The sequence below is a fragment of the Populus nigra genome, chromosome 5 (assembly GCF_951802175.1).
Source record: "Populus nigra chromosome 5, ddPopNigr1.1, whole genome shotgun sequence".
Lineage (NCBI taxonomy): Eukaryota > Viridiplantae > Streptophyta > Magnoliopsida > Malpighiales > Salicaceae > Populus > Populus nigra.
This window is the reverse complement of record NC_084856.1, coordinates 1,998,271-2,060,840: the sequence shown is the minus strand read 5'-3', so window position 1 is coordinate 2,060,840 and position 62,570 is coordinate 1,998,271. Positions and strand designations below refer to the sequence as shown.

At 33.9% G+C, this 62,570-nt stretch overlaps 4 protein-coding genes and 1 long non-coding RNA gene across 8 annotated transcripts; 3 read left to right on the top strand and 2 right to left on the bottom strand.

The window, feature by feature from the left end:
- Positions 1–2,540: 2,540 nt before the first annotated feature.
- LOC133694486 (mannan endo-1,4-beta-mannosidase 7-like) lies at positions 2,541–5,347 on the top strand. Its single transcript, XM_062116015.1, has 5 exons — positions 2,541–3,053; positions 3,169–3,363; positions 3,597–3,719; positions 4,217–4,419; positions 4,536–5,347. The coding sequence occupies exons 1-5, from the start codon at positions 2,730–2,732 to the stop codon at positions 4,951–4,953; spliced, it is 1,263 nt and encodes a 420-aa protein (XP_061971999.1). The 5' UTR covers positions 2,541–2,729; the 3' UTR covers positions 4,954–5,347.
- Positions 5,295–10,514, bottom strand: LOC133694485 (glucose-1-phosphate adenylyltransferase large subunit 1-like). Of its 3 annotated transcripts, none has more exons than XM_062116014.1 (15): positions 10,400–10,514; positions 9,793–10,026; positions 9,568–9,690; positions 9,250–9,423; positions 8,909–9,001; positions 8,745–8,828; positions 8,574–8,629; positions 8,310–8,403; positions 7,973–8,158; positions 7,775–7,855; positions 7,254–7,340; positions 7,073–7,177; positions 6,091–6,197; positions 5,720–5,780; positions 5,295–5,609 (listed from the first exon to the last, which is right to left on the bottom strand). In XM_062116014.1, the coding sequence occupies exons 2-15, from the start codon at positions 10,024–10,026 to the stop codon at positions 5,508–5,510; spliced, it is 1,587 nt and encodes a 528-aa protein (XP_061971998.1). In that variant the 5' UTR covers positions 10,400–10,514; the 3' UTR covers positions 5,295–5,507. The 3 variants fall into 3 exon arrangements, with proteins under 3 accessions (XP_061971998.1, XP_061971997.1, XP_061971996.1); XM_062116013.1 differs by having other exon boundaries at positions 10,425–10,503; XM_062116012.1 differs by having other exon boundaries at positions 9,793–10,479.
- Positions 10,515–17,910: 7,396 nt separating this feature from the next.
- LOC133694237 (uncharacterized) lies at positions 17,911–18,830 on the top strand. The gene is made up of 2 exons (XR_009842251.1): positions 17,911–18,242; positions 18,347–18,830. It is a non-coding gene; the product is annotated as an uncharacterized LOC133694237 (long non-coding RNA).
- Positions 18,831–29,652: 10,822 nt separating this feature from the next.
- LOC133694247 (uncharacterized) lies at positions 29,653–30,501 on the top strand. The gene has a single exon (XM_062115741.1). It carries the CDS (start codon positions 29,653–29,655, stop codon positions 30,499–30,501), a length of 849 nt encoding a protein of 282 aa, XP_061971725.1.
- A 27,901-nt stretch (positions 30,502–58,402) lies between these two features.
- Positions 58,403–62,475, bottom strand: LOC133695451 (probable jasmonic acid carboxyl methyltransferase 2). Of its 2 annotated transcripts, none has more exons than XM_062117457.1 (4): positions 62,381–62,475; positions 61,678–62,082; positions 59,850–60,122; positions 58,403–58,927 (listed from the first exon to the last, which is right to left on the bottom strand). In XM_062117457.1, exons 1-4 carry the CDS (start codon positions 62,453–62,455, stop codon positions 58,571–58,573), a joined length of 1,110 nt encoding a protein of 369 aa, XP_061973441.1. In that variant the 5' UTR covers positions 62,456–62,475; the 3' UTR covers positions 58,403–58,570. The 2 variants fall into 2 exon arrangements, with proteins under 2 accessions (XP_061973441.1, XP_061973443.1); XM_062117459.1 differs by having other exon boundaries at positions 61,885–62,082.
- Between the last annotated feature and the right edge of the window lie 95 nt (positions 62,476–62,570).

Sequence of the window (62,570 nt, the reverse complement as noted above, 5' to 3'; positions counted from 1 at the left end):
ACCAAACCGAACCAAAAAAATCAAATCGAACTGAAAAAACCCCATTAGAAAGCCCTAAAAAAACTTAAAAAATAATATAATTTTCAGTTTTTAATATAAAATAACCGAACCGAACCGAACCGAACCTAAACCAATCAGTTGAGTTTTGGTTTCTAATTTAAAATAACTAAACCTCAGTTTTGTTTTTTTTATATAATTTATAAAATTTCAGCTTGGTTGTTTTTATACTTAAAAATTGAACCAAATCGAAGATCATGATTCTTACTTTTAAGAGTATTATTAATGTAAAAAAATAAAAAATTTCTATATATAAAAATTATTTTAATTTATTTTTAAATGAAAAACGTTTTGAAAATCACAACTTTAAACACATTTGTATTATTACTGTATTTTTAAAGCAAGCAACGCAGGAAAGTTACTCCAGAATGGAGATGTTAATGTTTATGGCAAAAAAATTGTGGCCGTAGAGCCTTCTTTTACGTGGGGTGGGACATGGAGTTTTCAAGTAAGAAATCCGTGACATACTGTCGGCTGTGAGCTCAAACTGTTCTGGTAGGAGACCAGATATGTTATTTAAAATAATATTTTTTATTTTTTAAAATTTATTTTTATATTCAGTATATTAAAACAATTGAAAATACAAACAAATTAATTTAATATATATATATATATATATATATATATATATATATATATATATATATATTAATGTCGGCTACCACCGGAATTCCAGACAAGTGCTTTAAAGGCAGAAAAGAAGTACTATCAAAACTGTTTTTTTTAATGTTGTGTAATGTGGATTGTGGAGTACATGAAATTTATTATCCAGATACTCAGCACCGACTATTGTACTTCCCCTCAGATTTTTTTAAAATTACCCTCCACCGCATTATCAAAACCCCTGCTATTTTTGGCACATGCATGACATCGAGATGGCCTGTCATGACATTACCGACGATAAAAAGTAAACAGGCCAAAGACGAAGACGTGGAGCAATGACTAGTGGGAATAAAGAATCTTCTTTTCTTTACTTCTTTGTCTTGTGTTCCTTCTTTTTCTTTCTTTTTTAATTTTCTTATTAATTTATACACATATCTCGATTAATTCCTTAGTTAATTTCTCGAGATTATAAAATTAATAATTATATAAATTTTTAATAATTATAAGATTTATAGCACTTAAATTGATAATTTTTAAAAAAACAAACTCAAAACCTAACCAATTAAACTACAATTTCAAAACAAAAAAGAAGACATGTTACTCTTATGTTCCTTTATTGCTTTTGCTAGGTTCTTATCGGTCTTTCAAGTCTGTGTCTTGTCATTATGATTATTTTTAAAATATTTTTTATTTAAAAATATATTAAAATATATATTTTTATTTTTTAAAATTTATTTTGATATTCACTTATTAAAACTATTTAAAATCATAAAAACATTAATTTTTTAAAAAACTTTTTAAACACAAAAATGAACTCCCGTGAAGCCAAGAGTTCCAATTTCACGGAGAGCATTTATGGTTGAACCTTCCTCCTACATCATCACCAGCCGTTGAATTCTCATACTTAAACCACAGTGTCTCAAAGTAAAATGCCTCTCCTACTTTTCAATGACACGTCGTTTCTCCTAGCAGTTTCCTTCGTGTTTAATACCCCCTTTTACCCTTGAGCTATTCAAGATGTTTATAATATTATTTTGCTCAATTTTATTTTTCAATTATTATATTTCAAACAATATTATCACTTTCTTTATTTTTACCATCATCATTAGCCAAAAATCCTTTTCAAAAATCTGATTTTCGGTATTTTGAGGAAAAAAGTTTCACGTGTACTATATAAACTGAATCTACTTTCAAAAATAATTTTATTTTTTCAAGATCAAGAAAAGTGTTTAATTTTTTTAAATAAAGATTAATAAAATTGAAAAAAATATAAAATAATTTGAAATGATTCTGAATTTCATCCACAAAAACCTCGAGAACCATATTAAAACCACCTATATAAATTCATATGATCTGAGAGATATTAAATCGATAATATAAACCGTTTCCTTAATGGAGATAGGCGCTTTATAAGGTTTCCTTGGCTTTTTCTCCGAGGATGAAGGCACTGTCCAAAACGTCGCCGTGATGTGCGCTAGATTTTGGAAAAAAGTTAGGGCTCACTTTCGGCCCTGGAGTCAACGTGGGGCAATCTGCCTGACTGAAACCGTTCAACCAGCCAGAAAGAAAAAAAAAGAAAAAATGGTGACGTGTCATTAATCTTAAACATAATTTTTTTAACATAGAAAGGAGCGAACAAGTCAGAATTTTCAGAAATAAAAGAAACACTGTAAATACTCTTAAAATGCTGATTTTTTATTTCTCAACTCGCTAAAAGATATAGAAAAAATAAATTATAAAAAATATTCTCCTTAAAAAGAAAACAATAAACTAGAAAATATCATAATAAAATTAATTAAAAAATTTTTTTTTAAAAAAAAACTTTATCTTGGGCGTTATGGACCTCTTACGGCAGAAGTAGTGGGCATCAAGGCATTGTCAGCCACACACCTTTTGCTCCTACGGAGAAGGTGACATTTTCATTTGGTATTTTAACCTACCCTATTTGAGAGAGAGGTCCGGAAAATTGTGCACCATAAGAAACCCAAAACCTTGGTATTGAGATTGCTGGGACATATCACATATTCTTTGTTGCATCGAGAGAGTCAGGAAAGGGAGAAGGAAGAGAAATGAGGTACTGGGGTCTTATTTTCTTAGCGATTCTGCTCATTCAAGAACAGGGAATTTTTCTCCAGGTAGAAGCAGATGATGGGTTCATAAGAACCAAAGGAGTGCAATTCTTGTTGAATGGGAGCCCGTTTTATGCAAATGGCTTCAATGCCTACTGGCTCATGTACTTTGCAACAGACACTTCACAGAGAGACAAAGTGACATCTGTTTTCCAAGATGCTAAACAGCATGGCCTTACACTGGCAAGAACTTGGGCTTTCAATGATGGTCAAGATAGAGCTCTACAGGTCTCACCTGGCTCCTACAATGAACAAGCTTTCCAGGTAATCATGATACACCTGGTCTTTTACTCTCTTTTTAGTCTTTTGAAATTCTTCATCCTCATCCTCTCTGTCTCTGTTAATGATCTGGATTTTCATTTTCACTTTTGGCTCAAAGGGATTGGATTTTGTCATTTCCGAAGCTAAGAAGAATGGGATTAAGCTGATTTTGAGCTTGGTGAACAACTATGAGAACTTTGGAGGGAGAAAACAGTATGTGAACTGGGCATCCAGTCAAGGCCAGTCCATATCATCTCTTGATGATTTCTATACAAACTCTATAGTGAAAGGATACTACAAGAATCATATCAAGGTGAGGGTGACTCTCCATCTTTCTGTCTCCCTGCCATTATTGTCAATATTTCATACCACTATTGGTGACAGCTTGAGGGACAAATGATTCAACCACTGGAGTGACTCTCTCTCTCTCTCTCTCTCTCTCTCTCTCTCTCCTTCCTTTCCTTGTAAATCAAAGGATTTATTGGTTTTCTCATGTTTTACAATACCATGGTTAATTTTTTCCAATTTTTTTTTCTTTATATATAGACTGTTCTGACAAGACGTAACAGTATCACCGGAGTTGCTTACAGAGATGAGCCAACGATAATGGCTTGGGAGCTTATGAATGAACCCAGATGTGCCTCAGATCCATCAGGAAGGACCATTCAGGTTAGTTGGATAGACTTTTCCATCTGATCTTTCTGATTCTACATGTCTAGTTTCAAGTTACAATCTTTTCAAACCCTCTCAATATTTCTGAACTCAAAAGTCTTGTGATTTTCATTAATTCTTTAATATTGTTTTGCAACTCCACTCGGGATTGCCAAAATGGAGTCGGTCACTAGAACTGACATGCTCAAAACCTTGTTTGATCAATTTCCTGCCTCCAAACTCTCGAAGTTGGGGCAATAATTTAAGAACCTATACTACTATTATTGGCATAGGATTAGGTGAGGTTTTGGCAGTATTAGTTTCATTAACATAGTCGGATAAAAGGGTCACTGATAAGATTAACAAAAGTGTTACGCAAAAGGAATGACTATAACGTCCATTAAGAGCTATCAACTCCTCATGAGTAAAAAATCTGGTTTGATCACCGACAAGAAAGCGAAATTATGAAATAGAAACAACTGTTTGATTTTACTTAATTGTGCTTTGTATGGCAGGCTTGGATTACAGAGATGGCTTCTTACTTGAAATCCATAGATGGAAATCACTTGTTAGAAGTAGGCTTGGAAGGGTTTTATGGACCATCTTCTTCTGAAAAGCAGCAATCCAATCCAAACTTTCAAGTAGGGACAGATTTCATTGCTAACAATCAGATACCTGACATTGACTTTGCCACAGTTCACTCCTATCCTGACCAATGGTAAAGTTTTAATTAAAAATTTCCACCTAAAACCATCCCTGATTTGGTTCTGTGAATGGTTTTCCAGGCAATAAATACATTCCTCACCAAAATGTGGTAATTTTCTTTATGAACAGGTTGCCTGATTCAGGTGAAGAAAGCCAAGAATCGTTTTTGAACAGTTGGCTCAACAATCATATCCAAGATTCTCAGAACATCCTTCGGAAGCCAGTTCTGTTCGCTGAATTTGGAAAATCATTGAGAACGTCGAATGATAATCAAAGGGACCGGCTGTTCAATACAGTCTACTCGGCTATTTATTCATCAGCTAGCAGTGGAGGTGCTGCTGCAGGTGGAATGTTCTGGCAACTACTTACTGAAGGAATGGACTCATTCCGAGATGGGTATGAGGTAGTCTTCAGCCAGAATCCTTCGACAACTAGTGTCATTGTTGATCAGTCTCAAAAGCTCAATCGGATTCGAAAGATGTATGCAAGGCTGAGGAACATTGAGAAGTGGAAGAGAGCAAAAGATACTCGAAACAATGGCAATTAACCTAGAAGATTGAGAAGCAAATAGGTCAAGCTCGAGTATTGATCGTATTAAACTATTTTTATCTTCATAAAGGCAAAAAAGTAGCGTATTCGGTGAAAGTTTTAAGGACTGAATTCTCCGTTGGAGATGAATCAGCTCGTCCAATAGTGTACTTCTTTTAGCGAAAAAGAAAAGGAAGCGATTACACTTGAATCAAAATCATCCCCTACTCGACTACAGCAATTTTATTCCAGCTCAAGATTAGCTCTGATATATAGCCAACAGGGTTGAAGTTGAAAAGTCGAATAAACAGTGTATTATCAACCCCGTGGTTTGTGTTTTAAGCAATGAACCTATCCATATTGCTAAATGGACTTCATGCCCTTGATTTTATTCTAGTTAAAATACTTCCTCTTCTCGGCTGTTCTTTCACATATGGAAGGAGTACGTAATTTACATATACAGTAGTTACTTCGTTGTGATCACAGCAACCAAGTGCAAAGACGTGGATCGAATGCTCCGTCAGCTTCATCACTAGGATTTAGGCACTTCTAGATAAGGGTTCCTAGGCACTTCTAGATAAGGGTCCCATCTTTGATTGTTGCATTCTTCAGTACGGCTGTGATCCCTGATCTAATGTAAAACCCTTCACTTGGCCTGTCTGCTTCTTGAACACCCTGATAAGTCGAAGCAAACATATGCCAATCAAATACAGGACACTTCTAATTGGTTTCTTGAACATTTTAAGTTGATATGAAGTTCAAAGAGAACAGAAAGCTATACTCACATCAGCATTTGTGATGATCACATCTTTTCCTATCTTGGCATTCTTATCGATAATACAGTTCCTGGGAGAGAGAAAAAAAGCCATGCACATGTTCCACCATCAGGCAAAAGAATCCAATATGAATATTTAAATTGCTATAAGCAATTATGATTGGATACATGCGCCCCTAATACTCTATTTACAAATTACCAAGATTCAAATTTCTAACATTTAACATTCAATTTAACATTTTTTATTTTTTATGATATTACAAGAAAGAATCTATAAAGAACTAAAACTTTAGAAACAACATGCTGGTCTCATCTTGTACCTTGCAAGTTTCTGCATGTGTGCCTGTGCATGAGAAAGAGGAGTTGCAGCTTAAATCTTACCTGATTTTGGTATTTTGACCAACACCAATTGGGACCTTTCCTTCTGCTAGTAGGGAGGCAATTTCAGATTCAGTTTGATAGTAGTCAGCACCCATCATCATAGTATCCTGCAGATATAAGTACAATCCCGTTAGGCTACTACTATAATCAGTCGGCACTCCAGAATTGAAAGAAAAATCGGCCAGGCTTCCACATGATGCCATCTTGGCATCATTAACAATCACTATTTATCTTAAAAAATTCATGTTCATAAAGTCACATGTATTTATGGGATTTCGATAGGAAAAAATGAATCAAGTGCATTTTGATCCTTTTCAGATGACAGAAATATGCAATTAGAGTGGAGGTTTCATAACATTTGATGCCTTGAAGGCATCGCGAACACAATGCCTCATGGAATGCACTGACTTTTACGGAATGGCTTACAACTTTCCACTAACTTAATGTCACGCTATCAATCCGTAAGATCACCATTTACTGAGTTTAATAGTTTTTTTTTACAAAGAAAAATGTAATGTGATATTATGAAGGCAAACATTCCATAAAAAGACGATAAAATTCACAATCTGCAGCTGATTAGACACAGGTCTTAAGAGGCACAGCGTGCAGCATCATAGGATTGTCATGTGTACTAAATATAAACCAAAGCACTATCTGGAACGGCATAGGCTCCTAAAAGCATGTTGTTTCCAGTGGAATTCCTTCAATAATGTGCATGCCAAAATAACTAGCCCTTGCTGGAGTCAATTTCCTAGCATACCAGCATGCTTAATTTAATCTACTGCCGTCTATGAGCCTATTTTGTTGAATTAATCAAGTCTAGATAGGGTAAGAATGTGATGCCCGTGAATCCAGAAGCCTGCCTCTGTAAATCAATTAATTTATCACCAAAGAATGTCTTCTTAATTCAGTACTAGCTTTAAACAAGAAGGGAAGAGAAGCGATGGGGCAGGGAAAGACTAGGAAAAGAAAGCTAGCTTACTGTAAGTTCAACGCCACTCTCTAAACGTGAGCGAACTCCTACAATAGAATGTTGCACACTACATTCTCGTAGAAAGCAGCCATGTGAGATTATTGCATCAACAATCTGCAATAAAAGAAAGTGTCATGAGGTGCACCAAGCACATTAGAAATTGTAACCTCATTTGAGCTTAAAGTCATACCCTGCATCTATCAACTTTAGTTGGCGGCAAGAATCTAGGAGAGGTGAAGAAAGGTGTCTGCGGATCATAAAATTCAAACTTCGGTGGCTGCATTAAAGAAAACCAACTGATCAATTTACAAATCACGAGCTTTTTTCCCTCACTGCAGTGCTACCAGGTTAAGTAGCTTGGTCATTTCCATAATCAGAAAAATGAAATAACAAAAATGTTTCTGATTTGGAATAGGTTAAGTACCACTTCACTGCTAGATGATCTAAGTCCATGAAGTAAACAAGCAATTCGGAGATTGCAAAGGATTTTGAATTCATTGGAAATGACAAGATACTTCTACTCCATCCACAATATTGTTCACTCTTTTTTCAAAGCATTACCAAAACAATATGAACAGATTTTTTGCAGCAATGACTTGCTGATTTCACAATATCTAATAACCCAGCAGAGAGAAAAATTCCTTTCATCAAATTAGCTTAGAGTGTAAAGGTAGATACTGCAGAAACGAAAGGGATGGCAGTAACACCAACCTGCTTCGTGAGGCCCAAATTGGCATCAAAAAATGACTTTACTGTTCCAATGTCCTCCCAGTAGTCATTGAATAAGTAAGCCTAGAAAAAATTAAAAGAAATAAGAAATTCAATTACTAGAATAAAGCTAACCTATGCAAATTAACTAGAAATAAAAAAGGACATGTGGATGAATCTATGTTTGAAGGGCAGTCTCACCTGGACATTATGATCCCTCACAGCAGATGGAATGATTTCGGAACCGAAGTCATTGCATGAGGGATAGCTCCACCTCAGAAGCTTCAGCAGGACATCAGTTCTAAACACATAAACGCCCATTGAAGCAATATAGGGAAATTGCATAGCATCTTGTCTGGAGAGTCCAAGAAGAGTGGTATCAACTTGCTGCAGCAAGAAGAGGATATCACCAAGAGCTAAATTTAGATATAAAAACTGAAGGCATATCAACTGAGAGAAGACCAAAAGGGATCTTAATTAAGTATAAAATTAGGATATTGGAGCTCATGAAAAATAAGATGATTATAGGACTAACTACCATTGCTTTCAGATCAGGGCCCTTGGGTTTCTCGGCAAATTGAACGATACGTCCAGTGTTGTCAATCTTCATCAGTCCATAATCTGATGCTCGACTGCAACATATCTAATTTCAATGAATTTCCAAATGCAAAACAACATTTATCTACAATAAATGTTCTGAATGATGGCAAATTGAATGACAACAATTACAGTTTTATAGTTGCAAGGCAAGCAGACACTGCCACAAGACCATGCCATTTGCATAAAAGGACATTAGAGATACCTGTCATCCATGGGTACACAGGAAACTGTAACATCTGCATTTGTGTCGATATGCTTCTGTGAATACATTTAGACATCGAAAAGCAGAACTTAAGTCAAATTCCAGGAATCGGGCATGCAAGAAAACTGTATTTGATGCAATATCCCACCAGTGAACGCATAAAAATAGTACCTGGACAAATTCCATGTAGTTCATTCGATAAAGATGATCACCAGACAAGATCAATACATGCTCCACGTTCTTGTTCCTTGCATCCTGAACAGACCAAGTGAAACCCATTTAGTCTAATTTACAGTTTCAAGTCTTCAACAGAAAACAAAATTATGAGTTCTCACCTCAAACACCCATATAAACTGCCTCACAGCATCTGCGGTTCCTTGAAACCACTTCTTTCCTGTTTCCCCTGGAGTTTGAGTAGCTGCCAAAACCTGTCCAAGGTATCTCTTTTAAGAACTTTCACACCAGTAGTTTACAAAAACACTCAATTTAACAACAACGACAACTCTAAAGACGTATGACGATACCGTAATAAGCACTTAACAAGCGATCATTCTTTGATGATTACTGCCTTGCCTCAATAGACCAAAGCATAAGTTCATCTCATGATACACTTCTGGTGGTTTTGTATATAATTTAGCAGATTCAAATTCCTTCTTCTGCACAAAAACCATCTTACCTCCACAAATCCATCTCCAAAACTAACACCATTGCCAAGGTTATACGTGCGAGCTATATGCCGATTGAGCGAGAAGGAGTTAAACTGTGTTAGGATGAAAATCTTCTTTATCCCACTGTTGATGCAATTACTCATAGGAATATCAATCAGCCTGTAACAGCCTCCAATTGGAACCTGTATGGAAGGACACAAACATAAATTCTACAGTTTTCTTCTCAAAAAAATGCAAAAGACCAAATTAACCAAGCCCCGTTATCTCAAATTTGTAACAAAAATTCAATAATTATTTCTAGAAACCATGAGCTAATTAAATCTTACCGCGGGCTTGGCTCTTTTGCTGGTAAGAGGAAAGAGGCGTGTCCCAGCACCTCCACCTAATATGATCGAAGCTACATTACTTGGGTCTGCTTGTTGAGTCTCAAACACAGGTGCTTCAAACGTCTGAAATCAAAATTAATAGTAAAAAAAACTTAAGCATCGCAGTCAGACAGAATCAGATGTTAATATATCAACATTAGACATTGAACAGTTTTTGTACTCTACCACAATTTCTTTGTTAACATCTGATGTAAGAACAGAGTAGGCAACTCCAGGCTTAGCCTTTATCACACCGCTTCTCAGATTTTTCCACAACAGGGCACTCAAATCCCTGCTCTTCGGGTTCTTCTTAATCCTCTCACCCCAAAAGTGAGTCCCTTCATTTCTAATACTTCCCTTGTTAACATTAACCACATTGGCACCAGCACTTGCCTTCGATGCTCCACAGAAAGAATCCATCTTTGAATCAAAGCAAGAAACAACAACCCCAAATATATTTCTCAATGTAAGATCCAAGAAATTTAGATTCCTAAAACATTAATAACATGACGGTACAAGGATGGCCAAAATGCAAAATTTTAGTTGATAGTCCCTGAACAGAACCAGAGCAGATGCAACAACGATGATAAATAAAAGCCACCCTGATAAATCTAAAGTTTTAACAATTTAGGGGAAAAGGATGTGAAAATATGTGAACTTCGAGTGGATTGCAGTTGAAGGCAGAAGAGAAGATTGAATGCAAGAGTGATGATTATTGTGATTAGTTTTGAAAGTTAAGTGAACCAGAAGTCACGAGAAACTAAAGAAGTAAGGGTGGGTTTGAATATTCTACAGAAAGATTTGCAGGAGAGAATCACTTGTAATCACTATGCATGCCACTCTTAACTCCTCAGTCTGCGGCTGCCAGTCTTCTATGGTACTTGAAAATTGAAACAGTCCTTCTGCCCGTATGTGTGGTTGTTACGGTGTTAACTTTTACCGTCACGGTTAAAAAAAATATTGTTTTGTTATAATTTTTAAAATTTAAACTTAAAAAAATATTTATTTGGTTAAAATTATTGTAAAATAATTTTACATATGAAATAAATAAAGAATAAATTTTTATTAATAAAATCATATTATTTTTGTTTTTACAAAATCAAATTTTAAAACATAATTATATGTGAGGCTTAGTGTAAAAAAAATTATTTTACTAACCATCCGAATTTTTTATGTAGTTAGGCAAAGAAAAAATACCACAATAGCAATTATGTCTTTAGTGTATGTTTAGTATTGTAATAGTTTTTATGTATATAGTTTTAAAAGATATTTTAAGAAAAGTTATCAATTGTAATTTTTTTCATAATTAAATTTTAAAAGTGTTTTTAGAATAATCAATGCAAAAATTATGATATATATTAATTAATCAAATACTTTTAAAATTATGATTGAAGCAAAACCATCTCACTACACAAACAAACAGATTTTTAAAAGTGTGTTTGGTGCCATTGCGGTATTATTATATATTTTTTTAAAAAATATATAAGTTTTTTAGCTTTAAATTATTATTTTTTTAATCATTTTGATGTGTTGGTGTAATAAATAATTTTTTAAAATAAAAAATAAACTTAATTTATTATTAAATAAAAAATATTTTGAAAAGTAACATCTATTTACCGCGCATACTCTTAAGCAATACTAACGGTGCCTTTATCTAGCTCTCCTATTTCAATCCTAAGAAGTGTTTAATATAATATTTCTATCAAATTAAATATTTATTTTCAAAGAAGAGGGCTCAAATTGAACTATATAGATCTGATTAAAATTTTATTAAAGTGATGATTTGAACATTAAAAAAGAATTAATGTCATCAAAAGGATCTTAAAAGGAATGTATGACAAGTTCAGAGACTTTATGGTACAGAATGAGTAATTATTCATTCTCACTATATTGAGAGATAGACACAAAGAATAAAATAATAAATAAAATAAAATAAAAATCAGATTATTTAAGAATATATTTTATTATTTTTTATAGGTCTTCAATTTAATTTTTTCTTTTATCATCTATCTATGTTTTTTTAAACAGACACAGAAACTTATATTTACTGTGCTACCAAATCTCAAGAAAGATTCTTATAGCTATCAATATATAAATGTATTTCTTTTTTTTTTCTTTTTAAATTCATACATTGGAATGCATTCTTAATTAATCAGGATAGATTATTTAATTACTGATTAAAATCAACATTAAATTAGCATTTATTATTAGAATGTGTTTGCCATGATTCATTGATTTCCCTAGCTCACAGGTAGTGTGATATCAGGATCATATATATATCACCAAATTCCGAGCAAAATCTACCAGAAATATGTAGATCATCAGCAACTAATCACTTGAATCCACATGGGTAAAGAAACACGGCGAGAGTCATCAACTTTGACAGTGTATTCGTGCCACGGCTCTGAGAGGAAGGGTGGCGGGTGAGCCAGCAATTCACATACACAGTCATGCATCTTTCAACCACAGGCAACAGTGATCTCCATGCATTAATCAGGAGAAAATGTAAAAATGCTAGACACAAGTAATAAATATGTAAGTGAAAAATGTAAACTCAAGCATTGAGATTCTTAGAGGGTGTTGAGTGCGTTTTAAATGCTTTTAAAAAGTGCATTTAAGAAAAAAAATATTAGTATTTTTTTAGTGTTTTTAATGATTTTAATGTGCTAATATCTTAAATGAAAAAAATCTAAAAAAAAATAATTTTGATGTATTTTTAAATAGAAAATTATTTTGAAACGTACCACTATCATAAATTCGTTTAACAACAACGACATTATCGATGAAATAATTATATCGTTAAATTACAGAGATAATTATTGACGGATACTATTCCGACCATAATTCAATTGATATATACCAATAGAATTACAGATAAAATATTCAGAATTAAAAAAAATGATTCGCTAATGTATAAGTTTCTACCAGCATTTTTACTATTGAAATCACCGACGAAGAATATAAACTGAAAACTTCATATGATGATGTGACCAATTAAACTATTACAAAAGGTTTTAACAGCGTAGAGTTAGTTTTCAATATTAAATATTTTTTGAAATTGTTTATTTATATATACAATTTTGATAATTAATTTTAACTGTAGACTTTTTTTTTTTTAAGAATCTAACACATATAAATTTTTTGTTTTTACAGGATATAATTTTTTTATTTATAAAAAAAAATCAATTCATTTTAAATTCAATTTCTCATGCATCCTTCACGCCATCATTTTTACTCTTCACGCCACCATATAGAATTTAGATTCAAAATCAAATATTATTTCGTTACGAGAGACCTATTTTAAGTATAGCCGACAAAACTGGATTTTTTTACTGTCAAACAGACAACATGTACGGTCGGTATTGATTCACATGAAGGGGCAGATTCTCTGGGTTCGGGCTACGAGAAATATCACGTTGGCGCTGAAAATGTGGAGATTTTTGAGTGCCATGTTTGGTTGTAGTGTGACAGGTGGACATGGACGTGAGGATGATATTTACTTTAGAAAGCACTAAGCAATGGTACGACCCCACGTGGATGGCACCTCTCCGTCTTGTCACACTGACTGTGGTCCCTTGAACCTGAGGTGGCGTTGGGAGTACATTGTCTGCGATTTGAATTCATACGGGTCTTGACTCCGTTTTTACGGTGACGGGAGAAGCAATTGAAATTGTGTTTTCCTTCTCGTAAAAGTATCTGATTTCTCGTGATTTTATACGAGTTTTATTGGATTTTTTTTTATTAAAACCTTGATGATAAAAAGCTATAATTTATAGTTTTTTTATTTATATTTTTAAATTATAATTTAAAAACTATTACATACGAGGGGATATTTGATAACAAGATACAGATACTTCTATAAAATTAATTTTTAATTAAAAACATATTAAAATAATATTTTTAACATGTATATTTTTTTATTTTTCACACCAACATATTAAAAATATTAAAAAACACTCGTTAGACAAAAAAAAAAGTTTTAAAAACATTTTATAATTGTTATTAAGGTGATTTTGTATGTGAATTGAATGGACACAGATCAAATATTACACGCAAAATAGAACCAAGTTGATGATAAGTTTTATGCTTTAATATTGTTCGTCGTTAAGGGCAGAAAGGATTGAGAGAATTATAGACAAGAGGAAAAGGATTAAAAAAGAGAGAGGTTAGATGTATCTTTCATTTAGTAAAAAAACAAAATAAAATAAAATAGAGACTGGAGAAATTCATATAATATTTAATATTTTCTCATTTATATATACTTCTCAGTCTTTTCTATTGTATATGGAGTGACTCTCTCCTTTTTCTTTTTTGTTAGCTGCAAGCCATCCATCCTCTCTATGTTCATCCCCCCACTTTACCCCATTCCATCAATTTTTTATTTACAAACATTGCTCAAAAGTAATTAATTACTAATATAAATAAGAGAGAAAATTTAAAAAATATATTTCTGATCATAATGGATGAATTTTTATTATTTTTATGTATTTGAATATGATTTTTCTTAATCTTCAGATCTGTTTCTCTCATGGGATAGCAACTAGTAGCTAGCTACTCTACGAGTGCTCGAATTTTTTTTTCAAATTGATCGAAGGCACGACACGAGTCACCATGCATAAAAATAATAATTATAATAATGGGATTTGGACAATGGATACATGAATTCCAAGGCACAGAGATATTTGTTCTTATGGAAGAGAGAGATGTCTGTCCACTTCTATTTTTTAAGTATTTGTTATGAATTTAATGAGCCGACATGATCTTTCGTAAGCTTGGCATAACGGTATGGAATCATTCTCTCTACAAAATCCCATATGTCGTCTTGTAAGAGTATAATATCGAGCAAGGCGTCTCCTCAACGTGCGTTCATGCAGACAAGTGCTCCGTTTCATGACTGTGCTTGCTGCGTCGGTGACCGTTCACGTTGCGGCCTCTTACTACCACCACACACCGGTTGCTCGATGTATTGAGATTGTTGCTCGACTTGTCATCGCCGTTGTCCTCCTTACACGCCTTGCTCGGACAATATTTGTGGTCTAGGAAGGAAAGGAAAGAGGAAAATTAAGGAAGAAAAACCAGTTTGCTATGAGCGATGAATCTTGTCTTGTGCAACCATTCCTTTTCTTATTTTTTAAATCTTGATTTGAATAAATTGGTTAAAATAGCTTTTAATTTCAATCAATAACTTATAAATATACTTATAACTTAAAGTTGTTTCAATTTATTTCGCTTACATATGAATCGAATTATGTATTATTTATAAAATATAGTTTTTGAATTATAAATTAAAGTAAAAGGACATGATTTAGAAGTCGTGTGAAGAGATATTTTAATCTCCTTAATTCATCAATCTTAACTAATAATAAGCTTAAAGTAAGGTTAGATATAAAGTAGTCTCAAAAGCTATGACGGTTGAAGGACCCGTACGTCTATTTTGGTTACTCAGCAATTTTGATCATATCATGACGTTGGTAACAACGTCTTAAACACATAAAAATCCTGGCCAAATCAAGAAATCATGATTGCATGGGCCAAAGAATCTGAAAATGCAGCTGGAAAGATATTGCTGTTCGGCAAATTGCATGTATGCAGACGAAAATACTCGAGAAAACCCCACTTCAAATTCAGTGTCACTGTGCACAAGTTCCCTTATACGGGGTGCTTCACTCGATATCTTTCTTTGTTTTTAAACCGAGAAAACTAGAAAAATTAACAGAAAAAAACGAATCATGAAAAAAAAACTGATTATAATATTTTAAAAAAATCAGTTTGGTTTTGGTTTTATAATTCTAAAATAAAAAAACCGAACCGAACTGGTTGAGTTAAGAAATAAACCAAACCGAACCAGAAAAAACCAAACCAAAAAGAACCCGTTAAAAAACCCTAAAACAATATAATTTTTAGTTTTTAATATAAAATAACCAAACCGAACTGAATCGCATCAAACTAAACCAAACCAAAACCGATCGGTTGAAACCAGTTTCAGTTTATTTTTTTATATATTTTATAAAATTTCAGTTTGGTTGTTTTAATAGGTAAAAACCGAACCGAAAATGATCACCCCTAGTTTTTTTATATCCCGGTTTTTGCTTTACCTGGACCAGTCCAGCCACCAGGTCGACCTACCGGGCCAGTCCGAGTTTAATAACTATGCTAGAGACCCCCTTTTTTTATATTTTTTTAGGTGGTTATTAACTATTTTCAAAATTCACTATATAAATATTAGAAAAATATTATATTTTTTAAACGTGGGATTTGAAGCTTTTTAATATATATACTCTATGTTCATAAAAAAAAAATTATTTTTTCAATGTGAGATTTGAAGTTTTAGTATATATATTTCATATTCAGAAAAAAAAAAGTTATGTTTTTTTAATGTGAAATAAAAAATCATTTTAGTTTAAATATTTTAATTTTAAAAAATAACATACTAATATAGTATTTTATTAATGTGTGATAAAAAACTTTTTGAATTTTTTTTTAAATTTCAAATATATATAATTTACATATATTATTTTATAATTTTTTTATATATAATATTAATTTTTTATAATTTTTCAGAATTAATTCAAATTAATTCAAGATATAATTGATAACCCAACTTCTTAATTGGATCAACCTTGAATGAAGTCTGATAACCATGAATTATACACAAATACATAGTGGCAGCCCCCGCGTGGCCTCGTCGCCTCGTCCACCGATTCATGAGAATGTGGCCATTTATGGCCCAAAACACTTGATAATTACAAGTCTATTGATATTTCTTATTGTCGAGAGAGATAAGATGGGTGATAGTGACTATATTGCTCACACTGATGTGGAAGAGGATATCGACTGGTAGGAAACAAAAACCATTGATAGAAAACTTGGTCCTCCGGCGGATTAATATGGGACTCGAGTGATTTGAAATCTTAATCAGGTTTTAAATGATTTAAACTCCAACTTGTAATTAGTTCAGTAAAACTTGGGTGACCGGTGTAATACAGGTGAGATCTAACTTTATATATATGACCGGTGTAATACAGGTGAGATCTAACTTTATATATATATATATATATATATATATATATATATATATATAGCCTCGTTTATTTTTTTATATTCTACATTCCTATTAAATGTTTCCTAGCTTTTCCATAAGGTCGAGTTTTAAATGCTCTAAACCTGGGCTTGCAATTAACCCAATAAAACCCAGGTGACCTGCCGGATCAACCAAAAACTGGGTGAAATCTGATTTTTTTTTATTTTTTAAATAAACCTAAAAAATATAAAGTTAATTTGTGAATATTTGACTTTATATATTTTTTTTTCATAACCTAATCCTATGAAATGTTTTTTAATTTTTTACCGTGGGATAACTATTTCTTACTACCCAAAACAATAAAAGCTCCTACAACTACGATACATGATAAATAAATAAAAAATCATGTTACTTAATTTATAATTAATGGTATATTTACAGTATATGAGAAAAATAGATATAAAAATGAGAGAAAAGAAAGGATTAAGAAAATAATTTGTTTAATAGGAGAGACATTTTTTTAATGTTTTTGGTGGAATCTATTTTAATAATTTTTATAAATAACAATATTGTAATTTATTGATACACTTAATTATTTATCCAATAAAATAGGCTAGAATAATTAAAAAATAAGAAAATTTGTAATGAAAAAGGAAAAAATTAAAAAAAGAAAAGAGACATGATATTTAATAGAAAATGATATTTATTGACATTTATAGCACTAGGTTGAAAGAACTCTTGGATCGTAAACAAATTCTACTCTTAAATGATGGATAATGGATTTTTTTTTTACTTTCCATTTTTTTAACTTTCAAATTAATTTATAGTAAAATATGATATTTAACAACTTAACCTTTATTAACCTCTATGATTACGTGTAAAATTTCTTCATAATTATTTTTTTTATTTTTTTTTCCCTTGATTCTTTGAATGACACGAGGAATTGAACCCAATATCTTATTTACGAATTTTTTTATTCGTTGAATGGCAAGAATAAAAAATCAAATCCTAGAACTCACCTCCATTCATATAAATAATACCATATTTGTTTTTATATTTTAAAAGCAATTTTAAAAAATTTTAATTTTTTAATTTTTTTCTTTGCTTCAAATTAATATTTTTTTAGTGTTTTTAGATCATTTTGATGTGCTGATGTTAAAAATAATTTTTAAAAATAAAAAATATTATTTTAATATATTTTCAAATAAAAAATACTTTAAAAAATAATTATAACTGCTATACAGGTAAAAGCATTAACGCAGCTAAAAGCCCACTATAAAATTTATCTATGATTTTTAAACATTTTCAAGATATAAAAGATAATCAAGAGAAGATAATTAAAAAAAAAAAAAAGAGTTCTTAACTTCTTCGAATTACTTACCCTAACATTTTGATGCGTTACAGGCCTGCCAGGCCCAAACAAGATCATAAATACTTACCTAAATTGACCCAATCAACACCAAAAAGCCCATGACCACAAACAGCCTTATCTTCAACAAATAGACCATCACCATCCCTTCTTCTCTCTTCTCCACACAAAAAAATGGCGCTTAGTCTAACCATCACATCCCTCCAAATCAAATCGATCGCTCCTCCTCTCCTACCTATCAAAAAGGTATAATGAGCTCAAACCCACTCATAAAATCATTAATGTTTTTTCTTTAAATTTTAAGTGAAGGTGAGTGGGGCGGGGGGTTATGGGCTGCATCTGACGTGCAGGAAGAGAGATATACGCCTAGAATTCTATGAAGACGGAACGGTGTATTGCATTGGAGAGTTAGTGATGGCAACAACTGGGACCAAGCAGGAGTACGTGGTGGATGTGTGGTCAGGCAACCATCCGTTTTACCTCAGGAACCGGTCTGGTGTTCTTGCAGATGCTGACCAGGTGGAGAAGTTTCGTAAGAAACTCGGAGATCTCTCGCAGATTATGGGAATTCCTGTACTTAAAGGTGAGTTTATTTTGCCCGCCAGGGAAAAATCTGTTGCTGGTAAAGCGGGCAAGAAGAAGTAGATTCTTAAGGCGTGGATAACTGTTTGGGTTATTGGGTGGGGGCTTTGTTTTTGGTAATATTGATGCACGAATGTTTGATGAAATGCCTTTTTTTTTTTGGGCTGATGCAATACTGGAATGCCGCCTTCTGGTGCTTATTTTTGGATTGGTTGCTGGATTTATAGCAGAATAGAAGTTATTGAAATGGAATCTACCTGGCTGGATAACTATAAGTTAGGATTCTTTTTTAGGGTTGTGACATATTTAGGCAAATCGTACAAGGTTTATGAGAGATTTAAGGAAAATATGACTTCTGCATTGTTGCATGATCCGCTGTTTAGATGGAAACATGTGTAGAAATCATTCTCGTTGGATACATCATACATGGAGCATGTTATGGAATTCCTTTCAAATGTTAACAGTGAGTGCTAATCTCTCTGATGATATTCTGTTTCTTTCAACTTTCATGGGTGTTGATGTTCTAGAAAAGAGTTAAGGGTGGTGGAACTTTTATTTTCCTCTTGCAAAGGACTATCATAGATAAAAGAAAGGGATACTCGTAAGAACAATTTATTACATTGATAGGACGGTTTAGATTGACTTGAAGGACATAAATGAAACCCTTAGTGGCCATAGATGGCTTATTTGATAGATACTAAGCACACAGTAGGGATGATCATCGTCCAGCCATAGTGCTCAAGACTTAATTAACAGTTGAAGTAACAGAAACATGCAAATCCTGGGAACTGTGCAAGCCAAGCTCCGTGAACAGCCTTTTGCAATGCCTTGCATTCTCAAGTTGAACCAATGAAGTTGGGTTTGGTATCTTACAAGACTTACAAATGCTTGGGCTGATGCATAGTCGAGCCTAATGGAGCTGAGTCTAGCATCTTGCCAGATTCTTAGGTGCTTGGGCCAAGCTTGTAATCGAGCATAAAGGAGTTAGGCCTGACATTTCGCTAGATCCACATGCGTTCGGGCTTAGCGCGTAACTGAATACAATGTCAGACCCACATGCACTTGGACCTGGCTCATAGTCGAGTCCAAGGGAGTTGAGTCTAGCATCTTGCTAGACCTTCAGACGCTTAGGCCTCGCGTGTAGTCGAGTCCAAGGGAGTTGGGTTTGACATCTTGCCAGACCTATAGGCGCCCAGGTCTGGTGTGTAGTTGAGCACGATAAAGTTGAGTTTGGTATCTTGCCAGACCCACGGGTGCTTAGGCTTAGTGTATAGCCAAGCTAAAGAGAGTTAGGTCTGACATTTTACCAAATCCACAGGTCCTTGGGCCTGGCGTGTAACACAACCCAAGGGAATTTGATTTGGCGGACCATCTTCTCATGGATTTTGACTTTTATCAAGCTTTTATAACGAGTCATTTTTTTCTTCGCTCCTTTAGCCATAAGCCCCGTGAGGAAATGAATTTTAGTATGAAATGCACCGTTCCATCACCTATAAAATCAAGATTGAGGGGTGTAGCTCAACTGGTCGGGTCTTGGATTTGCTCCCTAGAGATCACTAGTTCGAGTCTTTCAAATCTTAGGGTCACTGGAGGCTTACATGGTTGTTAACTTCAAGATCTCGAGAGATTAGTTGAAGTGTGTATAAACTGGTCCGGACACTCACAATTATAAAAAAGAAAAAGAAGAAGAAGAAGAAGATTGAGGGAAGATATGCAGCGACTAAAAATATACATGTGTTGGCTATCATTGAGGTCGAGTGGCGTTGCCCGAGAGAGAACCTATAAGAGATACATTAAGAATATAAAGGGAAATTTTAAGGAAAAAAAATTAAGGGAACAATCAGTAATGAATTGCTGTTTTAATTTTTTTAATAATGAAGAAACCCGTCTCATTATTAGCAAAAAACACATGTTTATATATTGACGGTCACGAAAAAATTTTGAAATAATTAAATTTGAAGGGTATGATCTTCACTTGTTTATTATGCTTGCGGGGCATTGAAAATGAATTTGCTACAGTATTACTATTAAGTGTGTGTTTTGTATTTTGATACATAATGTTTTTTAAAAGTATTTTTTTATTTAAAAATATATCAAAATAATTTTTTTCATTTTATTTTTACACCAGCAAATCAAATCTATTAAAAAAAAATACTAAAAAAATTATTTATTTGACATTTCCTTCTTCTCTTACGAAATTAATAGTTAGAGGCGTGACCTATTCTATTATACAGGAATTGCCTCTGGGCCATCGAGACCCTCTAAACGATCTCACATGCAAGAAGATTGGCACAGAGAGATCACTCATTCACGTAGAGTCGAGCTTTTGTAATGAGTCACGCAGAGTCTTCAAAAAGGAGTTCTCGATCGTCTCTTCTGAGCGATCAGCCTCACCACGAGCCATTCGGGCGATTTTTGCCTTTTTCTCTTTTTTCTTTTTATTACATACAGTTTCATGCTATGGAGGAGAGAAAGGATTGGTCGAGCGTCTTCAAATTTTTCATGCCAAACAAACTGTCAAGACATACTCAAAACACATGTAGAAATGCAATGTCAAACAGCCTCCAAGTGATGCGGCGGTGCCCATTTGCTTGGATCAAGGAAATCTATATAGCCTGTATCGGCAAAGTAGAGCTACTTTTTCTTGGGTCATGGGCTTCGTTGGTAGTGAATAATTGCTTACTTATTCTGTGCCTCGTTTCTCTATGGAATTTTATAAAATAAAATTAAAAGAGATTAGATATAAAAATATATAGTAATATATTCAATTGAAGTGTTAAAAACAAAGATATAAAAATCTTAGCAGTCAGATACGAAGCTTATTATGGATTATCTGGCAGAGTATGCTTCACTCCTTCGGCTAGAAGAAAACATGCTAATCTGACACATCGTAGAGCACAAGGTTCATGATTTTGACACATAGCACATCCAAGGAACACAAGAGTTGACTGCAATTATAATTGCTGCGCCTTCTTCACTCCAGCACTTCAGCTCACGGCAAAGTGGAATCTTCTTCGCGACTAGACTTTTATTTCCACTCTGTCAATTCTCAAAGAAAAGAAAAAAACTCGATGAACCGCGTAATATATATCACGAAATTATACCCATTTTCAAGTCATATTTCTTCATTTAATTGTGAAAAAGAAAGAAATTGTAGTTAATTCTCTGCTGGATCTTCCATCATTGAGCAGTAAAATATTGAAAGAACAGGCAAATCTTGCAAAAACCTACACGATGGATAATTTCTTCATCAGAAAAGATAAGAGAATCGTAGAAATACTCTGTGTTCTTATCCAATATCTACCATTGTAGTCTTATCTAGTCTAAAGTTAACAAAAGCAATGACCTTTTCATCTCTCCCCCTCTTCACCTTCTTTCTTTATTTTTTCTTCTTGAAGGGGGCAAGCTCCTAGGAATGCCACGAGTTAGGACATTCAAGATAAGATTTTATCTAAACAATCACATGATATCTTCAAATTCCTTACTTGTTAGCTTCATATTTTAACTTAATTGTAACCGACCAAGGTTTTCACAACCAACAAAAATGACAGGGACAGCTTATTTCAATATAAGAATGTGAAGAAAATAAGAAAATCTAATATAATTTTCCACGAAATCTCTTGCTTGTCAAAACTAAGATGTAGAGGAGACCTCGATGCTCTTTTTAATTTATTCGTTCTCTAATCTATGCAAGACTTGTGTTCCCGAACCGTTGGCTGTTTTCTGCCTAGTCAAAGTTTATTACGCAAACAAAAAGTTAGCATGACTGTGACTAATGATCTTATAATGCATACTCTCTTTCAGAACCCATGAATTAGTTAATCCAAACATGCAGGGTTGGTGAATATTTTCTATATGCCTTGCTAGCCTCGATCACTCTTAGAAGCTTAGGGACCGTTTGGGAACGCGGCTGCGGCCGCGTTCCCAAAAAATTTGAAAATTTTTTGTTTTTTTTTTTTGCTAAAATTTAATATGGTTTGTACGTTTTGGATCGTTTTGATGTGCTGATGTCAAAAATGATTTTTAAAAAATAAAAAAACATCGTTGGCATGCATTTTGGCACGAAAAGTTATTTGAAAAGCACCCGCAACCACACTGCCAAACACGCTCTTAGTCCAAGATTGCAAGTGGACATGTCAAGTTTGAGAAATTAGTAGGTATACTGAATCTATCATAATATTGTTCATAAACTTTATACAATTGAAAAAGAAAATTTAATATCTTAAGAAACTAACCACTGAATTAAAAAAATGTTAAATTAAAAGGCATGTGTGAATTGCCCTTGCACAATTACAAATACCCTAGCATATGGATTTAAGATCCAATTCACCTGCCTCATGGCTCGTGTCGATTGTAAAAAATACAATTTAAAATTGATTTGGTTTAACCTAATCGATTTTGTAGTTCAATCTTAGACCCGATTTAAATAATTAAAACCCAAATTAACTTTAAAAAATTCAAAACAATATTGTTTTAACTTAAAAAAATTATCGATACAAATTAATTTAGATTAACTTATTTAATTCGTGATTTAAATTTTATACTGATTTGACCTCTAGATTTAACTATAATCACCAAATTAACTCAAGAGCAAAGTGTTTTTTTTTTTTTTGTTCCTATAGTGTTTCGGTAACAAAGATAACTATTGCAACTTCAAGTGGCAGGCAATATGATTTCAAGGTCAGAGGTACTGTTTTAAAAAATTAAAGAATTTTTTTAATTTTTTTAATTTTAAATTAATTTTTTTTTGATATTTTTAGATTATTTTGATACGCTGATATTAAAAATAATTTTTAAAAAATAAAAAAATATTATTTTAATATATTTTTAAATTAAAAATATTTTAAAAAATAATTATTATTAAAACTACCCTCTCTAAAACGCTATAAGACTGAATCTCGCTCTAAGACTGGTGGCTTGGAAAAAGGCTTACATGTAATTGAATGAGATAGGTTCTCCAAATAAACCCTAGAGATGCATTATTAACTTTTATTTATTTATTTCTTTGGGCCCCAATGACTTAACCTTTTCCTTTCGCAAACAAATAATTTTATCAACCATTTTCTTCTCTCTTTTTTTTTTTTTAATATCAATCAAACATAGCCTTCACCTAATCTCACCCTTTTTTTAATCAGGATGCCAAAAGTTGGTATCGACAAAGAGATATATATATCTAGTAATTTTAATTTTCCTAGATTTCCGGAGTTACCAATATCTCTGTCACTTGCACTTGCACTTGCAACGTGCCATGGTTCTGTTTCTAAAAGCTCCTCTCTCCACCGCCAGCCCGTGCAATGGTGCTTTTGGAAGACTAAAATATTTCAATTGAAACAAGCCACTGTGCTTTTATTTTGCTTTTTTTCCAACTCATTGCCATTCTCCTTCTTTAGCATAATGGTTAGATTAGATGTGTGGGTCCTTTGTATAAAAAAAAAATTGTTTTGAATTTCATAGATGTAAAAGTGACTTTTGAATAGTTTTCTGGGTAAAATCTTTTTCTACAGGTGGTTTTTGGTAATTATACCTGGTTTCCCCCCCTAATTTATTATCATTTTCCTTTATTTAACAGTTTGGTTACCTCCATTAGAAAAAAGAAGAAGAAGAAAAGCAAAAGAAATAAAAGGAAAGTAATTCTAATAAATACCTAACGGGAAGTTGTTGAATCTGAACTCCGAAAAAATAATTAAAAAAAGGCCGTTGATGAATCCCATGGAATCAAGAAAAAGAAATAAAATAAAATGAGGGAATGGTATGTGTTGCTTGTGCATGTGGCTAGCAACATCCAAATTTCTTTCTCTGGACTCACCTGAACAGCCTGACTGTCAAATTGAATCTCATTTCCCATTGGAGAAATACTTGTTTACTTTTATTTTTTTGGCCTTTTTGCAGCAGGTTCCAGGGAGTCATGTGATAGTTCCCTCCCTTCTCTACCTGCACAGCTGCTGGTCCTGGTCACTTCCCGAGCCCTAAAAAGTGTTGCAGCGCTTAGCTTAGCAAGCGGTGTGTGATCATTAAAGCATAGTCTTTATGCTCATGTTAGATGTCCGACCCAGTTGAGGCTGAGTTGCAAGGTTAATCTGAATTAATTTTAATATAATTTTTTGAATTAACAGAGCATTGTCTCATCTGAATTTGGTCTGGTTTATGTCATTCAGATTTGAACAAGTCAACATCCATAATGATTCTAAAGCAAACTCGATCTAGATTCTAGATAGAATAATTATCGGGTTAAGATATTGGGACGGGAAGGGTTTAACAGCTATACATTGAATACCTTTCCGGCTCACTGGGTAATATCTGGATTAGTGAATCAATATTTCATGGGTTTCATCATCTTCCTCGACAAAACCACGAGTTCATGAGGTCCCATGACCTTGTATGTATCTACTTTGTGTCCTTTTCTTAGAGCTCATGAATTTCCCATGTGCCCAGTGCTAAACTATTCACTTTGATCACGAACCCAATTGCCTTTTCTTTCTAGTTAATATATATTTTCTATCTGCTCCTTTTTTTTTTCATTTAATTTACTCCACAACCAAACAGACAAAAGTAAAGCTAGCACGCTGATTGAATTTGAATCTTCGGGAAATCATCTGCATTAGAACATGTGATGCATTGCATTTAGCATCCCGGTAAAGATTTATTTTTATGGCAGCGACGTCATTGGCTGAATATTATGATATTGAAGGAATTTCTAATAATATTAATTATGGCATGAATTCACATGGAGTTGTGTGGAATTCATTATCCTACGAATCATGCATTGAATACTTTAATCCCACTATATTATGATATTTTTTAAATGAGTATAAAAATAAATCAATCATTCATCAATATTACATGTGCAAGTGGTGGCCCAGTGGTAATAGTTTGAGACCAAGAGGTTTGTTTCCTTTGTAGTTTCAGGTTCGAGCCATGTGGTTGCTCATATAATGGCCACTGGAGGGTTACATGGTTGTTAATTTCAGGGTATGTGGGATTAGTCGAGATGCGCGCAAGCTGGCCCGGACACCCACGTTAAACTAAACAAAAATAATAATTTTAGAGTGTTTGAAATTGTAATGCATAATGTTTTTCAAAATAGCTTTTATCTTGAAAATATGTTAAAATAATTTTTTTTCAGATTTTTTTATATTAACACGTCAAGATCATTAAAAAATACTTCAAAAAATATATTTAATAATTTTCAAGTTAAAAACTCTTTTAAAAAATACCTAAAAACATAAACAAAAATTGTGCTAAACATCAAGTTTTGATGAAGTTGGCTCTTCAATTTATAATATACTTGGGGGTTTTTCATATGTGTCCCGAGGCTAAAGGCAAAAATTTAATGATGAAATTAAAAGGTTTTACTCACATGATTGTAGATTTATTTATATTTAATAAAATTCATAATTCAATATTACTGGTTATAAAAATTAAAATATTTTATTTGTATCATTCAATTCATGCCATAAAGTCACTAGTCTATTATTTATTCAAGTTTGTTTGGCATTGTCATATTTATAAATAAAGCAGTTTTTTTTATATCAAACTTTGATCATAAGAACAATTATTGACTTACAAAATGGGGATAGTCCACTTCCATTCTTAATTTCCACCCACTTTTCTTAGAATCCTGAAGACGATACTTTCAAGTGGAGTTTCAAGTAAGAGATTAATAAAATGCAAAATAATTTTATAAACTCAGATAAGATTCTTTGAGGTGAGTGCATATATGCATATTGCATAGTAATTAAATATAATCATAGTTGGATTAGTTGTTTAAGTTAACTCGGATTAATTACTTTTTTATAAAAAATAAAAATGATATTATTTTTTTAAAAAAAATAAAAATTATATTAGAGTTAATTTTACCAGATAAATAAAATCATGAATTAATTAGCCTGATTAACTTTGTCAAACTAAATAATTTATAACTTTATTTTTTTATCACTTCGATTCAAATTAAAAATAAGTTTGTTGAGTCTTGAGTTGAACGGCTAAACAAAATCAAGTTTAATAAAATACATTGCATGGAAGGGGTGTTCCAAATGTAGTTGTTGAATAATTAACCATAAGGAAACCCTAAATAAGTTCATTGCACATTATTATTCACCAAAAAAGAGTCACTACACATTAATATTAAGGGAAGCAATCTCCGGAAAAGATAACAGGAAAGGAAATGTCGATAATCCAAGATCCAGTAACGAAAAAGCTTGTGAAGAGAGGAATCTTCAACTCTAATCAACTCCCGCAATGTGCCGACACGTACAGATACCATGTCCACGCTTCATTGATCTAGATTGGAATTTCTATATATTTCCTTCTATCAAAATGGGGAATGGAAACATTGCAATTTATATTTATATAAGAGTACTGAATCTATCCACGCTTCAATGATTTTGAGAATGATAAGATTGCTGATTGCAATATGAGAAAGTAAAATGATATACAAATTGATGAGTCGGTACACGGTAGTTTTCTTGCTTTATGAAAAAGCCTAGGTATTTGTTCAAAAATACAAATACAAGGTGATAATCCAATAACATGTGAATGGGGTTTGGATCCATGTCCAACATCTCTAGTTTTAATATGAGTCTAACTTGTTTGTAGGTTAAATGTTCTTGAGTTCAGTTGTGTTGATCCCAAACAGATATTGATTTTACGAGCTGTCAGACCAAATATTTTTTAATTCAGCTATGTGTTGAGCTCAAATAGACATAGATCTAACAAGCAGCCAAACACAATGTCCTTGAGCTCAACTACGTGCTGAACCCAAACGAATATGGATCTGGTGAGCTACCAGACTCACCGCTCGTGAGTTTGGCACCGTGTTGAGCCCAAATGGATACGAGTCGGCGAATAGCTAGACCTAGAGCTCTTGGGCTTGGCTGCGCGTTGAGTCCAATTAGACAAGGGTCTAGCAAACTACAAGATCCTTTGCCCCTAGACTTGGCCGTGTGTCAAGCTCAATTGGGCATGAGTTTGGTGTGCTGCTTGACCCGATATCCTTGAGTTAACTATGTGCCAAATTCAAGTGGGCATGAGTCTAGTTCACTACCATACTCATTGACCATGAGTTTGGTAGTGGCCCACACACAAATGACTAAAAGATTTGGAGATCATTATAGGCACCATGTTGGGTTATTAGGTTCCGTTTGTTTGTTCTTATGACTTTAAATATAAAATATTAATGTTAGGGATTTTCGTCTCCCTACACTCAAAGGTGTATAAAAAATATCCTAAGAACCTATTATATTTTCATCTTATTAATATCATGTATGAGATATTTTTTCCTCATTAATGTTATCATAAAAAAATGACTTTCTAACCCCTTTACTTCAGTCAAACGATAAGGTTCAGGAGTTATAAACACCCGCTGAACCACTCAGGTAAAGGCCTGACAATTTTTATTCTATAGACACTAATACTTCTAAATCTTAGAGTATTTATCTTACCAAAATAAAAACAAACACTCTTGTTCTTGAGTTTTAATATTCATTCTCTCATGTATTGCAATCCATTTTTTTTATAAGCTATTGACTTCATTATCTAAAGATCTCTAGACCCCACCAAAATAGATTGTTTTGCAGTTGTTAGACCTTCTACCATCAATTATCTATTTCTTAAACTTTAAAAAATGAAATATTAACATGAATATATGATTACTCATTGTCCAAACACCAAAAAACCTTATACCTGAGTGTACTAGATTTTGAAACATCATCGCATATAATTTTTTTATATCAAAATCACATACTAATCGGTCAACTAATTAAGAATAAAGTACATATACCCTAATAATAAATTATTAGTTTTCATAAGAAAAAAAATATTATTGCATGTATTTGTATTAAAAAATTTCAAGTTTGTTTGTCTATATAACATTATTGTTTAAGAAATTCTCCAGCACTCTAATAGAAACCAGCAATAGTTAAGTATAATTTTATTCCTCTCTAATAGAAACCAGCAATAGTTAAGTATAATTTTATTCCTCTCTAATAGAAACCAGCAATAGTTAAGTATAATTTTATTCCTATATAAAAACAAGTATAATTTTATGGCAATTCTTAAGAGAGGAAAATACAAATAGAGGAAAAAATATATACTTATCAAAAGTGAATTTTATTTTTATTTTTATTCAGGAAACTAGAACTTAAAGTACCTACACTAGGACAACGTCTATTTTAATTGAACTATATAAATATGATTTTCATTTCTATTTATGAACTTTGATTGTATTTTATTAATGTTAAAAAAAGATATTACTATATTACTTTATTTTTATTCTTATAAATCACATCAATTTATTCACTTGAATCAATTTAGTTTGTGAAGGATCTTGCCCTTCGCAATTAATTAAAGGATTAAAATGGTAAGTTTGCAATTTGCAATTATTTATATCCTCCAGCCAAAATGGAAAGCGGCAAGATTGCAATCCACGTGTCCTCTATCAAAATGAGAAACTATGAAAAAAAGTAAAAGAAATAATTAAAAAAAAAAAAAAACAGACAGCCCACTGTTAGGAAGGAGTAATATTAAATATGGAGAGATTATAGGCCACGACACAACAGTTGATGGAGACCTTCCGTGCCAATTGTCCATGCCATGCATCTCTTCTGCACATACTTGCCCATAGACCCTCTTCTGGTCGAAGTTTCGGCCCTCGTTGTTCGGACTCTCTCCCCTTTATTAATTGATTTTTGTTCGCATTTATAAATCTCTGTATCATAGAATGGGAAGACTAATTATTCTCTATAAAAGCCTCCCTCCCCTCCCACCCCCCGAGAGATCTATCTGTATTCCAATTTCAACTTTCCTCCAAGAACTTCAACAAGAACCAGACCAGTAAGGCAAGACTGTACCAAAAAAGAGTTAGCTATCTCAGTCAGAATCCCTGCTATCCCTCTCTGTATCCCTATTTTCTCTCGCTTTCCTTCTCTGCAAGAACCCTTTTCTCCGAGCAACGCCAAAGCCCCTTACAAGCTCTCTTTACTCTCTCGCTCTCTCTATATCTATGTCTCTTTCATAGCCTCCGATTGCCGTTCCTTATCAATTGGCTTCTTTCAGATCAAAACCCCACAAACCAAAAATGTCTAGTTCCTTTGAAATATTTGACAAAGTGAAGGCTGGGAAAGCCGATGCTATGAGAAGGTACAACAGAAAGAGAAACCTTTACTGCTTCTTGGAAACTGTGGGAGCTTTAGTCTTGCTTTGGTGCTCCTTCTCTTGCTTCCCTGTCATAACACATGCAGCCTCTCGTTATCTCTCCTTTTTTAACCAGAAAATCTATGCTTTTGTGCTTGCAAACGTTTTTATTCTAATCGTCCTCTACCTTTCATCTACAACACCCAGCAACAATGACCAAAGCGACACTCCAATCCAAGCCGATATCTATGACGAGTACGTTTCCTTCTCCACCTCCTCTCCTCGGTGGAAAACAACCACCGGAGAGGACAAACAGCTTGTTGTTTCATCGCTGCAAGAGGAACCAGTTCAAGCAGAAGAGAAGAATCCAGTTCGTGAGAAAGATACACTTGACGGCGAAAAACAAATTGTTTGCTGCGAGAAAACTAACGATGCTGCCAATGTTGATGAAATGGGAAAAAATCCAGTTCGTGATCTTACAGTGTTGAAAGAGGAGAAGATTTTCAGGAGGACGCTATCAGAGAAACATGGGAAAGAGAAAAGGGAATATCCACGAGTGTTTCGAAGATCGGAGACGGAGATTGGAAGGGAGACGTTGACTGGAGTCCGTACTGGTGGCCTTAATTATAATACTCCGGGCGCCGCGAGAAAGTCGATGCTGGAGATGAATAGTGACGAGTTTAGGCTTACAATTGAGAGATTTATTGCCACTAAGAAGAAGATTTTGAGAGAGGAAAGTATTGCTTTGTCAAGTGAGGAAAGGGAAGAATATTTAGCTATTAATTATAGATAATTAATCAATATTTAGCAGTATTAGTGGAAAAATGAATAAAAATAATTAGGTACCATAAAATCGAGATGGTTTTTATGATTCATGATGCATAATTCGCTTAGTTCATCCTTGGATTGCCTGAAATAAATATCTTTAAAATTGAAGAATCTCATGAATCCTTAATTTTATTGTTTTTTTTTAAGTCTTTATATCCATAATAATACAAATAAGATTTAAATATATGGAATTGTAACTCTGAAATGACTTTCTTGTATTACTCATGATTTTCCTTTTATTACTCTTATAATTTTCATCTCTCTCTCTCTCTCTCTCTCTCTCTTTTTGTTATTTATGTTAATTTCTGGAATTTTCAAGCTGATGGGAAATCTTCAGTTTGAATTGTGCTTGATTTTCTTGTGGTCAGAAATGCAATTCATGACATATGGAAGGAGACAGGGATGAACTCCAGAGTTTATAGACTAATTTTTTTTTTGGCATGTTGATGGCTCTAGCTTCCATATTGCTATCTCTTCAGCTTTTTTAGGTGCACAGAACATGACAGTGATGGCTGCTCCCTGCTCAGTGTAGTTGATAATTACCAGTTAAAAGAGGAGGGTGTTTGCAATTTCCATACCATATATATGTAAGAAATTAGAACGACATCTTGCATTCGGAAACATAAAACTATAACTTCTTCTCAGATGTTCAGATTTCACTTCAGAAACCTTAATTTGTAGTTTGGACAGCCATTGATTGAAAAACCATTGGGTTGTCAGATTTTGTTTTTGTCTATTTCCTGTTCTCCTAAAAAAAAAGCATTTTTTACCCTCAAAAGTTTGGGATCTTCACGAGTGAAAAATCACCCTTTCTCCAATTAAAGGGCAGATTAGGGTTTAGAGCGTATTTAGAGAGATTTTAAGACCTTAATTTCAATGAATTATCTCATAATTGCGTAATTATTGAATTAGTGGGTGATTCATCTATAGAGGAGATATAAATTCTTCATAACGAAGGCAAAGTTATAGCTATCTCCTTCCCCTCCATTTTCCCTTCGGGAAATGTCATCGTCATTCCTATTCCACCTCTTTTTTCCATTGTTTACTATTCTTGAATCTACTTTATGTTTCATAATCGCTGGGTCCTAGGGGGGTTGAGTCATTATTTTGTTTGCCTTGGTGTTAAAAATTAAATACCATTGACGTGGGGTTGGGGAGATTTTGTTTTCAATTTCTTGTATGCCAACGTCTCTTTATCTTTATGAAGCAGCTTTGCTCTTATCCACTTGTTGTGGAAATTCTGCAGCACAAGGGATGCAAGAGGTCTCTTGTTTTTATTATAATCACCATTTGTGATCTTTGAGGTTTACGTTGGAAGGGTAGTCATAATTATTTTTAAAATTTATTTTTGATATTAATATATTAAAACAGCTTAAAAATATTAAAAAATTAAAAATTAAACCTTTAAAAAACTCAATTTTAACCGTATTTTTAAACAAAATTTTAATTCAGACTCGAGACACCATATACAATATTCTACCATTGGAATATTCATCTCAATCATTTTGTTTTGGACTTCGAAGCACCTCTTCCCTCCGTACAATAGCATCAAAACCGTGCTTCCCCGGGTAATTGATAATTTACACACCATTTCTATCGTACCCATGACCTGGGTAAATAGAAAATATATTATTTTGATTTTTTAAGGAAGTTAAAACAAAGAATTTTTGCAAAGTTCTTTTAAATTAAATTATATTTTAATTGAATCGTGAATTATCATATTACCCAAGTTAATTATAAATTAATTTTTTTTACCCAAACCCGAGCTAGAAATGACTTGGTTAGATCTTGAGTCAACCCTTTAGTCTAAACCAGATTTCGTAATGGTGATCTTTTATTAATTTGCTATTCATGTTTATCTTATATTGTGGGAAAAGATTGTTTGAAGGATTTTTTTTTTATTTGAGATACAAATTTTGGCAATTGAAACAGCAGGGGAAATGGTCAATATGGATGAAATATTACTCATTTTATTTTATTGTATTTTCATGAATGTTTGTCCGATGATGTGGTGGACCGTGGCCTCTGTGGATATGAGAAGTCCGTGTTTCTGAAAGGAAGGTGATAACAGGAAATATCCAAATCATGAAATGAACATAAGAGAAAAGTAAAGTAATGCGGACAGAAACTATGTATTACTTAGATTATAGCAATGCGTTATCGGATTAATTCATTTTAATTGTAAAAAAATATCCAAGCCTGCTAATGTTTTTTCTAATTAAAAAAATAATTATGATCTTAAAATATAATACATTTTAGATGACATTTGTTTTCAAATATAGATACAATAATATGTTAGATCGACTTTAGTTAACCTATCAAACCTGCGATTTAAGTCATGAGACCGTAATAACCCTATAGAAAACAAATTAAAATAAATTATGAAAGTCAATTCCTAATTAATCCAATATTGAAGGATAGAGTTAAAATAAAATAATTAAAAGGACAAAAAAACTACAATCTAATATTTATGGTTGAAATCGAGGGAAAAAAAATCCTTAAAACCGATATATAACCAAATAGAAAAGAAATAAAAAAAATTACAAAGCATAATTTCCAAAATAACCTAATATTAAAGGATGATTTTAAAAAAAACTAAACAAGAAACAAATATTATTACAATGAATAATATTTTGTAGACGTTGTTACAATGAATTAACCACATCTTTAGTATTTTGTTTAATTACACCCTTTAGTCTTTTATTGATAACTAGATAGGTGGCTCGCTCTTAGCCGCTAGCCAGATAATTTTTTTCCTAACATAAAAAAAGACATTCAGGTAATGATAACTCGAATTAACCTAAGTTAACTTGACTAATTCAATTCCTTTGACACCCGAAACTTGCAAGGTTTTTTCCCTTTCTCTCTTACACAATCTAAAATATGAGATTAGAATAACCTCACAGAAAGAAAAGTGAAAAAAAAATCACTAAACTCAAGTCTTGAAAATTTAGGTAGTGTTTGATATTATGGTAGTTGTTGCTTTTTAAAGAGCTTCTCTTTTGAAAATGCATAAAAAAAATATATTTTTTTCAATTTTTAAAATATATTTTTGATATCAGCACATCAAAACGATAAAAAAACATATAAAAAAATTATTTTGAAGGGAAAAAATATATTTTCTTGAAAAACATGGCCATGTCGCAATAACAAATGGTACCTTAATATTAAATGATGGAATTGAAAAAAAAAATCAATTTTAAAAATAACATTAGAGAAAATACAAGGATCAACCTGAGTTGATCACTTAGGTAACCTGCGATTTGCATCGTTAGATCATAATAAAAAATTAAAGTTTAAAAAGAACCTAGAAAAAGGACTGAAGTTATATCAATTAAAAAAGGTCGAAAAAAAACCTGAGTTAGCCCGACGAACGTGCATCCCATGATAACCACACATAAAAGAAAATGAAAAAAAAATTCACAGCTCAAGGCCTAATAATCTATTGTCAAAGAATGAAATTGAAAAAAAATAAAAAATTATTAAAAAACAAAATCGAGTCAACTCAGGTTAACTTGATTAACCCGCGACCCGTGACGTGAGATCGAGATAAAAAACTATTTTTTTCAGAATGAGACCTAAAAAAATACTAAAGTTAAATCAGTAAAAAAAGTTATAAAAAACCAAAGTCAACTCGGGTCAACTTCACTAACCCACGATCCGGAATAACCCCACATAAAGGAAAATGAAAAAAAATAACAAAGTCCAAGGCCCAATAACCTAATATCAGAGGATGAAATTGAAAAAAAAATTCAATTAAAAAAAACATCGAAAATAAAACAAAAACTTGATTGACTCAGGTTAACTCCACTATCCCGCAACCTTGGATATGAAATTATGATAACTCCAAAGAAATGAAAGTTTAACAAATAATAAAGCTCAAACCCAAATATTCAATGATAAAATTACAAAATAAAATAAAATAAAAATAAAAATGACCTAAAAAAATCGGTGCTAAAATGAGATAATCTTTGAAATCAGTGACCCGAGTCATGACACCAATCTTGGTATAAGATCTAAATAAAAGAAAATAATCAGGGACTAAATTAGAAAATAAAATAAATTTGTAAATAGATAAAAAAAATGGCAATAAAAAGAATGAGGACCAAGATTAAATAAAAAAATTAAATGTTTAGAGATGAAATTGAAAAAAAAACAATTCAAGAAAAGGATTAAAAAAGAATCAATGATGATCAAATTGGATGACAAAATAAAATAAAATAAAATATCATGAGATTAAATTGAAAATAAAAAACTTCAAAAATTATTAAAAACAAAGCAAATAACAATAAAAAAATAAAGATCAAAATTAAAATAAACAACAACCGGAGTACATATTTATTTTTAGCAAGGCCGGGGTGAATGCGGGCACCTTCCACCTACTAGCAAGTGCAAAAAGTTTTATTTTTTATTATTTTTATATCTGTTCAAAGGCCCAAGTGTCCCTCATTTTAATTGATAACATCAAAAGACATATGAAAAAGATCTAAATAGCCCTAACCGTCAGTTTTATTTTCTGGGAAATGCAAGGTGCATTTGAAGGTGAAATACCAAAAGGCCTCTATCCCCAGCTATATGTTTTTTTTTAACTTCTAATATGTTTGTTATCAATTGCATTGTTCACGTAAAATGCAGGGCTTCTTTAACCCCTGTTAATATGACAATGACAATTAAATACCAATGATACGACCATGTGTTTTGAGTTTTTTAAGCATGAGCAAAACAATATTTTTAAAGCTACAATCCACTATGTTTTTCTTTTTTTTAATTTTTGTATATTTATCTTATACTCAAGTTTTCTTTTCGAAGCACGCACAACCTTGTCTCTTTGGTTTGTCACTTCCTTTGGTTGTAAGTCATGTAAGTGATATAAGAAAGATGTCCCATTTTCTCTTTTAGAGGTACAAAATGGACCCTCCCTCCCTCCCTCCCTCCCTCCTAGCCACACGTACCTGCTGGCAATTTATTAACAATGAAGAGTACTGGTGGATTTGACAAGAGCACTAGATTACATTAAGCTGGTGACAATTAAAGCAGACCTTAAACACATGCAAAAGGTATATGATAAAGTTGAGTCAACATCATCAACTGGACAACAAGTGTTGTTAAGGATGAGAAATTCAATCCATGCTGGAACCTGAAATTGCAACAAATCTTGAGCAAAACATATAGCGACAATTTCCCCCCATAATTGTTTCTAAGATACTCAACTGCCGAGTCCATACTTTCCAATTTTCTATAACATATCTGTATTTGTTAGGTTATTCTTAAATATTTATAGTCTGGTCGTATTTGGATGGTGGGAAAAAAAAGAAGCAAAAACTGATCAGTACTGCCATTGTTTGAATTGAAGAAACATATATATATATATATAATGGAAATCTAGGCAGCTTATTAATTATTGAAAAGTAATTCAGCAAGTGATGATGAGGTAGATGAGAAATTGAATGATAGGACAGCTCCCCTAAGTATTTAGTATTTAACATCTTAAGAAATTAAAAAGAAAAAAAAATGGTATCACTTTAGGAAAAGCCACAAAAGAATGATCACTTGCAGACCATGATGGCATGGCAGCCATGGATTTGCACACAGAGATCTTACTAGTCTGTTCTCATTTTCTCAATCTTCTCGATAACTTTAGTCGAAATGTCCATTTCTGTGTAGTTAATGCCATGAGTATTGTGACAAAGAAAGTAGTGTGCGCGTAAGTAAAGGAGCTTAACCTTTGTGTTCTTGCCTTTATATATAGGTATGTATTTTAACCCACGTCAAGAAAATCATAGAGGAGCATTACTTAACAACAAAGTAGTGGTAGGCAGACGAGTGGACTTGATCCAAACTGGATCATTATGTTGCGAAAAGGAGCTGCAGTCGTGGGCTAATGTCAAAGAACCAACAATGCCCTTTTCTAGTATTCATGGCATGTAACGAAGCCAGGAAAAAGAAACAATTATTTGTCCACTTTATATCATGTTGCAGAGCCAACTTATAAAATCACGAACCGAAGGTCCACCAGCCAATTATTGGAGTATACAAAATCTGTGTATTTCATCCAGTTTGGAGTCATGGTGTGGTCGGGGAACACATGCATTAAATGATAATTTGGGCAGGAACTTGTTGGTGATGAATAATTTATTAGAATCAACACAGTGCTCTCTATAATAATAATAATTTGCGAGGGACATGGCTTCAGAGATATTCCATGGAGAAAAATAGAATGGGGGGTGAATATTTTTCTCTCCCTCAAGGAGTCAAAACTGCGTGCCTTGTCCCTGCGTGCAAGCCCTGTCTTGATTCATTCTAGCAGATACAGACACTCGTTTCATTTAACATGGATGCTGTGGCAGGTGATGGTTGATTAGATTATATTATCAAGGCATGCCATATGCTACCTAAAATTATCGTGGCACGCTTTTGCTCTCTAAGAAATTGATCAAGCCATGAGTTTAATCAATTACATAGATACGCAGCATCTATCTCATGATTGAATTGCAAATGTTGTCTGATTTTCCTACATGCTTCTTGTTCACCAACAGGGATCATGTGTCTGTCTGTTGATCTAATTTGTTTTTTTTTAATTATTTATTTTATTCATTCAAGTTAATTTAAGTTAAATGAAATGGGGTTTAATAACTTTACATGTATCCACAACTCACCTATTTTGCCATATTTACATGTAATGAGAAACAAAGAAAGCTGTTATTAGACTAGAATTCTAGAACATTATATTGGATATTAAGAATCTGGTAAGAATCCTGCATAATTCTTACTTCAATCAGTAATAACCACCCAATAAGCCAAGTACCCGAAAGCCTTCGTCCCCCCCCCCCCCCCCCCCCCGAGTCAGCTTGGACAGTCCATAGTCTACGGAGAATTTATTTATTGAGACCCACGACTCGCGGTGATCCTTTCTATTATTAATACGGGTTACTGGAACCGGACAGCGACTTTTTAATCTGGAGAATAATGCCCATTTCTTAACGCTTGAGTCTGAATCTATCACCTTCCAGCTGAGAAAATAAATAAATTATGATTAGCATTTTTTATAAAATATAGAATAAGAAGATATAAACAAGAATCAATCCCAAAAAAAAATAAATAGAATAAATTGGATTGCTAATTAATATCTAATCTTAGAAAGATTAAAAAACAATGGTGTGTTGATTCAGGTAAGCCTGAAATAAAAAAATCATTTTTTTCATGATTTTATTGACCCGATTAGAAAATACTTATTTAGAATGGTTTTTTAATTAAATTAAATCCTAAAAAATTAAATTATTGTAGTACTGCATAGTGATTGCATATGTGTACTTGCGCATGTTAGTTTCATTTTAAAAAAGTGAAATGAAAATCTCAAATCTATTGTTAAGTCAGACTGATGGTAAAGAGAACTCACTTGTAAGTGGTGGTAAGACGGTGAAGGAAAACTAGCACCATGGCTTTAGCCATGTTCATTCCCAGGCAGGTCCTTGCTCCCATCCCATCCCAATTGCTAAGAAGCTGCATGGCTTTTTGTCATCCTGTATATGAAAAACAGAAAGGCCTTGTCGATCTCTGGTCTTAGCTCAAACTTTTTCATTAGAAATGGTTATGGAATGCGGTGTAAATTATATTTTTAAAAAATTTATTTTTTTAAATTTAATATGATTTGTATGTTTTGGATCGTTTTGATGTGCTAATGTCAAAAATAATTTTTAAAAAATAAAAAAATATCATTACTATGTATTTCAGCACAAAAAATTATTTAAAAAGCAACTACTACCCCACTGTAAAATATACTCGAGTTAATTACTGCAAGGAAAACAAAAGAGAGAAACTAAATCAGATTTGACCATGAGAGAAACTAAATCAGATTTGACCATGAGAGAAACTAAATCAGATTTGACCATAGTTGAACTCACATCGAACCTTCAAGGGTTAAATTTGTTGGTGTATTGACCTTGGATCAACATTAATTTTCCACCTTTTAAAAAAACAAGAAAAAATCCTATGATGAGAGCAAAAACACTAAAGGACTCATAAATTTATTGAGGTGAAATTAGATTGCTTTATTGGTGTCAGGAAACAAACCTAAGAGCGTGTTTGGCAGTGTGGTTGCGGGTGCTTTTTAAATAACTTTTCGTGCCAAAATGCATGCCAACGATGTTTTTTTATTTTTTAAAAATCATTTTTGACATCAGTACATCAAAACGATCCAAAACGTACAAACCATATTAAATTTTAGCAAAAAAAAAAAACAAAAAATTTTCAAATTTTTTGGGAACGCGGCCGCAGCCGCGTTCCCAAACGGTGCCTAAATCAAACGATCCTAGGGTGCAGGGGCGGAATTAGGGGGCAGGGCCTGCAAGAAAATTATTTTTTTTTCCAGTTATTTTCTTCATTAAATTAAATTTTTAGTTTTAAGGATAGAAAAATTTAATATTTAGACCCTCTAAATTTTTTTCTTTAATTTTGCCTTTTCAAACTAAAATTCTTACCTCTACCTCTGTTCGAGTGCTAATCTTGGAAACCAGGATACTATAGATGCCATACTTAACGCTTGTTTGTTATCTACTATTTTTTATTTCAAAATTCAACTAATTACACCAAGAGTCTCTCAAGAAAGGGATTTTTCTCTCTCTCTAAAGCTTAATAAATTATAGGGTAAATGACTCATTCCTTCAATTTTATGAAAAAAAATGGAATGAAAACTCTAATTTTGGTGGAAAACATGATTAAATAACATATAGGATAGAGCAAACACAATGAAAATATAGGAGCATATTAGAGGTTTATCCAATTATATAAAAATAGATGAGCTATGTATCCTAAATTTTTTTATTTAGTTTATTGATATTAAATTTTTTTCTATTTAGTTATCAGATTTTTATGATATGGATCTTAGGTTTGACGGGTTAAGCCAATTAATTTAGATTTTTTTTTTCTTTTTCTTCATTTGTTTTTTTCTTCTTATAAGTTTTTTTCTTTTTAATTAATATTTTTTATTTAATTTAGTTTATTAATATTAATTTTTTTCTATTTAATTATCGGCTGATGCCTTTAGTTTTTCTTTTTTTTTTTTGCCGTTTTTATGTCTTTGACTATAGACTGCACAGTGCAGTCCACGGTGAAAAGGCTAATGTATTTTGTTTTTTTTTTTGTTTTTTTGTTTTTAATTAATTTTTTCATTTAATTTAGTGTGTTAATGTTCAATTTTTTTCTATTTAGTTATCAAACTTTCATGACACGGATCCCGGGTTTGACGGGTTAACCTGGTTTGACGGGTTAGCCCAATTAATTCTGGGTAACCCATCAAATTTTTTTCTATTTAGTTATCAAACTTTCATGACAAAAATCCAAGATTTGACAGGTTAATTTGCTTTGAATGATTGACCCAGTTATTTCAGATTTTTTCTTTTTCTTCGTTAGTTTTTTTCTTTTTAATTAATATATTTAATTATCATATTTTTATGATACGACCTTGCAACCAGACCCATATCCAAGGCTATTGTGTCTGGCATTGCATTCAGACCCACTTAAACTTGGGTCATGCAAGTTTAATGTTATTATTAATATTATAAATATTACTCTTAAATCAAATGTTGCAGCCAAACCCAAGACTCTTGGTTATAACTTTACAGAAATACCTAATATTTTTAGATCTTAGCTTTACAAAAAAATTAACCCGCGTCATGGCGCGGGTCATGTAATTAGTATATATATATATGCCTTGAAGCTTGAAGGTGAAAAGAAATACAAATTACCCCTAGTGTAATTTGTTGTATCCTGACCTACATATACAAACTATGATGTAAAGCTTCATAGATTTACATTTCTAAGCATATAAGATATTAAAAGGAAATGGTGCCACAGCAAATGTGGGTATGATAAAATTTTCGAGGCGTGTAGCAGCTATTAGAATTCAGAAAAGCTGTGCCACAGCAAATCTGGGTATAATAAAATTTTCGAGGCGTGTAGTAGCTATTAGAATTCAGAAAAGCTGTCTTCCGACCTGCAATAATCATGGTCAAGATGTTATCTTTTATCTCTGTGTCTAACAACATAAAAGCATCTTCAGAACCCACTTTTTCATCTTCTTCTTGCAGTCATAATCAAGTCCAGGGTGTTCACGATCCTTTTTCTGGCCTGAATCACCATCATTTTTTTTTATTATCAAGTTCACCGCATCAGAAAGTGACAATCGGATTTGGACTTAAAAGGGATTTAATATAGCTCAAGCCCACAACATTCGAAGCTCATTTATGATTTGATGGACTTCATTGGTAGATTACCTTAAGGCCTTTGTAAAATCTAGTTTAGGAAACCTCATGGGGACTCGAGCATTGCTTCACAGCCATGAGTTATGTCCTCTTGCAGCATATCTCGCTTTCGCCCATCCTCTAAGCTCATCAACATCCTGCATATGGCTTTGAAGGTTATCTGCAACAATTACATACCAAGATCAATATCGTGGCTTTTTAGTTTTTATTCTCGGATTCAAAATGAGATTTCCTGAGAAAAACGCGGTGATCAAGGCTTTCAAATTGGGCCTATGGTTGGCTTTTGTCCCAAAAATTAGCCTCTTAAGGGCTTCTCTATTCGGGCCATAGAAATTTACTAAAGCCCATAAAAATATCAAGTGGGTCAACTAATTAAACTTGTAGCATTTAGTTACTATTCGAAATAAAAAAACAAAAATAATAGAAATAATAAGAACAAAAATAATAAAAATAAAATATGTTTTGTTGAAAAAATAGAGATATAAAAATAAAAATACCATTAAGACAATGTTGAAGTAAATTTATGTATTTTTAAAATAGAAGGTAAATAGAGTACATGCCTTCACAAACAATATTTATTATTTTTTATTCCTAACCCATATTTTCTTAAATAAATAATCAAAAACAACTTTATTTTCACCAACATATTTTTCCTGAAAAGTCAATGAGTTTTTGTCTCGTGTTTTATCTCAGGTTGACCTGGATTTTTTATCAAATTAGACCGAATTAATCATTTCTTTATTCTTAAACTCGAATGAGTTCAGGCCACGGGTTAAACCATCAAGTCAGTTTTTGTTTTATAATTAAGGTTATTATAATATTTTTAATTTCAACACTCAATATAAACTAAACTAATATATATATCTAATTATTTCTTAAAATATATAAGTTTAATAGTAATACATAATAAGAGTAAAATAATATTTTTATATATTTTATTTTATCTTGTCTACAATAACCAAACAAAATATAAAAATAATTATTTTATCTTATACATTATTATCAACACACAATTATATTTCAATCTTATTTAATATTGTCTCTTCTGTCTTTACCGTCTCTATTTCTCTCGTCTCGAAACAATAAAAATGTTATGGTATCATAGCTCCAACTGATGTGAACAAGGTTGTTAATTCCGTTTCTGTAGGTGTTTTGTTTTTTCAATTGGAACGGAATGTTTCAATTTCGGAGTGTTTCGGCATGCCGTTTCGGAGTTGTACTGTTCATATATATATATATATATATATATTCAACAAACATAATTCAAATTCAAGATAAATTAATTATAAATTATGCAATACAAACACAATGCCAAACAAATATAATTTCAAAATTTAAAATATTTCTAAATAGTCAAGATTAAATAGATCTTTAACTTAAAGTAATTCAACTTAAACAAAATATCAAAATATTATGAAAGTAAAATGTTTTAACACAAATATTTTAAATATAAAGTTAGGTCAATGTTATTAAGGCTAATGAAATCTAAAGCATCCCTTGTTTTGCTCAAATTCCTACAAAGTATAAACATGAAAAAAACAACATGAATATAAACCATATATATTAGTGATAAATCTAATTTTAAAAAATTAATATCATTGTTAATGAAAATAGTAATAATAATTTTCAATGTTATTATTAATATCATTGTTATAGAAAATAGTAATAAAAAAGAGCTTTTTATAATTGGGTGGTTTAATTAATCAAATTGAATAAGGTTCAATTTGATTCAATGGCTTTTCAAGAGCGGAACGGAACATGTGGAATGGAACAGGAACGTTTCGAGTGGAATTTAGTTAAAAAATTCGGAACGGACCGAGATTTAAAATGAGATGAAATTTGTTCTGTTTTGTTCTGTTTTTTAAATTAGTATGGAATATTTTAACTATTTCGGACGGAACAAAACAAAATTGACAATTTTGAACGTGAATGTGCTCTTGAGCTGCGTACATATGAAGGAAAATATATGGGCCTAGTAACTAGATTAGGAAAATGCTTGGACTGTACGAGCTCCCCCTTTTAAGGGCTGTTTATATTTACGGCCGAGCCGCACTTCTTAAAATATTTATTTTTTTAATTTTAAATTAATTTTTTATTATTATTAGGTTATTTTGATATGTTACGTGAAAAATAAATTTTAAAAAATAAATATATATATTATTTTAATATATTAAAAACCATTTTAAAAAACAATTATTATTATAATATCAAACACTATTTATTCCGTGATCACTTTTTACAGCATAAAAAATGTGATTAATTGTATTTTTTTTTTAAAGGGGGATTTTCATGTTCATCATAAATTATTAAAATATAACTACCAATAATTATTTAATAGGACAAAGATAAACATATAAAATAATAAAGAAAATCACTCAATTGATCCAAAGTTATAATAATATTTCACTGTACAACTTTATCGTGCTCAAATGATAATCATCAATATTTATTTAATAGAAAAGAGATAAGCACAATATAAAGAAAGAAACAAGGGAGAGAATTAAAGAAATAATTTTTTAGCTGGTACGAATATAAATTAATATTAAGCTAACTAACCTCGAGTGCCTGGTCAAGTATAGTGATTCTGCCAACATTTTCCCAAGTGTCAAGATTCTTCACAATCAGTTCATCGAACTATTTGACGAAAACAGATATTGAACTTGTGGTGTTCACGAGAAGCACATAGTAGGCTTTGATCCCCCACAATCTCTGCAATTGATTTTTTACATCTTTTCGTGAATTTTCCCGAATTGTAATGTAAGATTGTCTTAGCTGATTCGGTACTCGGAACAAAAACTTGTGTCACTCCAAATATGGTGGTTTTGAAGCAATTTCCATACCTGTAATAATCAAAATTAATTTAATATCTTTGTGCAAATATTTTTTTCAATTTTCTATTATTTCCTTTTATTTCGTTATATTAAGAGATTTGAGTTCTTTGATGATGATGATGATGATAGAAGACCGATCATCCTGATCTAATACTGAGCTATTAACATTCCAACATCAATTCAATAAAGTTTATTAGTACCTTAAACGGCGAGCTTGAACGAAGGCATAAGAACCTTTGCAGCCATTGATGGCTGCCATGAACTGTATGGTTTCTCCAATCAAAGGTAATCCAAAACTACCCGGCGGGATATCATCCTTTGCTATCTGATTATGGCACCTTAATTAGCAGCTTCACAAATAGAATATACAAAAATGGAAAGGCACCAAGAAGAAGCACCGCGTAGAAACGAAGGGAAGAAATCGTAGACGGAAGAAGAGGCAGCATTTGTTCTACTTTCGGAAGTGAAACATGAAACTATGTTGGTATGGCCGTCTTATTTCCTTTCTGGCATAAATATTTGAAATTGGATAGTGTAGTGTACGGCCGAGAAAATGGGCGTCGGCATTTTGGCTTGCTGGCCGGAAATGGAAACATCCCCGTTGACGTAAACAGCGTAGCTTTTTTTAATTAATCATATAGCTTGTTGTAACCCAATTTTGGATCCACCAAGATTTTCTCGAATGTTATTTTATTTCTATTATTATTTATAAAAATCCAAAAAAATTAAGAAAAAAGTTTAAAAATTCAAAAATATACTTTTCTCGAGTCAACCGCATCTTTTCATCAAAACCGAGTCCACCGGGTCAATACGAGTCAAACCATGTCGACCAGGGTAAAAAATGAGTTTCGGACCGTTTCGGGTCAAAACCGTCATTTTTGGTCAAAACCGAGTCCACCGGGTCATTACGGGTCAAACCATGATGACCAGGGTAAAAAATGAGTTTCAGACCGTTTCGGGTCAAAACCGTCATTTTTGGTCAAAACCGAGTCCACCGGGTCAATACGGGTCAAACCATGTCGATCAGGGTAAAAAATGAGTTTCGAGCCGTTTCGGGTCAAAACCGTCATTTTTGACCAAAACCGAGTCCACCGGGTCAATACGGGTCAAACCATGTCGACCAGAGTAAAAAATGAGTTTCGAGCTGTTTCGGGTTAAAAACCATCATTTTCGACTAAAACCCGGTTCACTGGGTTGATACCCATCAAAAGTTTTTTCCCAGTGTTTAAAATAATTTTCGGTCATTAAAATGGATTTTTAGTGGTTGAATCAGGTTTTTTCTAATACTAAATAGAGTTTTTTAATTTTATCTATATAAATATCTAGTATTATACATAATAAAAAAAAATAAATAAAAATAATAATAATAAAATAAATTGTCAAACGGCGCAACGCGATGCGCCGAAAGCAAACAGCGATTAAACAAATGATAAAAGCAAACGGTGATTTAAAAAATAATATTTGAAGATATGCATGTCTCCTGTGGCTATAAATAGCCAGTGGTAGTTTGACAGAGAGGGGAGGAAAAGAAAAGAAAGGAGGAAGAAAAAAAAGAAAAGGGGAAAAAGAACAAAGAAAAAATCTTTACTATTCACGTTTTTTTCACTATTTCTTCATGCGAGTAGGATATTGATTTTCAAAAAAAACAATTTGAAAAATACCAAATATATCCTAACCGTTAGATCTAGAGTGTTTAGATCTGAACCGTTGATTTAATAGGGTACAATAGAGCTTACCACACCAAATTAAAACCCAAATCAATCTCAGCCCTTAAAACAATTCTCCTTTAGATCCGTTGCGCCACGTCATCCGGTGTACCGACCGTTCGGTGCACCGCGACACACCAGATCAAGGCTCCTCTCATCCGGATCGTCCGATCAACTTCCAGATCCAGCCAATCGCAGCCGCAAGATCAGTTCAAAGGAGATCCAACGGTTCACAGCCTTCAGATGCATCGGTGAACCATGCGCGCGTTCACACCATAGCACAGCTTAGAGTCTCTCTCTCCTCTCGCCGGCGACTCTCTCTCTCTCCCCCGATTTCCCATCTCCGGCCGTCTCCAGCTTCCGCACCACCACAGAAAGTTTTCTCCCTTGATGTAAAGAAAAACCCCGGTGGTTTTCATTGATTTCGCCGCCTCAGTTGGCCGGAAAAGGGCCGCGATTGTCGGCGGCCACCGAAGCTTCAAGTCGTCGATTCTCCTTCGTCAGCCATCAACGACCGACGATACCACCTCCATCAGAATCCTCGTCCTCAGATCTACCAGGATCGACCGTCGGTTGGACAGAAATCTCGCCGGGAAATCTCGCCGCCGCCCACAGTAACCACGCGTGTGCCACACGCGCCGCCAGTGGCATTTTCGTAATTTTTCGAGAAATCCGAGGGTATTTCAGTCCTTTACCTATACATTGACACTCAGGTAATTTTTTGGGTTTCAACTGGTGTTTTTGATATTTTTTTATATATAAATGCTTGTAAATTTTCTTGCATGTTGTAAAAAAAAATACAAAAAAACAAAGTCGACAAGTCTCCTAATTTTTAGGGACTGATGTCAGTTTTAACGCGTCTTCTATTTTTAGGGACCGACGTTAACCGTTTTTAAAAAAACAAGTTACCAATAAACCCAAAATATAATGGATTATATCCATTATTTCTTTTGGTAACCCAGACGTAATTCTCCTTTTTAGGGACAAACGTCAATATTTTAGACGAGTCTCCTAATTTTTAGGGACTGATGTCATTTTTAATGTGTCTCCTATTTTTAGGGACCGACATTAATCATTAAAAAATTTACAAATAAGCCCAAAATATAATCGCATTTGAATCAAATAGAAAACACACAAGTAAGGGTAACCTTTCTATTGAAAGGATGTTTTAAGGGTGGTGTCTACCTTCCCTTAATCATAACTAACCCCGTACCCGAATCTCTGGGACCAGTGTCTAATTTGGGATTTCTAGTTCCCTCAAATTACTAGATGGCGACTCCAATAAAATCTTTGTTTCCCCCAATCGAGAAAAAAAACCTTTTTGTTAAAATAAACAAAAAAAGCGTGAGCCGTCGCCCGACGTCGTGTATCGACAGAATGGCGACTCCACTGGGGACTTAGGGTTGAGCCAACTGCTTGTGTTTGCTTTTCATTTGCTCTTTCTTATTGCTATTTATTTTTGGGCATTTATTTTATTTGCATTATTTATTTTATGCAATATCTACTATGATTCTTTTCAATTTTCCATATTGCCATATGCATGCATATTTATTTATTTGTGTCTTCACACACTTCACGGTGAACCTAAAAAAAAAAAAAAAGCTCTAGACCCGAGCTCGTCCTGTTTAAGATTAGAAAAGAAAGATTCAGGTGGCAAGTGTGACTTATGTCCACTGATGCTCATTTGGACTTTCGCTTGGATTGTAACTCACCCTATGCAACTAGTATTGTGGAGTTTTTCTCCCCTACTCATGTTGTATAAGGTTAAGAGGCCGATTACTTCACGAGTAATTCGGGCAATCTAAGAACCAAAAAATATCTTTAAGGATAGACTAAACTGAGCCAAACCTTATGAGCTAGATCCTATCAAGTAGGATATACCCATTAGGACACGAACAAATGTCAATGCATGAACATACATGTTCATATACATTTCATATGCTCATTAAATCTCCACCGATCCTTACAGGAAGTGTGAGATGGAAAAACCCATTACTATTGAGGAATTTTTGACCAGATCAGAATTGAGCCAACATGATGAAGGGGATTGTTTGCCATCAGAATTTGAGTCTCAATTACCAGCACATGTTAAATTAGATGACAGACCACTTGGTACAGGACAACTGCTAGACTGCTGGGAAAAGTTATCCTCTCATGATCAAATCACTTTCCAGAAACAATATGGGGATCTGTCACAATTACTGAAAATTAGGGTCCAACATGCTTGTTTTGAGGCCATGATAGGGTTTTGGGATCCAGAATATCGGTGCTTCACATTTGATACTGTGGATATGACTCCTACTATCGAGGAGTATGAATCCCTGCTAAATTGTCCCAAGTCAGAAAAGGTGTACTTTTACACACCTATAGAGCATGCACTTTCTAACTTTGCTTGGATTACCCAGACAGACTGTCAACTAGCAAAATCACATGCAACTAAACGAGGAAATAGCCAGGGTTGGTTTTGGAATGAACTAGAAGCCATATTCAAGAGGAGATTACATGATGAAAGCAATGAAATCCGATTGAGAATTTTGGCCTTAGGCATATATGGTTTGGTTCTTTTCCCATCTGCCGAAGGAATGATCGATTTTGAGGCTGTCAATGTATTTAAAAATGTGGTGACCCTTAAAATTAACCCGGCTACAGCAATATTGGCAGAAACTTTCTCATCCTTGAATTATTGTAGAAAAGTCAGAAGGGGTCGTTTAAGATGTTGCTTGCAGTTGTTGTTTGTCTGGACTGTGAGTCATATGATTGAGGGGAAGATTTCAGGTTTGGTTGGTACCCCATGGCATCTTTATTCTCAACTGGAGAATTTTGCTGAAAAACACTTGCATGAAGTAGGAAGAACCACATGGGAATCAATGTTCTTGAGTCTAAGTAAATCTCCATTTCATTGGAGAAGTCGATACTCTTATTTCAAAACTTATCTGGCATACTGTGGTGAGTACCCATGAGTCCCGTTGATAGGAGCCCGCTGCTGTATTAGTTACTGTCCCAACATGGTCTTACGACAGTTTGGATTTGAGCAGTTTATTCTAAGGACTACTAAACTGGGAACATTTTATGAAGATTTCAAGACCTCGAAGAAATTATTGGAGTTAGTGAAGAAGACATAGAAACATCCTGGTAGGGTTACTTCTGCCAAGAGAGTAGAAGGAAAAACAACTGAAGGATATCCAATATGGCAAAAGAAGAGAGGGAAAGGGTACAAAGTTCCTCCTTTTGAAGGGCCACCCAGGTCTTTGATTCAGTCTGCTGAAGACATACACGAAGAAGTCCGCGCCCAGCAAGAATCTTATAACCTAAGTTTGAATGCTGAAGTAGAAGAGTTATGGGCTAAAAAAAGAAAGTTAGAATCTAATCTAGCCACTCGAGAGACAACTTTGGCTATCATAAAACAAGAAAAGGATGACTTGTCAGCTCAGCTACAACATCAACAACTTCAGTTCCAGCAATTACAAGGAAAATATGTACTTTTGTCAGAAGATAAGAGGAAGCAAGATGTCAACTTGAAGAGATGGGTTAGAAGAGCATCAAAAGCTGAGAAAATGGTATTAAAATTGGAAGAGAAAAATGAATCACTTCAAGAGCAACATCAAAATCAAGATTTAGTCATTGCCAATTTAGATGAGCATGTCGACCATTTGCTTTCTGTTGAGCAAACCTTATCATCAGAAAAAGAAAATGCAGAAAGAGAAGCAGAACGTTGGGCTTCTGAAGCTATGCGCTATCATGTACAAGCAGATGATGCCAAGAATTATGCTTTAGGATTACGAGGCCTAGCCCAACAAGTAGCAGATGGTGAGCCAATGACCAGAAATGAATTCCATCAGTTTTTTGGGTTGATCAGAGATGGAATTAATGAGATCTCAGCATATGACGGTCCAAGGTTTTGGAAAGATTGACTTGTTGTACTTTTAATATCAATTAATAAAAGGCAATTTCATCATCTTTTTGTTATGAGAAATGTTTATTTTGATTCTGATTTATGGCATCAAATTTCTCCCCCAAATCGGTTCAAGTTCCTGTAGGTTTGGAGTCCTCAGTGAGAACTTTCTTAAGAGAATCTGATCTGGTCTATTCCTCGTCATAAGGAAACCTTGAAACAAATAACAAACATGCATAAAACATATGGCATTTTACATCCATTTGTGCATTTCATTCATTTATCAAGCATGCACACGGTTGAAACATACGTTCCCCTACCTGAGGTCTAATGGACTGATGAAGATGGAAAATCAAGACAGGGGTTAGCTAGAGGCTCGTTATTAAAAGGAAGTTGAGAGCAGTAAAGGTGAAGTAGCTCAACTCACAAATCTGTTTGAATAAGTGTTGAGCTTCAAGAATGGAAATGGAACGTTTGCACAGTCTCTTGCTGGGAACACTACTTGCCCACGTTCCATTGAAGTTGCACCTCTCCTTTTTCATCATGAACAATGACAGCAATGCCTTCAGTCGTCAATTAATGACGACAACCCTTGTTCTCGTTCAACTGCACTGATAGTCGCTCAAAGCCTTCATATATTCCAAGAGCACATAATAGCTGCTAGCTTTCTGTTCCTGGTGCATTGGCTTTCTTTCCAGACATCTCTATTGTAAACACCATTCCGGTCCAGGAGCATCGGATGCTGATCTAAGAAAAACAAGAGCAAACATTGCAACTTTAACAAAGCAGAATTCCTACTATAGGTGTTTGTTTGATGTACTGCCAGTGAGGAATCGAAGAGGAGACAAAAGGGTTTCAGATTCATCATTTTCTCTTCCAGTTGAGACAACGCGTGATTCCACACGTCGGTAGTGGTGGTGCTGCATGTTTTTGTGCGTTACCAAGATTGCCTGGTTGTTGGAAAGTTTCTACCAATCCACAAATAACCACAACAACATGGGAAGATTGACATGATGTTGTGAGGATTGTCGAAAGAATTGAACAAGCTATGAAGAGGGGAATGATTGAAGATTCTACCAAGAATTCTAGAACAATAATGAAAGATGAATCAAAGGATGACCCTGACGATGGGAAGCCTTAATTATGTGGTCCAACCAGGTCTCACTGTAGCATTAATTACTCAAATGTCTTTGCTAAGATTGACATACCTCGACCACTCGAGTTTGTCTACCAGCATCTGTTAGACTCTGGACTTATTGCCCTGACTCCACCAATTTACCTCATTTTGGGTGCGCCTTTAAGCCCTCATCCCTTTGGTAGTGCGTTTTCTAACCCTACCTCCTTTTGAGTGCGTCTGTGAGCCCTCAACTCCTTTTGAGTGCGCCTTTGAGCCCTCACCCCTTAGTAAAAGATACATGAATATCATTGGGGGATTTTGTGTCATTCAGTTGAACATTTGCAAGAATTTAAAGAATTGAGTTGAGTTTGTGAAAAATGACATCATCGGCCATATTGCCACCTCAACATCCTCAGAATGACAAGTGATCGAAATGCTTGGCAAAACACAGATATCGCCAGAAAAGCTTATCCAAGAAGAGTGTTAAACTGTCGATCCTTTTTGTTATGAGTTTTGTCATTCTGCATTTTATTTTAGGATCACATCTCATCTTTTAACGAAACATGTCTTTTCTTTGTCCCTTTGTTGTTCTGAACGCATGAGATGTTTCTTTCAAAAGGTTATTTACAAAATATTTTGATCAAGCTCCAACATGCGTTTAAGATTAGTCAATCCTGAAGATTAAAATTATTTTGCTTGAATGACTCGATGCTTGTTGAAATGGCATGAGGTGACCAAGAAACTTTTGAGCTCACACATGAATTTGAACCACACACCATGTAGCTACGTTTTAGCAGTATGCATAATGACACGTAGTGGATTCATTAGTTATGGACTCGTGAATTATGATTCTTACAAGTCTCAACCATTACATTGGATGAGGTCAAAATTTATCGGTTCTAACCGACCTTGCTTGAAATGAGAAAAGGCCATTTTTGTTTCATCCTTTCACAATTCTTGAAATATATATCCCTTGCAGTCCCATTTTGAGCTGATAGAATATTTCTTTCATAAAAAACCCTGACTAGGATCACACCCCACACTGGGGGCAATGAGAATCTTTTCCTAAAAAAGACGAAGACAATGTTAGAGTCGGTGGATAAAGGGAAGGCTTAGAACAAAAGTCCAATGATTGAGAAAGGGCTAGAAGAAGAAAGCCAAAGATTGATAAAGACACAACAAATACCAAAAGTTAACACGAAAAATCAAGCGTTATGTCTTTTGGTGTGTCTATGGTAAAGCCTCTATGATCTTCAAAAGTTTAGATTGGCTATTCATCAAAGAAAAGTTGGATTTGCGTTATGACCTATGTTAAACAAATTTTGATTTTTGAGATTAACAAGGTTATATGTCACTGTCTCTACAAAAACAACGTGAGGAAAAGAGATTGATGAGTAATTGATGGTGATCCTAGGTTCTTGAAACCCTCAAACACCTTTTGAGATTGTGAAATTCCTTTCTTTCATAACCATGAACCATAGCCTACATTACGTGCTTTAGAAAGTCCTTTTTAATCAAGTAAGCAATCTGAACCGATAAATGGCGATCTCAAAGCTTGAAGAGTTGTTTCATACAGGTCGTGACTTCATGAATCAAGCTACTGATTATTATGCATACTGATAAAATTGGTGCTAAGAAAAAGAAACAATCTTTCTTGATTAAGCCTCAAGTTTTGACTCGGGTACCTTGTTTTTCTTGAAATTCATAAAAGGTCACCTCATCACAAATAATCAAAAGATATACCCAAAATTAGAGTTTAAAATGGATACAAAGAACCATGGAAAAAGCCATTTTAATCTTACAACGAGTCAATTTCTTTTCTCTAAAAAATACAAGACAATCAAAGGACTACATTGAATAGCGTGTGTTGGATCTTTGACCAACAAAGCTTGATTTCCAAAAGTACTTTCAAAAATTGACATCTCTCTGATTTCATTTCAACAATCAGACTTGAATTGACATGATCTTTGAAATGTGAGATTTGATTTCAAAATAAGAAAGATTTTCAAACAAGAAAAACATCGACCGAGTTTGCAAATTCCTGACAGAAATGACATCAATTCTCCTCGACAGTCCTGGGGGCAATACAATGGACCTTCGAAAAGGAAAACAAACAGTATTTAAATCAGCTGGGGGGTAAAGATGATCAAATGATGAATCAATGAACTGAGGACAATATGGTTCAAAGAAAGATAATCAGTGAATGAGCACATTCAGATCAATTACAGGCAATAATGTTCAAGAACAGTTTATGATCCAGTAAACCCCGACAACAATTGAGAACAAGGATGTACCTGAAAGACATCTTCATATCTTCGTCTTGGTTTATCGTCTCCAATATGGCTATGACTATTGAAAGATATTATCACATGATTGCCTTTGAATGAATGTTGGAAGGATGCACCACACCTGCCTAGACTGATTATGGGACCATCTGATTTGAAGCTCAAATGCGCATTGCACCATATGAGTATGGGTGATAAAAGCAATATCATTGATGAGGCCGAGACACTTCTTTTCACAATCTGGTTAGATCAGTTGAGAAGAACTTATTATGTTTCAACTAGAGGTGAGTTCATAGCTGATTGACAATCTTGATGGGTGTTGGCACGATGCGCACAATCAATCAGAGAACAATTCTTGAAAGAATCCAGGAGATGAACGATTTGTTAAGCTTCTTAATGATAAATCAAGCAACACCACACTTGGGGGCATTGTCAAGCTTGATAAACAGCGAGAGCAGTAATCATCACGGACAGCCCAAGATGGGCACTGCATTTACAACTGAGCGGATGACTAGCACATGAATGAGCCAATGCATTGAAAAACAAAGAAGGCTTTGGAATGCAAACAAAGCCACCCTATGACAATGAAGCATCAAAGAGGGGGGAACCTATATTTCAAAAACAGGTAAGATGCATTGCATATCATCTAACTTCGCATGCATTGCATAATTGTTTTGCAGATATTTCATAAAACAATATCCCCACTAGGATCCAACGAGACTCACATGAATTGAAGTTCTTTTAAATCACATCAAGGATGGCAATTCCACAAAAGCAAAATTCATAAATGAAGACAAGAAAGATGGATTTTTATTCATGGAAAAGGGGTTTACAAGTACAAATGTTAAACAGTGCGAGGACGATCAGGGATATTTTCATCTTGATGGTTAATCATGCCTCGGAATTCCTCAAATTGTTTATGCATACGCTCCATCTCTTCCTCGAACTCAAGGTGTCGTGTGTTAACATAGTCCCGCCAAAAGTCAACACGTGTATTCAGCTCTTGGTTTCTCCTCTCCAAGTTGTTTCTGTGACGTCTCTCATCACGGAGTCTATTCCTTAAATTCTCAATCTGATGATGGAGATCAAGAACCTGAGTATTCAACTCAAGTCTTCTGGCATGAAGACGCTCTGCAACGTTCACCAAAGACGAAGTAGCTCTGATACTGAGAGCAAGTGACTGATTCACCGCTTCAATATCGGTCCTGGCAGCTAGCATTATTTCATCACGAGGAAGGATCATGTCTCTAGCCACGGCTACAGCAATATCTTCATTGTCCATTACAGTATCCTCTATTGTAACCGGACGACCATTCACTTCAAAGGTAGTACGCAAAACTGCAGGCTCTACTGCAGGAACGGGGTTTGGGTTAGCATTGGAAGAAGAGGAAGACATGATTAAAGCTTCAAAAGTTAAGAACTTTGAGAGTATTGAAAATGCAAGAAGTTGATGATGTCTTTTGCCAAATACTGCGTGATTTATAAGGAATTTACTCCTACCATCGTTTTGAACGACAGCTCAAATCTCAACTGTACATACAGTACTTCCTTGGGAAGCTTTCCTCATTTTTGGGATCCACAAATTGAATCTCAACCATACATAGAAGACTTCCTTAAGAAGCTTTCCTTATTTTTGGGATCCACAAATCACATCCCAACCGTACATACAAGACTTTCTTGAGAAGATTTCATCATCTCTGAGATCGATTTACAAATCAGATTTCAACCATACAGGTATGACTTCCTTTAGAATTTTTTCATCAACCTTGAAGCTTATTACTGAAATCACTTTCATGTATTTCACAAAATTATATTGAAATCACTTTCAAGTATTTTCAATTAGACCACTTGCGAGTTTCTTCGCATTTTATCATCGGGCAGGTCGCCTGGAACAATTAGACCACTTGCGAGTTTCCTTGTATTTTCACCATCGGGCAGGTCGCCTGGAACAATTAGACCACTTGCGAGTTTCTTCGTATTTTATCATCGGGCAGGTCGCCTGGAACAATTAGACCACTTGCGAGCTTCCTCGCATTTTCACCATCGGGCAGGTCGCCTGGAACAATTAGACCACTTGCGAGTTTCTTCGCATTTTATCATCGGGCAGGTCGCCTGGAACAATTAGACCACTTGCGAGTTTCCTCGCATTTTCACCATTGGGCAGGTCGCCTGGAACAATTAGACCACTTGCGAGTTTCTTCTCATTTTATCATCGGGCAGGTCGCCTGGAACAATTAGACCACTTGCGAGTTTCCTCGCATTTTATCATCGGGCAGGTCGCCTGGAACAATTAGACCACTTGCGAGCTTCCTCGCATTTTCACCATCGGGCAGGTCGCCTGAAACAATTAGACCACTTGCGAGTTTCTTCGCATTTTATCATCGGGCAGGTCGCCTGGAACAATTAGACCGCTTGCGAGTTTCCTCGCATTTTCACCATCGGGCAGGTCGCCTGAAACAATTAGACCACTTGCGAGTTTCTTCGCATTTTCACCAGCAGGTCGCCTGGAACAATTAGACCACTTGCGAGTTTCCTCGCATTTTATCATCGGGCAGGTCGCCTGGAACAATTAGACCACTTGCGAGTTTCCTCGCATTTTATCATCGGGCAGGTCGCCTGGAACAATTAGACCACTTGCGAGTTTCCTCGCATTTTATCATCAGGGTGGTCACCTGGAAAATAGGACCAATGTTGAAATCACTTTCATGTATTTCACACAAAAAAAAAATCAATTTTGAAATCACTTTCATGTATTTCACAAGACTAAGGTTGAAATCACTTTCATGTATTTCACAAAAAAATCAATTTTTGAAATCACTTTCATGTATTTCACAAGACTAAGGTTGAAATCACTTTCATGTATTTCACAAAAAAATCAATTTTTGAAATCACTTTCATGTATTTCACAAGACTAAGGTTGAAATCACTTTCATGTATTTCACAAAAAAAAAAAAATTCAATTTTGAAATCACTTTCATGTATTTCACAATGCTAATCTGAAATCATTTTCATGTATTTCACAACATTAATCTGAAATCACTTTCATGTATTTCACAAGATCAATATTGAAAACACTTTCATGTTTTTCACTTGGGCAGGTCGCCCATAAGAATTAGACCAACTGAAAATCTGTGCATTTTTCAACACTTCCATCGTTTTTCTTTACAAAACTTACTATGCAAAGTCAAAAGAAAATGAATTTTCCAAATGCCTTTGCACCGTAAGCATTGTAAAGAGGGGGCAACTGTTGTAACCCAATTTTGGATCCACCAAGATTTTCTCGAATGTTATTTTATTTCTATTATTATTTATAAAAATCCAAAAAAATTAAGAAAAAAGTTTAAAAATTCAAAAATATACTTTTCTCGAGTCAACCGCATCTTTTCATCAAAACAGAGTCCACCGGGTCAATACGAGTCAAACCATGTCGACCAGGGTAAAAAATGAGTTTCGGACCGTTTCGGGTCAAAACCGTCATTTTTGGTCAAAACCGAGTCCACCGGGTCATTACGGGTCAAACCATGACGACCAGGGTAAAAAATGAGTTTCAGACCGTTTCGGGTCAAAACCGTCATTTTTGGTCAAAACCGAGTCCACCGGGTCAATACGGGTCAAACCATGTCGATCAGGGTAAAAAATGAGTTTCGAGCCGTTTCGGGTCAAAACCGTCATTTTTGACCAAAACCGAGTCCACCGGGTCAATACGGGTCAAACCATGTCGACCAGAGTAAAAAATGAGTTTCGAGCTGTTTCGGGTTAAAAACCATCATTTTCGACTAAAACCCGGTTCACTGGGTTGATACCCATCAAAAGTTTTTTCCCAGTGTTTAAAATAATTTTCGGTCATTAAAATGGATTTTTAGTGGTTGAATCAGGTTTTTTCTAATACTAAATAGAGTTTTTTAATTTTACCTATATAAATATGTAGTATTATACATAATAAAAAAAAATAAAAAAAAATAATAATAATAAAATAAATGGTCAAACGGCGCAACGCGGTGCGCCGAAAGCAAACAGCGATTAAACAAATGATAAAAGCAAACGGCGATTTAAAAAATAATATTTGAAGATATGCATGTCTCCTGTGGCTATAAATAGCCAGTGGTAGTTTGACAGAGAGGGGAGGAAAAGAAAAGAAAGGAGGAAGAAAAAAAAGAAAAGGGGAAAAAGAACAAAGAAAAAATCTTTACTATTCACGTTTTTTTCACTATTTCTTAATGCGAGTAGGATATTGATTTTCAAAAAAAATAATTTGAAAAATACCAAATATATCCTAACCGTTAGATCTAGAGTGTTTAGATCTGAACCGTTGATTTAATAGGGTACAATAGAGCTTACCACACCAAATTAAAACCCAAATCAATCTCAGCCCTTAAAACAATTCTCCTTTAGATCCGTTGCGCCACGTCATCCGGTGTACCGACCGTTCGGTGCACCGCGACACACCAGATCAAGGCTCCTCTCATCCGGATCGTCCGATCAACTTCCAGATCCAGCCAATCGCAGCCGCAAGATCAGTTCAAAGGAGATCCAACGGTTCACAGCCTTCAGATGCATCGGTGAACCATGCGCGCGTTCACACCATAGCACAGCTTAGAGTCTCTCTCTCCTCTCGCCGGCGACTCTCTCTCTCTCCCCCGATTTCCCATCTCCGGCCGTCTCCAGCTTCCGCACCACCACAGAAAGTTTTCTCCCTTGATGTAAAGAAAAACCCCGGTGGTTTTCATTGATTTCGCCGCCTCAGTTGGCCGGAAAAGGGCCGCGATTGTCGGCGGCCACCGAAGCTTCAAGTCGTCGATTCTCCTTCGTCAGCCATCAACGACCGACGATACCACCTCCATCAGAATCCTCGTCCTCAGATCTACCAGGATCGACCGTCGGTTGGACAGAAATCTCGCCGGGAAATCTCGCCGCCGCCCACAGTAACCACGCGTGTGCCACACGCGCCGCCAGTGGCATTTTCGTAATTTTTCGAGAAATCCGAGGGTATTTCAGTCCTTTACCTATACATTGACACTCAGGTAATTTTTTGGGTTTCAACTGGTGTTTTTGATATTTTTTTATATATAAATGCTTGTAAATTTTCTTGCATGTTGTAAAAAAAATACAAAAAAACAAAGTCGACAAGTCTCCTAATTTTTAGGGACTGATGTCAGTTTTAACGCGTCTCCTATTTTTAGGGACCGACGTTAACCGTTTTTAAAAAAACAAGTTACCAATAAACCCAAAATATAATGGATTATATCCATTATTTCTTTTGGTAACCCAGACGTAATTCTTCTTTTTAGGGACAAACATCAATATTTTAGACGAGTCTCCTAATTTTTAGGGACTGATGTCATTTTTAATGTGTCTCCTATTTTTAGGGACCGACATTAATCATTAAAAACTTTACAAATAAGCCCAAAATATAATCGCATTTGAATCAAATAGAAAACACACAAGTAAGGGTAACCTTTCTATTGAAAGGATGTTTTAAGGGTGGTGTCTACCTTCCCTTAATCATAACTAACCCCGTACCCGAATCTCTGGGACCAGTGTCTAATTTGGGATTTCTAGTTCCCTCAAATTACTAGATGGCGATTCCAATAAAATCTTTGTTTCCCCCAATCGAGAAAAAAAACCTTTTTGTTAAAATAAACAAAAAAAGCGTGAGCCGTCGCCCGACGTCGTGTATCGATATAGCTTTTGTTTTTTTCCTAGATCCAGTAAATCTTCATGTTTTAAATCTTGATTTTATAAAAATTAATTGGGATAATTAAAAGTTGCTATAACATGGACGCAAGCAAACCTTGTGCCAATTTATTGTTCAAAATCCAAGATTTCGAACCAAGTATCCTAAATATACGATAAATTACAACCATGCATTTAAAAGACATAATGACATGAAGCTCTTATTACTCGAGTAATCTTGTACAAGTAATACTCTGCAATATCCTAGCCCTTAATTTCTAACCATTGAAATGACCAAGTTGGTGTACTTGGTTCCGGTCTTTGACAAGTAACCCTCCACCATCTCTCCATACCTTCGAAATAATGCGTCCATTATGTCCTTCCCAAAATGAGATTCCAGCATCGACTCCACGACGGCTCTGATTGTCTTGGCCACTCTCTGTCCACGTGATGCTGCACCAGACGTGGTGTCCACATCGTCGACACCTCCATCCCAGTCAATTTCAAAGGTCTCGAGCCGATTGACACTGAAAGAACCATCCTTTTCAATCTCTAACCTCATTTCTTCCACACATGGACCATAGTAGGGGGCGTTAAAGGAATCGACCTTTTCTTCCTCGACGAGCCCCTGTAGGGTTAGTCAACGCCAAAATTAAAACAAAAGCTAGCTTGATGTTTATATATATATATATATATATATATATATATATATATATATATAAGAATGTTGTGGTTCCATTCCCAAGTTGGTTATATGCATTTTGTGCTGGCATAAATAAACTGTTATACACCGACTTTATTCGTTTAATTAGATGCTTATCCCAAATGGAAAACATCACGGCAACAAGAATTTAGATCAACTTAAACATAAAGTCAGGCTTGGTATCTATAAAGCCATTTTCTCTCGAGCTACGAATATGAGAAAAGTTTTGGGAGGCATTATCCTCTAATACTTGGATTTCTATCGAAAACGTCTTCAGCTAAATAATCACAATTTAAAATTTCTATCGAAGTCAACATAATAAAGCGATATGTTAAGGGGTAAAACTATTATATATCTGTACTTTTAATAAAATATTACTTATTCTATTTGTTTTTTTTTTTAAGAATAGTATTATTAAGATTTTATGTTTTCTTATTCGATTGTAACTATTTTCGATAAAGGTATGAAATGAAATCTAAATTATATCTATTTGTCAATAAATTTTCTAATTTTAATTACCTGCCACATATAAAATTAAAAATGCATTTCAAAAAAATTAACAAATGTTTTTAAAAGAACATTTAATTTTGGTTGAGGAACTAACTTATGCTTTTAAATATAGAGTAATTAATTTATAAAATTATAAAAAATGCAAGGACTAACTTATAATTTACTCCGTTAAGTTAAGTGAAATAAATGTAAAAATATTGAATAAACTATTTTCGATAAAGGTATGAAATGAAATCTAGCTAGGTTGAAAATGTGCAGATTTACTCAAGGAATTACTTCAATGTAAAATTGTAAGCAAATACTCAAGATCAACTTAAAGCATTACGAAATTAATCACCTCAGAAACCATGCTCATTAGTGCCTGTGCTAAGAGCTCCCAATGGTAGCAACTCTCGTCCGTGGTGGGATCGGTAGATCTCCTGCCCATGAATGACAAGAGAATGCAGCCTCCGGGAACTATTTCCTTCGAACGTGATTTTAGAAACGACGAAAAGTCTTTTTGAAACTGCAATGAATATGCTTCTAACACACAAAGCGAGCTTGACTTTGATATATAAATCTTTCCCTTGTTCATGGCCGTCCTCGCGTTGCTCTCTAGACCAGCTGGAACCTGTTCATATATTAATTGCTATCTTTTCTTAATTAAGCATTCTTTGGTAAGAGGGGAAACTAGAAGATTAATTGATTTAGTACCTTAAAAGATATTGTCTCACGTTAAAATATTAAGATTTACAGTTTTATAATAAATTTAAGATTTAGAATCTTATATAAATTTTGTCCTGAAACACGTATTTTTTTAAAAAAATGATATCTAAAATTTATAAGTTGGCTAGACCCGTAACTCTATCCAATAAGAAATATTTATATCATTTGTTTTTTTTTTCTCTCTCTTGATTTTCAAAGCAATGCCCATCGATGATCAAACATATTTCGTTAACGAATAAATTAACCACGCTGTCTTGATATAATACACCAGCCATGAATTTGGAACAGGCCGGTGCCAGCTCATTGAAGTTACTTGCTTGGCCAAAATATTTCAACATGTTTTGTTAATGAGACTATGATTTTATGACCACTTAAATTATGGGATGAAGAAATCAATCAAGTATGTAGTCCCTGTGTACCACGTGTTTCCATATGTGTTTGATTATGTTTTAAAAATATATTTATCTTAAAAAATATTAAATTGATATTTTTTTAGTCTTTTTAATAATTTTTATGTACTGAAATAAAAAAATTTAAAAAAATTTTAATATATTTACAAATAAAAATCATATCATACACCATAATAGCAAACATACATAATTTTAACAAAGGATTGATGCGGTCTTTTTTTTTTTTAGATAGCAATGAAAGCATCCTATCTCTCCTATCGCACACACTCATTATGTTTTTATATTTATAGACAGTTCTTAACTATAGAAAAAACAAATAACAATCATATTTATTTAAAAAACAAAAACAATTATATTTAAAAAATAGTTTTAAAATGAATTTTTATTTTTAAAACGAGGATATATGTCCCTTTTTTCTAAGTGTCTTGATCTTTCCTTTCTCGAAAACTACTTACTTTGATATCTTTTCATTAAAAAATAACTTGAAAATATGAAAAAACAATATTTTCTTTTAACTGATAAAATTGTGCAGCAGGGTAGGTGAATTTAATTGCACTCGCAATTATTCTCTAAGCCACCGAAAAAGCTCAAATGCAATAAAGAAGGGAAATCATTTGACTGCTTTGTCCTTCACAGTTTCTTTAACAAAAGGGAAGGGAAGGGATGGGGAAAATTATACCCTCGAGATATATATATATATATATATATATATATATATATATATATATATTGAATATAAGTGAAAAGTGAAAGAAAGATAATAAATATTGAATATAATTAAGTTAATATATATCATAAATATTATATATAAAGTTATTTTCTTCCTCGCAATCACCGCCCTCTCTCCTCACTTCTCCCCCATTCACCTCTTTTCTAAACAAACGGCAAGCACAAATTAAGATGAACAATAAAATGCAAGACCAAGCGATGCGAGCCTAATTGTTTGTAGGAGAATTGGGTGGCTTACGCGAAACCAGCCCTGTGTGCTAGCTGATTGTTCCTACATGCACTTGATTATAATGATATAGTATATATGTCTGTCATACAAACCTGCGAGAGCCAGTGAAGACTAGAAGAAGAGTGCACACAATGCAAGCTCCTGCTAGGAAACAATCTACCATAGAAAGAACCCGGCGTTGCTGATACAAAGCATGGCCCGAACTCGGAACCCTTTTCTTTCTTTAATTTATCATAGAATGCTGGCAAGGATCCAAAAATAAAATTGAAGTCATTATAAGGAAGATCATTCAGGAAGACCTTCAGTTCTGGTGTTGGACGCCCCAACTCTCTGCATTTGGCATAGATGATATCAGTAATTTCGGAGATCACTGACAACGAGTTAGGTCCAGAGGAGCAACCCAGGTCTGCAATACCCATGATGTCAGGGATATTGCTGCACAAAATTTTCATTATAGCCTCCTCATTGATTCGCTTTCCTAGAGATATTATCTTGCTCTGCAAAATTAAACAATTATAAGAGCCCCGAGCACATATTGACTGCACTTTTGTGATCTTCAAGACTAAAAAAAGAAAAAAAGCAGCTTCGATCGTGCCATGGATAAACCTCGAGAAATTGTTCCAAACCATGTGAATATTAAAACCTTTTTTCTATTTTTTTTGCTTCTTTCATATATATATATATATATATATTAACGTGTCATCCGTTACATCTAGACTATGGAAGCGAGCAAACATGTATACGTGCACATATTGTTAAATATAAGAATAAATAAAAGGAAAAGGGGATGCAGACCTGCACTTTCGAGTTTTTTGCATAACTATTTTCATCATCTCCTTTGTTCATGTGAAGCACTTGCATTACTTCCATCTTTCTGCTCTCTCTTCAGCTAAAACTGCAAGTGATGAAGTGTTTCAGACATTCATGCTGTGTATATATAGAGGCAGGCAAGGAATCTAGAGCTGAAAAGCTAACGGTTCAAAAT

What these genes read in the sequence shown, in the direction of transcription:
- LOC133694485 (XM_062116014.1), bottom strand. Translation starts at nt 10,026, where the DNA reads ATGGATTCTTTCTGTGGAGCATCGAAGGCAAGTGCTGGTGCCAATGTG. An exon ending in TGTGTACCCATGGATGACAG is followed by an intron (nt 8,404 to 8,573) that starts GTATCTCTAATG and finishes GATATGTTGCAG; the next exon opens with TCGAGCATCAGATTATGGAC. An exon ending in ATTTGGGCCTCACGAAGCAG is followed by an intron (nt 7,341 to 7,774) that starts GTTGGTGTTACT and finishes TCTTTAATGCAG; the next exon opens with CCACCGAAGTTTGAATTTTA.
- LOC133694247 (XM_062115741.1), top strand. Translation starts at nt 29,653, where the DNA reads ATGTCTAGTTCCTTTGAAATATTTGACAAAGTGAAGGCTGGGAAAGCC.
- LOC133695451 (XM_062117457.1), bottom strand. Translation starts at nt 62,455, where the DNA reads ATGGAAGTAATGCAAGTGCTTCACATGAACAAAGGAGATGATGAAAAT. An exon ending in GTCTTCACTGGCTCTCGCAG is followed by an intron (nt 60,123 to 61,677) that starts GTTTGTATGACA and finishes ATATATGAACAG; the next exon opens with GTTCCAGCTGGTCTAGAGAG. An exon ending in TAATGAGCATGGTTTCTGAG is followed by an intron (nt 58,928 to 59,849) that starts GTGATTAATTTC and finishes CTAACCCTACAG; the next exon opens with GGGCTCGTCGAGGAAGAAAA.
- LOC133694486 (XM_062116015.1), top strand. Translation starts at nt 2,730, where the DNA reads ATGAGGTACTGGGGTCTTATTTTCTTAGCGATTCTGCTCATTCAAGAA. An exon ending in ACTACAAGAATCATATCAAG is followed by an intron (nt 3,364 to 3,596) that starts GTGAGGGTGACT and finishes CTTTATATATAG; the next exon opens with ACTGTTCTGACAAGACGTAA. An exon ending in CATCAGGAAGGACCATTCAG is followed by an intron (nt 3,720 to 4,216) that starts GTTAGTTGGATA and finishes TTTGTATGGCAG; the next exon opens with GCTTGGATTACAGAGATGGC.